This window comes from Oncorhynchus kisutch, linkage group LG7 (genome assembly GCF_002021735.2).
Source record: "Oncorhynchus kisutch isolate 150728-3 linkage group LG7, Okis_V2, whole genome shotgun sequence".
Lineage (NCBI taxonomy): Eukaryota > Metazoa > Chordata > Actinopteri > Salmoniformes > Salmonidae > Oncorhynchus > Oncorhynchus kisutch.
This window is the reverse complement of record NC_034180.2, coordinates 1,853,955-1,926,043: the sequence shown is the minus strand read 5'-3', so window position 1 is coordinate 1,926,043 and position 72,089 is coordinate 1,853,955. Positions and strand designations below refer to the sequence as shown.

Below are 72,089 nucleotides of genomic sequence, written 5' to 3'. Positions count from 1 at the left end.
GCTAATCCTGCTCCTCGTTCCCCTGGTGAAGTAATGAAGTGTAACACTGACCCCAGTCTCACCCCCAACGATCTGCTCCGGCTGGCCAGGGGAAAAACTGATCTGGAGACAGTTGTACTTTATTCTTGGTTTGGAAATACAGTAAAACCAGGTACAGTGGTTGTTTACTGAGGAAACCACACAGAGAAACATAAGGGTATCGTTCTCGTTTTCAAATCCACCATAATATCCAATGTGACATTGAACCAGTGGGGTGTATTCATGGATGCCAAGGGAAAGCAGTCTTTCCCAAAACATTTCTAAGTAAAAAACACAAAATAATGTTTCATAATTGTCCTTCAATTCGCAAGAGGTTGAATGTATCTAACTGGAGAAAGCATTCGAGCAAGTGAAACAGCGCCCATCTATCTGATGCTGTCTGGTCCAAAAGAGTATGCCATCGTGCCGCCCAGAGCATTGAATGCATGGGAAGCCAGCGAGCATTTGGCCTCCCTTGATAAAAAAAAAGCATCAAATAATAGCCAATCAGCATTGAGCTAAGCTGAGTGAGCTCAACTGTGAATGGTCTTGGCACACCAACAAAAACAAAGTGTCATGGGAAGCCCGTTTGGATTTGTCGTCTCTCCTGTCAAATCGCATAGAGAGCATATGTCATTGACAGGATGTTTTTCTACTTGCACCAACACGCACACACAGACACAAATCAGAACCACGAACAGCCGCATTTTATTTAGCTTACGTTGATTGGACTAAATAGTTTTTGGTATCTTTTAGTTGTCATTGTATTAGACTAAGCAGAGGTGATTAGATGATGTTGAAGTTGAAGCAAACAACACAATTATCACACACAGGTTGTAATGTGGCTTTTTCTTCTGGATTGGCTTCCCCAGTGATTTTACCCACGTACCACTACTGCGTTGAACAGACATGTTTAGAAACAGAAACCACCATCTTTAATAGAATCCTTCCTATTTGTGTTGAGACCTGATCACTGCCTGGTTAGTAGTGTTTTAAATGATTCCATGTACTTGAGCATTAACGATTTCTACAATGCATTTCAATTAGCCTAATCCAATTGCGGTCTTCAATCAATTACGGGACCGCCCCCTACTCGTTTGTCTTCCAATCAAGACATTGGGAAACCTACCATCAATTCTCATTTAAGAGGAGAGCGGGTCAAACAAATTCACTTGGATCGCATCCATCCAGATGTCTGGTCTAGTCGTTGTACGTGGCTACTACTACACGATAAAACACATTTTTGGGCAAGTAGGACATCTTTCCTTCCCATCTTGGAATAAACGACTTATATATCATATAAGACTGCTGTGGAGTGTGGAGATATCAATTAGAATTTCATGTCCACCATCCAGATCATTATACAGTAGCTTACAAGGCAAGTTAGCATTGTTCTGGAGGCAGTTATGCAAAGTGGTCACTAGCTGGCACAGCCACAATATAAACCTAACCTTAACCACACTGCTAACCCTAATCTTAAATTAAGACAAAAAAATACTTTTCATGTATTTTTTTTACAATAAACCCAATTTTGGACATCTAAGTTCTGCCTCCAGGCAAGACTCAGGACAATAACACTGGGTGAATCAACTTTGTTTCCACATCATTTCAATGAAACGATGTTGAACACACGTGAAATAGATGTTGAATTGACGTCTGTGCCCAGTTGGAAACGTCAACCTGAATACAAGTTTACTGTACGGAATACATATTAGAAACTTCCTCATTCCTCCTCAGACCTACTCTAGTCAAGTATCAACCCTGCACAAGTCGTTAACCCTCCCCTAGTCAGGTGTCATCCCTCCTCCTCAACCCTCCCCTAGTCAGGTGTCATCCCTCCTCCTCAACCCTCCCCTAGTCAAGTGTCATCCCTCCTCCTCAACCCTCCCCTAGTCAAGTGTCATCCCTCCTCCTCAACTCTCCCCTAGTCAGGTGTCATCCCTCTTCCTCAACCCTCCCCTAGTCAGGTGTCATCCCTCTTCCTCAACCCTCCCCTAGTCAGGTGTCATCCCTCTTCCTCAACCCTCCCCTAGTCAGGTGTCATCTCTCCTCCTCAACCCTCCCCTAGTCAGGTGTCATCCCTCCTACTCAATCCTCCCCTAGTCAGGTGTCATCCCTCCTCCTCAACCCTCCCCTAGTCAGGTGTCATCCCTCCTCCTCAACCCTCCCCTAGTCCAGGGTTTCCCAAACTCGGTCCTGGTGCCCCCCGTGGGGGCACGTTTTGGTTTTTGCCCTAGAACTACACAGCTCAAATCAAATGTATTTATATAGCCCTTCGTACATCAGCTGATATCTCAAAGTACTGTACAGAAACCCAGCCTAAAACCCCAAACAGCAAGCAATGCAGGTGTAGAAGCACGGTGGCTAGGAAAAACTCCAGAGAAAGGCCAAAACCTAGGAAGAAACCTAGAGAGGAACCAGGCTATGTGGGGTGGCCAGTCCTCTTCTGGCTGTGCCGGGTGGAGATTATAACAGAACATGGCCAAGATGTTCAAATGTTCATAAATGACCAGCATGGTCGAATAATAATAAGGCAGAACAGTTGAAACTGGAGCAGCAGCACAGTCAGGTGGAAGTTGAAACTGGAGCAGCAGCATGGCCAGGTGGCCTGGGGACAGCAAGGAGTCATCATGTCAGGTAGTCCAGGGGGATGGTCCTAGTGCTCAGGTCAGTTGAAACTGGAACAGCAGCATGGCCAGGTGGACTGGGGACAGCAAGGAGTCATCATGTCAGGTAGTCCTGGGGCATGGTCCTAGGGCTCAGGTCCTCCGAGAGAGAGAAAGAAAGAGAGAAGGAGAGAATTAGAGAACGCACACTTAGATTCACACAGGACACCGAATAGGACAGGAGAAGTACTCCAGATATAACAAACTGACCCCAGCCCCCCCGACACATAAACTACTGCAGCATAAATACTGGAGGCTGAGACAGGAGGGGTCAGGAGACACTGTGGCCCCATCCGAGGACACCCCCGGACAGGGCCAAACAGGAAGGACATAACCCCACCCACTTTGCCAAAGCACAGCCCCCACACCACTAGAGGGATATCTTCAACCACCAACTTACCATCCTGAGACAAGGCTGAGTATAGCCCACAAAGATCTCCGCCACGGCACAACCCAAGGGGGGGGCGCCAACCCAGACAGGATGACCACAACAGTGAATCAACCCACTCAGGTGAAGCACCCCCTCCAGGGACGGCATGAGAGAGCCCCAGCAAGCCAGTGACTCAGCCCCTGTAATAGGGTTAGAGGCAGAGAATCCCAGTGGAAAGAGGGGAACCGGCCAGGCAGAGACAGCAATGGCGGTTCGTTGCTCCAGAGCCTTTCCGTTCACCTTCCCACTCCTGGGCCAGACTACACTCAATAATATGACCCACTGAAGAGATGAGTCTTCAGTAAAGACTTAAAGGTTGAGACCGAGTTTGCGTCTCTGACATGGGTAGGCAGACCTTTCCATAAAAATTGAGCTCTATAGGAGAAAGCCCTGCCTCCAGCTGTTTGCTTAGAAATTCTAGGAACAATTAGGAGGCCTGCGTCTTGTGACCGTAGCGTACGTGTAGGTATGTACGGCAGGACCAAATCAGAGAGATAGGTAGGAGCAAGCCCATGTAATGCTTTGTAGGTTAGCAGTAAAACCTTGAAATCAGCCCTTGCTTTGACAGGAAGCCAGTGTAGAGAGGCTAGCACTGGAGTAATATGATCAAATTTTTTGGTTCTAGTCAGGATTCTAGCAGCCGTATTTAGCACTAACTGAAGTTTATTTAGTGCTTTATCCGGGTAGCCGGAAAATAGAGCATTGCAGTAGTCTAACCTAGAAGTGACAAAAGCATGGATGAATTTTTCTGCATCATTTTTGGACAGAACGTTTCTGATTTTTGCAATGTTACGTAGATGGAAAAAAGCTGTCCTCGAAATGGTCTTGATATGTTCTTCAAAAGAGAGATCAGGGTCCAGAGTAACGCCGAGGTCCTTCACAGTTTTATTTGAGACGACTGTACAACCATTAAGATTAATTGTCAGATTCAACAGAAGATCTCTTTGTTTCTTGGGACCTAGAACAAGCATCTCTGTTTTGTCCGAGTTTAATAGTAGAAAGTTTGCAGCCATCCACTTCCTTATGTCTGAAACACATGCTTCTAGCGAGGGCAATTTTGGGGCTTCACCATGTTTCATTGAAATGTACAGCTGTGTGTCATCCGCATAGCAGTGAAAGTTTACATTATGTTTTCGAATAACATCCCCAAGAGGTAAAATATATAGGGAAAACAATAGTGGTCCTAAAACGGAACCTTGAGGAACACCGAAATTTACAGTTGATTTGTCAGAGGACAAACCATTCACAGAGACAAACTGATATCTTTCCGACAGATAAGATCTAAACCAGGCCAGAACATGTCCGTGTAGACCAATTTGGGTTTCCAATCTCTCCAAAAGAATGTGGTGATCGATGGTATCAAAAGCAGCACTAAGGTCTAGGAGCACGATGACAGATGCAGAGCCTCGGTCCGATGACATTAAAATGTCATTTACCACCTTCACAAGTGCCGTCTCAGTGCTATGATGGGGTCGTATACATTGTTTGTCTTCAGGAAGGCAGTGAGTTGCTGCTTACCCAACTCATCATCAAGCTTTGATCATTTGAATCATCTGTGTAGTGCCAGGGCAAAAACCAAAACATGCACCCAGGGGGGACCCCAGGACCAAGTTTGGGAAAGCCTGAAGTGTCAACCCTGCATTGGTCAGTTATTACCTCTGCTGTAGTCAAGCATGTTATTACTCCAACCTTGTGAAAGTGACACACTGACGTGTTCATTTTCAGGAAAAAACAATCATCATCAAATCATATCTGGGACTTCTATTGGAGAAGCAGTTTCTGCCCATCTTCATACTCTACTGTCTTTGCCTCAAAGGTTTACATATCTTGGTTAATAAGATTCTCAATTACACTCACATCACCATGACTACAGTAACAGAACATGATTATAACAGCATTTGTTCTGAAAATACAATGTACCAATGTCAGATAACACATCAGTTTCTTTACCAAAACAGACAGATCGGCAGAGGCGGCACTGGCACAGTACAACTAACAAACAAAAGCTTACTCTACAGTCTTGAGTTCAGCCAGTCCAGATGTAGGTAGTGACTCAGGAGCAGCACAGCGATGGTTGCCAAGGTGCCCAGATAGTCATTTAACCCTCATTGGTGGAGAGGCACACAAGCTGAAGGGCAAATTCATTTTTTCAAACTGAGCTCTTTCCATTCCCAATATCTCCCCTGTCGTATAACAGATAAATACAGATTTTTAAGAGGGATTTCTGTAATCTGCAAATGCCAGCCATGCTCTTTCATTTCAGTAAGAAGACTGCATTCTGCCGTTGGGTGTGATTTAGGCTAATTGAGAGAAACAACGATAATGACTTCTATTGGAAACATAATAGAGCAAGTTACACCACTAAGGTCAATAGCAGGAATGGCTGGACTTCAAAACTCTAATCTCATTAGTTTCTCACTGCAGTCCACCATGAAATCGAGGCAGAATTATACAAGTAGGGGGAATATACGATCTGAAAAGGTCATCCTATAGGGAGACCTTCCTCCACCACACAAGAGTGCTCTCTCAGTCAGTTCTTAGGGCCATAGCATGTTTGGATGTTGATGAGCATTCCATGGCACTGACTTCCAACAGCCCTGAGAGCACCACAGGAATGGTTATCACAACAATTAGATAGACAGCTCTTTTCTAAAGCAATCTTGATTTATTGTGTTTCCCTAAGATTAATGTCCTGCCTGTACAGTAAAGTTGGCTTTGGTTTGCAGTATAAAATGGGGCAATCTCTCTCCCTCTCTCATAAACACACACACTGCTAGCATGGATTCATTTAGGTGGTCATGTTAAATGATGCATACTAGCACATTCCTCTCCTTCTCTCTGACACACACACACACACACACACACAGCTTGCTGCTGGAGCGAGACACCTGGCCCATATCCTCGTGCCAGAAAAACGCCACGTCCGGCTGTCCAGTCAGTCTGTGTCCAGTTGCCAGACCAGTGGTCCAGTGTGGCTGGCACCGGTTACCCTGCCCATCTGCCACCAGGCGCTAACTCGCCCCGTCGCCCGCTCTACCTGCTCCCACGCAACTTGTCCGGGGAGAGCGGGAAGTGGCGGGAACAATGAGTCACGGCGGTGCCCAATGCCCTGGCACGGCTCCCTGACATGTCAACATGATGTGATGAAGCCAGCTTCGCCAGCCACGGCCACAGCTTCCTGCCCACCTCACAGGCCTTTTACTGTGGGCCGTGTCCGCTTTGCCCCCGGAGCAGAGAGAGGAGCCAGGAACATGCCAGGGCAGTAAAACGGCCAGTGATCAACTACCAGGGAGCAGAGCTCAGCTGCCATCTTGTTACCTCAGTGGGCAGAACAGGGTCGTGTTCATTAGGCATCAAACGGAACAAAAATGGACTGAAACCATGTCCAATAGGAAGCACTAGTTCCTATTTTCTGTTGTAAAACGTTTTGATACGGTATACCCTGATGAATACGACACTGGTAGGCTTAGGGCAGGGTGGAGAATGGGCTGTATCCATTACCGGCCATTAGTGAACCAAATCAAAACACACCCCTTTATATCGCATATTAAAAGGTGCATTTTTAGGAATACAAATAATTGTTTATCATTTATATAGGCCAATTTTCAGATTATGTTCATCAAAAATCCAGGCAAACAAGCGTGTGCAGTTATTTTAACCAGGTTTGAGTGGTAGCCTAGTCATTTGGAGGGTCTGGTGCTTGGCTGACCCAGTCCAGCAGTGGGCAGGGTTACCCCAGGGCAGAGGCACTGAGTGGTCATTAACATATGGCCAAGGAGAGGGCAAGGCAGAGTGCAGTCTATCGGTAGTTAATAGCAACTATCCAATATAAACCTCCTCCGCTCCAGAAAGTAAAAACTAGATTGCGTCCCAAATGGCACCATATTCCCTATATAGTGCACTACTTTTGATCCAGAGCACCTGGTCAAAGGTAGTACACTATGTAGGAAATAGGGTGCCATTTGGGACATGGACTAGAACACTTTTTACTGGTTGCCAAGGCTTTAAGTGCTGTAGCATTAATTCTTCCATCATAAAAGACACTGGGCTCAAAGCACAGTGGAATAAAATACAAGATTGTACCGTTCATCTTCTGCCTCTCTACATGAGTCTGGGATTGTGGCGTGCAGGGAGCTGTCTGGTAGTTCTCCCTACACAGCAGAGAGAGAGAGTGTGTGTAGCTGTGGACAGGTGTGACAGGTTGACCTCCGTATGCAGCCAAGGAGGAGTGAAGGAGTGTAGTCCAGCACTGCCTCTCAAAACATGGTCTGTCTGGAGCACAGCCTGGAGAGACCACTGGTTGCCCAGCCTGGAGAGACCACTGGTTGTCCAGCCTGGAGAGACCACTGGTTGCCCAGCCTGGAGAGACCACTGGTTGCCCAGCCTGGAGAGACCACTGGTTGCCCAGCCTGGAGAGACCACTGGTTGCCCAGCCTGGAGAGACCACTGGTTGCCCAGCCTGGAGAGACCACTGGTTGCCCAGCCTGGAGAGACCCCTGGTTGCCCAGCCTGGAGAGACCCCTGGTTGCCCAGCCTGGAGAGACCACTGGTTGCCCAGCCTGGAGAGACCACTGGTTGCCCAGCCTGGAGAGACCACTGGTTGCCCAGCCTGGAGAGACCACTGGTTGCCCAGCCTGGAGAGACCACTGGTTGCCCAGCCTGGAGAGACCACTGGTTGCCCAGCCTGGAGAGACCACTGGTTTCACAGCCTGGAGAGACCACTGGTTTCTCAGCCTGGAGAGACCACTGGTTTCCCAGCCTGGAGAGACCACTGGTTGCCCAGCCTGGAGAGACCACTGGTTGCCCAGCCTGGAGAGACCACTGGTTTCCCAGCCTGGAGAGACCACTGGTTTCCCAGCCTGGAGAGACCACTGGTTTCCCAGCCTGGAGAGACCACTGGTTTCCCAGACTGGAGAGACCACTGGTTGCCCAGACCACTGGAAAGACACTGATAATAGAGACTGGCAAGAGGGCAGCAGGACCAGGAGAGAGGGACGGGTGGAGAGAGAGAGAGAGAACAGGGGATATTCACTTTAGTATATTATCTACTTCACTTGCTTTGGCAATGTTAACATATGTTTCCCATGCCAATAAAGCCCCTTGAATTGAATTGAGAGGAGAGAGAAGGGCCAGGAGTGAGAGATGGGAAGAGAGGGGGGGGAGTGAGGAATGAGTAGAGATAGAGGGGAGAGAGAGAGAAGGGTATAGAGAGGAGAGGGGAATGAGGGCTAGTGAGAGAGTACAGCCAGAGATAATAAGGGGGAGTAGCTTAATTTTCACCCTACATATCACTGATCTAGGACACAGCCTCTCAAGGCAGAGAGCTGAGGCAGAGAGAGAAGAGATGGGAGGGGAGAGGTAGTGAGGGGGAGGGGAGAGGCAGAGAGGGGAGGGGGAGAGAGAAGAGAGGGGAGGCAGAGAGTTGCCAAGCCAGGACCTCTCTGCCTGGGTTGATGTCTCTGTCTCTGCCAGAGAACACTGAGTACTAACAGACACACACACCAGAGGGAGGAGACCGGGTCCAAGACGTCCAGCCACCTTTTGAAAGATGCACTTTGTCCGCCGGGTCTCGTCGGACATCCTTTTGTTTAAACAAGACGTCTCAGTCAGTCAGATGTTATTCCAGACATTCCAGATTATTGGCCCGCAGTAATCGAACAGCTGAATTCACTTAGGCCCAGAGGAGGCACAGCCAGGCCAATTAGACTGTGGATTAAGAGTGATTGCCTTCTGTGTCCTGAGGTGGCGCGGACTGGCGCTGGCTGCCATCTTGAGAATCGCTTTCATTAGGTTCTATTATCATGGCGGCTGCTGGCTGTGCTAAGATAAGCTAACACGCACGCGCAAACGCTAAGCACCACCGGCTTTAAAAAAATAATGGACCCTCCCTATAATGTATTTTACCTGGAGTCTGGAGTGGGGGCGGATTTTAAGATTTTAACAACGCAATGCAGGTGGGTGATGGGTAGTTTGTAGTTTGGGCTGGAGAGGGGCAGTGTGAGAGAACCCTTTTTCCTGACCAGACAGCCAGGGCGTTTTTTTTTTATCAGGCAGTGCGCGCAGGGAGCCTAAGCAGCTGGATTTCATTAATTGAGTGCTGGCAGCAACATCTCTCTCTCCATCTCCCTCTTTTACAGCAGTGGTGACTCACACAATGGGATTCATCCTTCTCTCCCGCTCCCGCCGATATCATCTTCCAACCATAACTACAAATAATTATTCACTCAAATCCATTACCAGAGGTCAACCAAGTTCCCCCAATCGGCTTCTAAAGTCCAATTACTGGGCGCCAAGGAAGGCTCCTTCTCTCTCTCCCTCTCCATATGTAGATCATCGTCCACAGGCCCATAGGCAGCAGGCAGGCGAGCAAATTACACACAGCAAACACAGGTCTGTGTGTGAAAGAGAGGAAGAGAACATTAGTGTGTAGATGAGAATGAGTTTTCCTCGACTAGACCCCACTCTACTGCCATAATCTGCCTACTAGGTTCTGTAGAAAGACTAGACCCCACTACCACCATGATCTGCCTACTAGGTTCAGTAGAATGACTAGACCCCACTACCACCATGATCTGCCTACTAGGTTCAGTAGAATGACTAGACCCCACTACCACCATGATCTGCCTACTAGGTTCTGTAGAATGACTAGACCCCACTACCACCATGATCTGCCTACTAGGTTCTGTAGAATGACTAGACCCCACTACCACCATGATCTGCCTACTAGGTTCTGTAGAATGACTAGACCCCACTTCTACCATGATCTGCCTACTAGGTTCTTTAGAATGACTAGACCCCACTACCACCATGATCTGCCTACTAGGTTCTGTAGAATGACTAGACCCCACTTCTACCATGATCTGCCTACTAGGTTCTGTAGAATGACTAGACCCCACTTCTACCATGATCTGCCTACTAGGTTCTTTAGAATGACTAGACCCCACTACCACCATGATCTGCCTACTAGGTTCTGTAGAATGACTAGACCCCACTTCTACCATGATCTGCCTACTAGGTTCTGTAGAATGACTAGACCCCACTACCACCATGATCTGCCTACTAGGTTCAGTAGAATTTTTATTTTTTATTTCACCTTTATTTAACCAGGTAGGCAAGTTGAGAACAAGTTCTCATTTACAATTGCGACCTGGCCAAGATAAAGCAAAGCAGTTCGACACATACAACGACACAGAGTTACACATGGAGTAAAACAAACATACAGTCAATAATACAGTATAAACAAGTCTATATACGATGTGAGCAAATGAGGTGAGATAAGGGAGGTAAAGGCAAAAAAGGCCATGGTGGCAAAGTAAATACAATATAGCAAGTAAAACACTGGAATGGTAGATTTGCAGTGGAGGATATGCAAAATAGAAATACAAATAATGGGGTGCAAAGGAGCAAAATAAATAAATTAATTAAATACAGTTGGGAAAGAGGTAGTTGTTTGGGCTAAATTATAGATGGGCTATGTACAGGTGCAGTAATCTGTGAGCTGCTCTGACAGTTGGTGCTTAAAGCTAGTGAGGGAGATAAGTGTTTCCAGTTTCAGAGATTTTTGTAGTTCGTTCCAGTCATTGGCAGCAGAGAACTGGAAGGAGAGGCGGCCAAAGAATGAATTGGTTTTGGTGGTGACTAGAGAGATATACCTGCTGGAGCGTGTGCTACAGGTGGAAGATGCTATGGTGACCAGCGAGCTGAGATAAGGGGGGACTTTACCTAGCAGGGTCTTGTAGATGACATGGAGCCAGTGGGTTTGGCGACGAGTATGAAGCAAGGGCCAGCCAACGAGAGCGTACAGGTCGCAATGGTGGGTAGTATATGGGGCTTTGGTGACAAAACAGATTGCACTGTGATAGACTGCATCCAATTTGTTGAGTAGGGTATTGGAGGCTATTTTGTAAATGACATCGCCAAAGTCGAGGATTGGTAGGATGGTCAGTTTTACAAGGGTATGTTTGGCAGCATGAGTGAAGGATGCTTTGTTGCGAAATAGGAAGCCAATTCTAGATTTAACTTTGGATTGGAGATGTTTGATATGGGTCTGGAAGGAGAGTTTACAGTCTAACCAGACACCTAAGTATTTGTAGTTGTCCACATATTCTAAGTCAGAGCCATCCAGAGTAGTGATGTTGGACAGGCGGGCAGGTGCAGGTAGCGATCGGTTGAAGAGCATGCATTTAGTTTTACTTGTATTTAAGAGCAATTGGAGGCCACGGAAGGAGAGTTGTATGGCATTGAAGCTTGCCTGGAGGGTTGTTAACACAGTGTCCAAAGAAGGGCCAGAAGTATACAGAATGGTGTCGTCTGCGTAGAGGTGGATCAGAGACTCACCAGCAGCAAGAGCGACCTCATTGATGTAAACAGAAAAGAGAGTCGGTCCAAGAATTGAACCCTGTGGCACCCCATAGAGACTGCCAGAGGTCCGGACAGCAGACCCTCCGATTTGACACACTGAACTCTATCAGAGAAGTAGTTGGTGAACCAGGCGAGGCAATCATTTGAGAAACCAAGACTGTCGAGTCTGCCGATGAGGATGTGGTGATTGACAGAGTCGAAAGCCTTGGCCAGATCAATGAATACGGCTGCACAGTAATGTTTCTTATCGATGGCGGTTAAGATATCGTTTAGGACCTTGAGCGTGGCTGAGGTGCACCCATGACCAGCTCTGAAACCAGATTGCATAGCAGAGAAGGTATGGTGAGATTCAAAATGGTCGGTAATCTGTTTGTTGACTTGGCTTTCGAAGACCTTAGAAAGGCATGGTAGGATAGATATAGGTCTGTAGCAGTTTGGGTCAAGAGTGTCCCCCCCTTTGAAGAGGGGGATAACCGCTGCTGCTTTCCAATCTTTGGGAATCTCAGACGACACGAAAGAGAGGTTGAACAGGCTAGTAATAGGGGTGGCAACAATTTCGGCAGATAATTTTAGAAAGAAAGGGTCCAGATTGTCTAGCCCGGCTGATTTGTAGGGGTCCAGATTTTGCAGCTCTTTCAGAACATCCGCTGAACGGATTGGGGAGAAGGAGAAATGGGGAAGGCATGGGCGAGTTGCTGTGGGGGGTGCAGTGCTGTTGACCGGGGTAGGAGTAGCCAGGTGGGAAGCATGGCCAGCCATAGAAAAATGCTTATTGAAATTCTCAATTATGGTGGATTTATCAGTGGTGACAGTGTTTCCTATCTTCAGTGCAGTGGGCAGCTGGGAGGAGGTGTTCTTATTCTCCTTATTCTTATTCTCCCAGAACTTTTTTGAGTTAGTGTTGCAGGAAGCAAATTTCTGCTTGAAAAAGCTAGCCTTGGCTTTTCTAACTGCCTGTGTATAATGGTTTCTAACTTCCCCGAACCGTTGCATATCACGGGGGCTGTTCGACGCTAATGCAGAACGCCATAGGATGTTTTTGTGTTGGTTAAGGGAAGTCAGGTCTGGGGAGAACCAAGGGCTATATCTGTTCCTGGTTCTAAATTTCTTGAATGGGGCATGTTTATTTAAGATGGTTAGGAAGGCATTTAAAAAATATATAGAATGACTAGACCCCACTGAAACTGGTAGTGAGACACAATAAAAACTAGCCAATCAGTGCCTCATCGTCTGTATGAAGACACCCTATAGATAGATTAACCCTATGTTCCATCCTACACTCCTTATAATATCACATGTCCCCCAGCCTCTAGGGTTCTACTGCTAGAGCAGAGAGAGAGATGCTATGGTGTTATGAGGTGGGCTGCTTAGAGGGTGAGCACACAAACAACAAAAAGCACAAATCTCACCTCCCCCCATCCTCTCTGCTCTCTCTAGTCCACTCCATCCCTACTAGTGACTGTGGGTGCTTGGATCGTTTTGCAGCAGTCTTGAAACTGAGCCGTGAGCCTGAATGAAATGCTTCACACACACTCATCTGTCACGTGAGAGAGACGGCAGAGCAGCCAGCCGAGTCGGTGCGACCCGGGCGGGAGGTGTGTGTGTGTCATGGAAGGAGGAGGGCAGTGTGTGTGAGGGAGGTATGTGTGTGTGGAGGGTTTGTGTGTATGAAAGAGGGAGGTGGGGATGGTGTGTGTGTATGTGTGTGTGAGCAGGGGGGACTGTGGGGAGACGAAGAGAGCCTACACAGCAGGGAGAGAGAGGCTTTGTGGATCGGCAGACCATGACCAGAAGCCACACTACACACACAGAGAAAGAGCCCAGCGTTAGCGTGGTGGGAGGGCCCAGGTGACATTTCATTCAGTGTCACGCATCCCACTATCTCTGATCAGAGCAGACAACATGCCCAAAAACAACACCAGCAGAACCCACAACAAAACCACCACCACCTAGGGGTTATGCTCAATCCTTACCACTGAAACATTACAGATTTCCAGAGAGAAATGGAAAGGTAATTTAGGATTGAACCGACATATGTAGCGTTTACCGTCTCCGCCAACTTGGGAACATTACCTTTCAATTTCAAATTGGGCCTTAGTGATGAATTTCCCCCGATACGGATTGATTAGAGCCCTAGGTCTCTGTCTGGTGCTACACACGACAAGTTACCACGACAACGCTTTATACTAACCATTCATCATTCTAAGACATGGTCCTGTACACCAGCAACAGACTGCATAGGTCACCACAACAATTCCAACACTACCATTTCTAACAATAAGACTTGGTTGTCTTTATTTATAGAAACAATACTCATAGGAATGTGACTGTCATGTCGCTACGACAACCCTCTATACTACTAACCATTCATAATGAGTACATTGTCATGTAATTAGTCATCATTTTGCAGATGTTGTCAAGTGGAGCTGGGTTTGGACTGCAATTAAACACAATTTCAAATAAAGAGACGCTTGTGTGTTGGATGAAAATGTGGGGATGGACCGCCGCTCTGACGGACACACAAAGCATCAATCGAAGTCTTGAGAAATGGAAAATCCCCCTCCGACCCCATCAAAGACCGTGTCCATGTCCTGTGCTTACATTAAAGAAATGTCTCTAAATGGTAAACACATGTGGGCTGGTCTGTGTTTGGGCTAAAATGGCTGAACATTGAACATGATACGACAGCATTTGAGTTAATCTTTCCACTGAGAAACCGCATCAGGGTGTTTACACTGAAGCCTAGTGTACGCTGTGTGTGTGTGTGTATGTCCAGAGATTAAGCTAGGACTGACTGTTCCCTAGAGCAGTACAGTGTGTGTGTGTGTGTGAGAGAGAGAGAGACAGCGTGATGAAGGGGAAGGGTGTTACTCAAGCCTAATGAATCCATCTGCATTCAGGGGGCAGTCTTCCTCCAGGCGCAGACAGGAGGAAACGACCGCCAACCTGCGAGCAGAGAGACTCTGGAGGCTGGGGCTCACTTCTCCGGAACAGACAGATGTAAACGATCAAGGAAAGATGGAAGTGGATGGAATAATCGGGGGGGACTGGGACGGATTTGACTAAGAATCTAGGGATTCTTTCCTAACAACAAACATAGGTTTGTGGCTTTGGACTGCAGCATAGAAGCAGTTTTCTCCCCACTATGTACAGACTGTCCTTTACAAACTTTACACTGGCGCTGTACAATGAGGGCAATTCCCACTGTTTTTATTTTTATTTACAGAGGTTGATGCCTACTGCGCCCTGGGCTGGTGTAATGGACGCTTTATGATAATACTACTGTCTCTTTGATCATTCCTCTGCCCAGCGGTAGGTAGGTAGCCTAGTATCTGCTTGAAGCCAGGCTCTGACTGGCATGGAGGATGGATGTGAAGGATTACCATGGTGTCCTCAGAGCTCCAGAGAAGAAGGATCTGGTGTCCTAGCAGCCTCTCTGTGACCTGTCACCCAGCACAGGGAGGAGCGGTGGAGGCTGGCTCTCAGGCCAGTCATTATGAAAATGGTTTAGATGTAGAGTTAGGGGGACATCTGGTGGTCAAGAGGCATCATTGCAAAAATGTGGCAATTTTGTCTGGATTAAATGTAAAACTTTACCAGGACAATGGGAATGATATGACGCTTGTATTAAAAGTTGTCAAGCTTCCTTGGTTCAGTAGCTACGTCCCCACACAAAGCTTCCTAGCTCTGGTTCAGTAGCTACGTCCCCACACAAAGCTTCCTAGCCCTGGATCAGTAGCTACGTTCCCACACAAAGCTTCCTAGCCCTGGATCAGTAGCTACGTTCCCACACAAAGCTTCCTAGCCCTGGATCAGTAGCTACGTTCCCACACAAAGCTTCCTAGCCCTGGTTCAGTAGCTACGTTCCCACACAAAGCTTCCTAGCCCTGGATCAGTAGCTACGTTCCCACACAAAGCTTCCTAGCCCTGGTTCAGTAGCTACGTCCCCACACAAAGCTTCCTAGCCCTGGTTCAGCAGCTACGTCCCCACACAAAGCTTCCTAGCCCTGGTTCAGTAGCTACGTTCCCACACAAAGCTTCCTAGCCCTGGATCAGTAGCTACGTTCCCACACAAAGCTTCCTAGCCCTGGTTCAGCAGCTACGTCCCCACACAAACATTTCAGCAACAGAAAACGCCCACAACTATCTAATTCATTTCATAATTTATTCAACTCATTGATTATGATAAAATCTATAAAACTGCATCCATTGATACTCTTCAAGTATAAACCAATAAACGGCAATGTCAAGTCTCTTGTATGAGTAAGTAGGTCAGTGTTTCAATTTGAAGGCAGTGTGTTGTGTGTGTGTGGGATTGGGAGGGGGACCAAAACCTAGAATTCCTTCCCTTCTCTCATCAACAATCAATCGTCCTTACAGAGCAGTGACCTGAGAGACAAGGCGAGAAGTGAAATCAATATTACAGTATATGGATAATGCTGTTGGTATTAGATCTCCACTTCAGCTAGGTCACTGTGAGGAGGAGGATGATGAAGAAGAGGTGAAGGCCTTCAGTAACAGATCAGCCGCCAGGCCCGGTGATATAGCTCCCCTGGTGACCCTGTCCTCTAGCTGGGGTAGCTCCCCCCTGACGGCAGGGTGTTCCTGGAAGTGCCTCAGGACATTCTCCTGGATCAGGCTCCACATCCACACCTTGTGCTGGGCCCTACGTCTGTCCTGGAAGTCCCCGCTGGACAGGGTGGCTGAGCGGAAGGCCTCCATCTTACCCCACAGCTCTGCTACACCCTCGCCTGTCTGGGATGACACACGCACTACCTGGTGGGGTGGAGAACCACACACACACACACACACACACACACACACACACACACACACGGTTAAGGACCAGTGAGCACACATACACACACTATGTTCTACTATCCCTGTGGGGACCTAAAATGTATTTCAATGAAAAATCCTAATTTTCCCTAACCTTAACCCCTAAGCTTAAAATAGCCTTTGTCCAAGTGGGAATGTGGGAAATGGCCCCACAAGGGAGAATTTTTCTTGTTTATCTATCAATGTGTGAACTTTGGGGATTTTCAGTACCCACAAGGATAGTAATACAAGCCCCCCCACACATACACACAGTGCATACTGACATACATATACTCTCACATACGGTACTTGTCAGAAGTTTGGAAACACCTACTACTCATTCAATGGTTTTTCTTTATTTGTACTATTTTCTACATAGAATAATAGTGAAGACATCAAAACTATGAAATAACACATATGAGATCATGTAGTAACCAAAAAAGTGTTAAACAAATCAGAATATATTTTAGATTCTTCTAAGTAGCCACCCTTTGTGTTGATGACAGCTTTGTACTCTTGGCATTCTCTCAACGAGCTTCACCTGGAATGCTTTTCCAACAGTCTTGAAGTAGTTCCCACATATGCTGAGCACTTGTTGGCTACTTTTCCTTTACTCTGCGGTCCAACTCATCCCAAACCATCTCAATTGGGTTGAGGTCAGGTGATTGTGGAGGCCAGATCATCTGATGCAGCACTCCATCACTCATCTTCTTGGTCAAAAAGCTCTTACATAGATAGGTGTGTTTGGGTCAATGTCCTGTTGAAAAACAAATGATAGTCCCACTAAGCGCAAACAGGATGGGGTGGCGTATCGCTGCAGAATGCTGTGGTAGCCATGCTGGTTAAGTGTACCTTGAATTCTAAATAAATCACTGTGTCACCAGCAAAGCACCCCCACCCCATCACACCTCCTCCTCCATGCTTCACGGTGGGAACCACATGTGGAGATCATCCACTCAACTACTCTACGTCTCACAAAGACACAGCGGTTGGAACCAAACATCTCAAATGTGTACTCATCAGACCAAAGGACAGATTTCCACCGGTCTAATGTCCATTGCTCATGTTTCTTGGCCCAAGCAAGTCTCTTATTATTATTGGTGTCCTTTAGTAGTGGGTTCTTTGCAACAATTCGACCTTGAAGCCCTGATTCACGCAGTGTCCTCTGAACAGTTGATGTTGAGATGTCTTACTTGAAATATGTGAAGCATTTATTTGGGCTGCAATCTGAGGTGCAGTTAACTTTAATGAACTAATCCTCTGCAGCAGAGGTAACTCTGGGTCTTCCTTTCCTGTTGTCCTCATGAGAGCCAGTTTCATCATAGCCCCTGATGGTTTTTGCAACTGCACTTGAAGAAACTTTCAAAGTTCTAGACATTTTCCGGATTGACTGACCTTCATGTCCTGAAGTAATGATGGACTGTCATTTCTCTTTCCTTATCTGAGCTGTTCTTGCCATAATATGGACTTGGTCTTTACCAAACAGGGCTATCTTCTGTATACCCCCCTACCTTGTCACAATACAACTGATTGGCTCAAACGCATTAAGAAGGAAAGAAATCCCACAAATAAACTTTTAACAAGGCACACATGTAAATTGAAATGCATTCCAGGCGACTACCTCGTGAAGCTGGTTGAGAGAATGCCAAGCGTTTGCAAAGCTGTCATCGAGGCAAAGGGCGGCTACTTTGAAGAATCTCAAATCTCAAATATATTTAATAACACTTTTTTGGTTACTACATGATTCATATGTGTTATTTCATAGTGTTGATGTCTTCACTGTTATTCTACAATGTAGAAAATAGTACAAATAAAGAAAAACCCTGGAATGAATAGGTGTGTCCAAACTTTTGACTGGTACTGTATATGAACACACACGTGTGGACCGCCATGTAGTTGGCAATCAATCCCCATGCAGGCACAGTGACACACCACAGATATCACACACCCAGTGGGGTGTCTATATTCCCCATATTCACCTCAGGCCTGTTCAGACAACACAAGTGTTTTTTTTTTGTTTTTTTTACCTTGGCCTTTATTTAACTAGGCAAGTCAGTTAAGAACAAATTCTTATTTTCAATGACGGCCTAGGAACAGTGGGTTAACTGCCTGTTCAGGGGCAGAACGACAGATTTGTACCTTGATTTAAGGGCTAAACAACTCATTATTGACCAGTGCTTGAATGAGAGTGACGGCACTACAAAAAGGGAACTGTGTGAAGTCATATCTCAATGGTACAACACACTATCAAGCTGTATTCTATCTAGTCATTTATAAATTGGTCTGTTCACAATTCAAGTGTGCCAATAGAAATGTGTTTCTGACATGGGGAAATACTGTAGAAATGTCTTACAAAGCTACAGTCAATATGATTAATCTGCTAGAAGGGAGCCTTCCAAAGTACCCTCCCCTGAACCTAATATTGAGAGGCAGAGGAATCATGTGGAGACCCATTAAAATCACTGTGGTGGATATCTTCTGTCCTGAAGTCAGTGTTGCTGCCTCTGGTACTAGTGGAAAGAGGAACAGGGCCAGAGAGCGAGAGAGACAAATGGAGACAGCAAAACAGAGAGAGATGAGATAGATGGAGATGAAGAGAGAGAGGGTGGAGAGAAATAGAGACAGAAAAACAGAGAGTGCAAGAAAGAGAGAGAGAACCAGAGAGCGAGACAGGTCTGGGAGTCTTTCATCTGAGTGGGTGGGCTGCTAATCAGGAAAATACATGACACAGCAGCTCTCTATTCAGAGTGGGGAGGAAGAGGGGGATGGATGGAGGGAGGGAGAAGGGTGGGTGGGTGGCGGTAGGGGACTTTGGCAGGGTGCCAGGTGAGCAGATGCTGCATTGGGCCGCGCGCGGTCGGTCTGAGACAAAGAGACAACGCTCGGCCCAGGGCGGGGAGACATGCAGAGAGCACCCCCTCCCCACCCCGGGAACACTGCGACAGACTAGAGTGCCCTGATGATGACATCACATTATCCCCCTCCCCCAGGTCAGCTGACCTCGCTGTGCAGTGGGACGGCCTGTCGGCTCTGGTGATGTGTGCGCGTGGAGAGTTGAGGGCGGCAAAAAAGGATTTTCAGGGGAAATGTAACACAGCTCTCCAATAGAGGATATGAAGAAGAATATCAGGTTCCAACCCGCAGTTACCTGGAGTTTGAGGCAATATGATTTTTTTCATGTTTTGTCACATTTTTTATTTTATTTTTTACCTTTATTTAACCAGGCAAGTCAGTTAAGAACTAATTCTTATTTTCAATGACGGCCTAGGAACAGTGGGTTAACTGCCTGTTCAGGCATGCATTTATTTCTCATTTTCTGTTTTTACTTCTTAATTCTGTGCATATGAAAGTATGAGCACAAACTCACATAACCCCACACTAACAAGGTTCCAGGTCTTTGGACTTTTTCCTGAGCAGCTATTTGAAGCACATTTATATATAGGTTTAACCCCTTCGCACTACCACTCAGACAAAAAACATTCAACCCAATACAACCCACCTTAGGGTTCCAGGACTTTGATTTCTTCCTGAGCAGTTTCAGAGCGCTGGTATACTCTGCCTGGATTCTCCTGGCTGGTACTAACAGGTCTCCGTCTGCTTTAGTGACCACCACCAGGTCTGCCTTCTCTATGATGCCTCGCTTAATGCCCTGGCAATGGAGAACACACACAGATTCAGTACTGTGCCCTGAACTTTACAAAATGTCCCTAGACGGCTACCACCCGGTTACTCAACCCTGCACCTTAGAGGCTGCTTGCCCTATGTACATAGTCATGGAACACTGGTCACTTTAATAATGTTTACATACCGTTTTACCCATTTCATATGCCTCACAAGTCCTCAACTAGCAGCTTCATTAAATAGTACCCGAAAAACACCAGTCTCAACATCAACAGTGAAGAGGCGACTCCAGGATGCTGGCCTTCTAGGCAGAGATATTGATTGTCAGTTATCATTGGAATTGAAAATTCTCGTGATAAATAGTCATTTACAACATTAACAATGTCTACACTGTATTTCGGATCAATTTGAAATTATTTTAAGACAAAAGAAATAGCTTTTCTTTCAAAAACAAGGACATTTCTAAGTAACCCCAAACTTTTGAACGGTAGTGTATATGAGATTCTTCAACGTAGGCACCCTTTGCATTGATGACAGCTCTGCACACGCTTGAAATTCACTCAACCAGCTTCATGGGGTAGTCACCTGGAATGCATTTCAATTAACAGGTGTGCCTTGTTAAAAGTTAATGTGGAATTTCTTTCCTTCTTAATGCGTTTGAACCAATCAGTTGTGTTGTGTTGTGACAAGGCAGGGGTGGTATACAGAAGATGGTCTTAACCAAATAGGACCAAGTCCATATTATGGCAAGAACAGCTCAAATAAGCAAAGAGAAACAACAGTCCATCATTACTTTAAGACATGAAGGTCAGTCAATCTGGAAACTTTCAAGAACTTTGAACGTTTCTCCAAGTTCAGTCGCAAAAACCATCAAGAGCTATGATGAAACTGGCTCTCATGAGGACCGCCACAGGAAAGGAAGACCCAGAATTACCTCTGCTGCAGAGAATAAGTTCATAAATTGCAGCCCAAATAAATGCTTCACAGAGTTCAAGTAACAGACACATCTCAACATCATTGTTGAATTGCTGCAAAGAAACCACTACTAAATGACACCAATAAGAAGAAGAGACTTGCTTGAAAGACAGTAACACGAGCAATGGATAATAGACCGGTGGAAATCTGTCTTTGGTCTGATGAATTCAAATTTGAGATTTATGGTTCCAACCGCCATGTCTTTGTGAGACGCAGAGCAGGTGAAGGGATGATTTCCGCATGTGTAGTTCCCACCGTGAAGCATGGAGGAGGTGGTGTGATGATGCTTTGCTGGTGACACGGAGCGATTTATTTAGAATTCAAGGCACACTTAACCAGCATGGCTACCACAGCATTCTGCAGCGAGACGCCATCCCACCTGGTTTGTGCAACAGGACAATGACCCAAACACACCTCCTATCTGTGTACGGGCTATTTGACCAAGAAGTAGAGTGATGGAGTGCTGCATCAGATGACCTGGCCTCCACAATCACCTGACTTCAACCCAGTTGAGGTGGTTTGGTATGAGTTGGACCGCAGAGTGAAGGAAAAGCAGCCAACAAGTGCTCAGCATATGTGGGAACTCCTTCAAGACTGTTCGAAAACCATTCCAGGTGAAGCTCGTTGAGAGAATGCCAAGTGTGCAAAGCTGTCATCAAGGCAAAGGGTGGCTACTTTGTAGAATCTCAAATATATTTAGATTTCTTTAACACTTTGTTGGTTACTACATGATTCCATGTGTTATATCATTTGTTTTGATGTTTTCACTATTATTCTACAATGTAGAAAATAGTCAAACTAAAGGGAAAAAAACATTTAAAATGTAATGAGTAGGTGTGTCCACAGAAATGACTAAATATGTGTATGTGACCAACATGATGTGCTTTGAACTGATCTCCAGAGGAGAAATTGGATGTAAATCTTATGTCTATACGTCTAAGCTGATTGATGGACTGTGATCCTGTTTGAATACTTAAGTGCATCCTGAGACAGGATAAGTGAAGACAACAGGGTGGAAAGAAACCATTTTGTTTCTTTTCCAAATATGAAAGGAGTGAGGAATCAGGGATGTACTTTAAAGCCAGTTGAACTAAGCTCATGAGACATTTATATACATCAAGAATCAATGGATATAATTTTCATTTAAATGATCAAAAATGTCTGTAAATATCAGAAGATATTCAATGTCACAAGATATTCACAGGTTCTTTAATGGCATTGTAACAGGGGAGTGTGATGGTGATGGAGGTCTGACCTGTAGTTCATCGCCCCCTGCTGGTGGGATCAGCAACACAAACATGTCCACCATGTCAGCCACCGCAAACTCTGACTGGCCTACGCCTGAGGACACAACACACAATGAAACCAAGTACTTATGAAATGCCAGATACCTTAGGAATTTTATTAATAAACTATGAGCTATGTTATATAATTTCATCATTTTATCCTTCATGCCATTTAGACTTTATAAACCACGTAATGTGGAAGATGCAAAGCATGAACCACAATGAGATTAAATCTGGTTCAATAAAAACTGTGCAGGTGGCCTATGCCAGGTGAAGATTTGTCCCTTCTGAGGCTTTTAAAAACAGTCGACTCAACCATTGAGTTCCTCACCTACAGTTTCTACCAGAACGATGTCGTAGCCACCCCCCTCACACAGTACTATGGCCTCATTGGTGGTCCGGGTGACTCCTCCCAGTGTTCCAGAGGTGGGGGAGGGTCTGATGAAAGCACTCATGTCTCTGGAGAGCTCAGTCATACGAGTCTTGTCACCCATCAGAGACCCTGGGGAGAGGGGGAGGATTTATGCGTAACACCAACATAAAGTGTAAGTGGTAGTATATCAGTATAGCTATCAATATTTAATAATAATCCTTTGCCTAGCTTGAAGAAGATATATGTGAGGAACACAGGAGGCTGCTGAGGGGAGGACGGCTCGTAATAAATGTCCAGAACAGAGCAAATGGAATGGCATCAAACACCTGAAAACCATGTATTTGATACCATTCCACTGATTCCGCTGCAGCCATTACCACGAGCCTGTCCTCCCCAATTAAGGTGCCACCAACCTCCTATGGTGAGGAAATTATGTTTAACAACATTGAACAAGGAGGAATGGTTATGTCAATGTTCACAAAATCCCACATGTTACGGTGCAAGAGTCTGTCTGGCATTACGAGGCATTCTAACAGACCCATTTAAACCAATACATATACCCCACAACACTGATGAAATACCACATACAAACACAGCAATGACACACTCCTTCCGTGGCCTCCAACTGCTCTTAAACGCTAGTAAAACCAAATGCATGCTTTTCAACCGTTCGCTGCCTGCACCCGCACACCCGACTAGCAACACCACCCTGGATGGTTCCGACCTAGAATATGTGGACATCTATAAGTACCTAGGTATCTGGCTAGACTGTAAACTCTTCTTCCAGACTCATATCAAACATCTCCAATCTAAAATCAAATCTAGAGTCGGCTTTCTATTCCGCAACAAAGCCTCCTTCACTCACGTTGCCAAACTTACTCTAGTAAAACTGACTATCCTACCGATCCTCGACTTCGACGATGTCATCTACAAAATAGCTTCCAATACTCAACTCAGCAAACTGGATGCAGTTTATCACAGTGCCATCCATTTTGTTACTAAAGCACCTTATACCACCCACCATTGCGACCTGTATGCTCTAGTCGGCTGGTCCTCGCTACATATTCGTCGCCAGACCCACTGGCTCCAGGTCATCTACAAGTCCATGCTAGGTAAAGCTCCACCTTATCTCAGTTCACTGGTCACGATGGCAACACCCACCCGTAGCACGTGCTCCAGCAGGTGTATCTCACTGATCATCCCTAAAGCCAACACCTAATTTGGCCGCCTTTCCTTCCAGTTCTCTGCTGCCTGTGACTGGAACGAATTGCAAAAATCGCTGAAGTTGGAGACTTTTATCCTCACCAACTTTAAACATCTGCTATCTGAGCAGCTAACCGATCGCTGCAGCTGTACATAGTCCATCGGAAAATAGCCTACCCAATTTACCTACCTCATCCCCATACTGTTTTTATTTATTTACTTTTCTGCTCTTTTGCACACCAGTGTCTCTACCTGTACATGACCATCTGATCATTTATCACTCCAGTGTTAATCTGCTAAATTGTAATTATTCGCCTACCTCCTCATGCCTTTTGCACACAATGTATATAGACTTTTTTTTTTTCTACTGTGTTATTGACTTGTTAATTGTTTACTCCATGTGTAACTCTGTGTTGTCTGTTCACACTGCTATGCTTTATCTTGGCCAGGTCGCAGTTGTAAATGAGAACTTGTTCTCAACTAGCCTACCTGGTTAAATAACGGTGAAAAAAAATAAAAATTAAATGTAGAATGATGTGGAAACATACCTCCTGTAGTGCATGATGAGGGGTCAACAGCCAGAACAGAGACTTTATGTCCTTGTCCTGTGAGCATCTTCCCCACCACCTCAATGAAGGTGGACTTCCCAGCTCCGGGTGGGCCAGACAGACCTACAGACAGACGTCACCTCACAGAGGACAAACATGCACGTCCACCAAGCCCACACTCTTCCCCATATGGTAGTTTAGACTTAGCTACCTCAAGTGTAGGAGTACAAAAATCTTCAATAAGCCCAGATTGCAGCCACCAATTCAAGCGTTCTAACTCTAAGGACTCTGCAAGCCACTAGTTCAAATGTTCACATATTATTGGGTCTGCGTGCATTCTATGTACTGGGCATAGACACAACAATGTTGAACATAACAATCCACATACTAACCCACTCTGAAGGCCAGGGGTTTCCCTCCGTTCTGTTTCTCCTGCTCCTTCCTGTGGGCCAGTACTCTCTGTAGCAGGACCTGGGCCAGCTCTTTCTTTCTGGGATGCTGGGTCTCCACCAGGGTAATGGACTCAGCCAGACTGGCCCGCTGACCTGAGATCAGTCCTTCATACAGCTTATTCAACAGCCTCTGCTCTGGTGGACTCAGCTCCTTGATGTGGTTGAGGGTGGATTCCACACACATACCACGGATGTGTTGGGAGTTAAGCCCAGGGAATGAGGGGGTACGAGTGCAGGATGGTGGGTGTAGCTGGCGGAGGAGGCATCGGCCCAATGTTGGGGTGACAATTCGTAAGGGGGAGGACAAGCCGTGGAGAAGCGGAAAGAGTACTGAGGGTCCCATGATTGCCTGGCACTGGTCCCTTCTCTAGGGGAGAGAGTCTGATAATGATGTAACGTTAGACAACAGGCATTCAGTAGAGGTTTGTGACACATTTCAGTTCATTCAACAAGACAGAACCAAAACAAAGCTGATGTTGATTACTCTATGACACTCACTTTGGGCTATTTAGACTGAGGTTGTGGCATTCAGGAGCAAATTCTTCCAGTAGAAACGAATGGACATATGCATACATACAGTACATACACCGGTAACTGACTGACAAGTAGCCTACAGCTGAACAGTTACAAAACGTGTACATACAATGGAGAACTCACCTTGATAGCCAGCTATTTGAACATACATCTGCTTCGTTCAGCTTTGCTGTTGTCCTCTAATATTGCTCCATACACTTTTATAACTGAGTATTCATTTTTGGAATAAAGAAAATAAGGATAATTCTGTCATTAGATACTCCAAAGCAACCACACGTTGACCTACCAGTGTTTTGGTCGTCACTAGCTACCACAGTCACAAAGTCAGAAACTCTGCCCATTTCTATCTTCTTATAATGTGATATTAAACCTAACATTGACCCTAACCTTAACCACACTGATAACCTTATGCCTAGACATAACCTTAAAGTAAGACCAAAAAGCACATGTTTATTTTCATAAATCTTTTGACTTCGTGGCTGTGCTATCTAGTGAAACCCCGTGGGTATTTTTTATTTTTTTTTGCTTCGTTCACTTCCTACTTCCTGTGACGTTGAACACCGCCCCTTTCTAGAAAAGTAGTACTACTCAAGGCCACACGGTGGTAGCAGTTAGTCGTGGTTGAGCTCTTGTCTTCACAATTCACTCAAATTGAAATTCAAGGGAATCATTTTAGAAGGCATTTATCTAGGGATGGATAACTCTTGCACAATTTTGCATATGTATTTTGCAAGATTTTTCCATTTTCAGCCATTGTGGCCAATACAATTTCATGTTAGTGTCTTGAGTTGTAATATTTTTGTGGGTGCTTCTACAGTTCATGTCCTATTTCACACAGGTACACATGTATTAAAATCAAATAAAATCTATGTTTATTTGTCATGCGCACCGAATAAAACCTTACAGTGAAATGCTTACTTACAGGCTCTAACCAATAGCGCAAAAAAGGTGTTAAGTGAACAATAAAGAAATAAAACAACAGTAAAAAAAACAGGCTATATACAGTAGCGAGGCTATAAAAGTAGCAACGCTACATACAGACACTGGTTACTCAGGCTGATTGAGGTAGTATGTACATGTAGATATGGTAAATGTGACTATGCATATATGATGAACAGAGAGTAGCAGTAGCGTAAAAGAGGGTGTGGTGGGTTGTGGTTGTCACGTTCTGATCTTAGTTCGTTTTTTATGTCTTTGTGTTAGGTTAGTCAGGGCGTGAGTTGGGGTGGGTAGTCTATGTTCTTTTTTCTATGTTGTTATATCTCTATGTGTTTGACCAAGTACGGTTCTCAATCAGAGGCAGGTGTCGTTCGTTGTCTCTGATTGAGAATCATACTTAGGTAGCCTGTTTTCCCCATTTTGGTGGTGGGTGTTTAATTTCTGTTTAGTGTCTGTTCACCTGGCAGAACTGTTTCGTTTGCTCTTCGTTGTTATTTTGTGTGGTGTTCAGTTTTTCAATTAAAATATGATGAACACTTGCCACACTGCATTTTGGTCCTCCTCTCCTTCCACCAACGAGAATCGTTACAGTGGGTGGCGGGACACAATGCAGATAGGCCAGTTAGCCAATGTGCGGGAGCACTGGTTGGTCGGTCCAATTTTAATCTATTAAAAAATGTATTTCACCTTTATTTAACCAGGTAGGCTAGTTGAGAAAAGTTCTCATTTGCAACTGCGACCTGGCCAAGATAAAGCATAGCAGTTCGACACATACAACAACACAGAGTTACACATGGAGTAAACAAACATACAGTCAATAATACAGTAGAAAAAAAGAAAAGAAAAAGTCTATCTACAGTGAGTGTAAATGAGGTAAGATAAGGGAGTTAAGGCAATAAATAGGCCATGGTGGCGAAGTAATTACAATATGACAATTAAACACTGGAATGGTAGATGTGCAGAAGATGAATGTGCAAGTAGAGATACTGGGGTGCAAAGGAGCAAGATAAATAAATACAGTATGGGGATGAGGTAGTTGGATGGGCTATATTACAGATGAGCTATGTACAGATGCAGTGATCTGTGAGCTGCTCTGACAGCTGGTGATTAAAGCTAGTGAGGGAGATATGAGTCTCCAGCTTCAGTCATTTTTGCAGTTCGTTCCAGTCATTGGCAGCAGAGAACTGGAAGGAAAGGCGGCCAAAGGAGGAATTTGCTTTGGGGGTGACCAGTGAGATATACCTGCTGGAGCACATGCTACCAGTGGGTGCTGCTATGGTGACCAGTGAGCTGAGATAAGGCAGGGCTTTACCTAACAGAGACTTGTAGATGACCTGGAGCCAGTGGGTTTGGCGATGAGTATGAAGCGATGGCCAGCCAACGAGAGAGTACAGGTCGCAGTGGTGGGTGGTATATGGGGCGTTGGTGACAAAACAGATGGCACTGTGATAGACTGCATCCAATTTGTTCAGTAGAGTGTTGGAGGCTATTTTATAAATGACATTGCCGAAGTCGAGGGTCGGTAGGATGGTCAGTTTTACGAGGGTATGCTTTGTTGCGAAATAGGAAGCCGATTCTAGATTTCATTTTGGATTGGAGATGCTTAATGTGAGTCTGGAAGGAGAGTTTATAGTCTAACCAGACACCTAGGTATTTGTAGTTGTCCACATATTCTAAGTCAGAACCGTCCAGAGTAGTGATGCTGGACGGGCGGCCAGGTGCAGACAGCGATCGGTTGAAGTGCATGCATTTAGTTTTACTTGCATTTAAGAGCAGTTGGAGGCCACGAAAGGAGTGTTGTATGGCATTGAAGCTCATCTGTGGGTTAGTTAACACAGTGTCCAAAGAAGGGCCAGAGGTATACAGAATGGTGTCATTGAGTTTTTTTGAGGTAGTATGTACACGAATGTATAGTTAAAGTGACTATGCATATATGATAAACAGAGAGTTGCAACAGCGTAAAAAGAGGGGTTGGGGGGGCACACAATGCAAATAGTCCGGGTAGCCATTTGATTACCTGTTCAGGAGTCTTATGGCTGTGTCAATTTCATGTCCCAACTCCCCACTCTTCTATCCACACTCATTCTCCTCATATGAGAACTCACCTCAAAGAATCATACTTGCAAAATATGCGTTCTTGACTAAATATGAATGATTTAGTGATTTATTTTATTTGAGGTTAAATATCATCATGGTGTATTCTTCTGTTTGCTTAAAGGCGCTACATGGCCATTAGGACGTCTGCATTGGCCATGCAGCATTTATGGTGATACAGCCTCTGCAGAAGTCAGGGCATTCTTGGTCTTCACCAAGCAGCGCAGAGCAGTTGTGAATTAAGTTTTCCACCAACCATTAACCAATCATCTCAATGCGGAGCTATACAGAGCCCTCCGCATTTGTTATAAAATTTGAGAGGCTCATAGCGATGCCGTAGAGTTCAATTTGGTCTCTGCGTGCCTCTAGAGGCTCCGCGATTCCACCACTCTATACGGCGCATCCGATCACATTTCAGATCAAGTAAATGGGCTCTTATGCAATATTTATACTGAACTTTCTAGAGCGTCAACTTGAAACTGTTATGTAAACTTATGATACCAACATTACACGTGTTGACATCCGTGGACATTAACTTTAGTTTGGACATTGACATTTTAACATTATTTTATTCTTAAACAATGAAAACAATATAAGGCCACAGGTAATGAAACAACTTTATTTATTGAATCTTCCAGTAGAGACTTGATATTCATGGAATAAAACTGCTTTCTGGGAGTACTACTCAGCAAAAACAGCGCAAAGAAGAAAAAAAGAGAAGCAACAATCCGTGAAAGTGCAGATAACAAGAAACAACAAGAAAACATATTAAAAAAAATACAAAAATCAATACAACTTGTAATAGCGGATGGGGTTTTCTAAGCCTAAAATAATTGAAAGACAAAAACAGTCATGTATTAGGGCCATCAGTAACTTACTCACCAGTGAAACTACTTTTTTTTTTTCGGTCAACAAGTTCTGAAGGATGCCATTGTTTTACGTGTCATAATATCCATAAACCCTAGCGGTCAAACAGAGAAATGGTTCCAATCATTATTCTGCCATTCATTTTTCCCATAGGGGATTTTAGAAACATTTCAATGAGGGCTGTATTTCATGAAGGCTTACCCTGGCGTGACGTTTTGACAACCGTGTAAATCTCTCTAGGACAAGGTGACTTTTAGTAATATATTCACCCCCAAAAATGAAACGCTAATTAGCTGCTAATGTGGCTATCATAAAGAACTATAAATGCCATGATGATCTGGACGAGCCTGCCGAATCGAGGCAAAGGTAAGAATCTCTGAATGAACTATCTAATGTTAGCTAAATGTAGTAATGAATAAATTGGTTACATTTCTTTAAATGAACAATTCTGTTAACTGTCTTGCGCAAGTTCTAAATGGACAATACCTGTTAGCAAAGGTATCAGCTAGTGATGACCTGCAGGAGCTTGAAAGGATTTGTAGTTTTGCATGATGTCTACTTTGATGTTAATTAGCATTTTCAAATCTGAGAGTAAATAGCATAATATACTGATAAAAGTCACCTTGTCCAAGAGCGATTTACATAGTTATCAAAAACGTCACGCCAGGGTAAGTTTCAAAACACAGTCCTTATTTGAAGTGTTTCTAAAATCCCCTATGGGAAAAATGATTGGAACCATTTCCCTGTTTGACCACTAGGTTTTATGGGTATTATGACACCTCCACTGTGGGGCTCTATGTGACCCTACTATTGATTATTTTATTTTTTTGCTGTACCATGCACAGCTAGGGTCAAACTGAACTATCATACGCTTGTGCCCGTCTCTGTCTCTGCCTCGTGTCATTCTTCAGTCACTACCTAAACAAGCCAAACGGTGATTTGCTACACTAAACCAAACTACGCGTTTGCAAAACTGACTGCACAGCACTTTGATCTAATGTTGAGTTGAGCCTAAAACACGATTCAAGTCGTTAAGTTCAGTTGTAACACGGGTGTATCACAAGAGAAGTATTTATTTATGTAAATTTTTAAAAATCTTATGTCCTGTGAGCACAATCCCACAATGCCCACCTCACTCTCCCGCCCCGCTCCCACGGACGCCCTCTCCTGATTTCTCCTCATGACAGGGTTTGTAAATAATCTAAAGGGATTTTATGTAGGGGTCTTTTTCTTCAACTCTTTTTATTTGCCAAAACCTTAAAAAAAACTACAAAATGTAGGGTTCTGAAGAGACATTTGTATTTACTGACCTCAGTATCTTCCTACATTCTAAATATGTTCATAAGAAACATAATATTTCTACATTTTTTTCATCCATATTGGTTGTCTTCCAATCCTTCCAATTCTGCACACATTTTTCGTTGTAGCAACACATGAAACTGGCTTTATGGGTTTCCAATGTTAACCCAAAACACAGGGGAAGGGGAAAGAAAGAGGGAAAAACTGCCAGAACAAGATCAGGGACCCATATTCACGTATTAGAGTGCTGATCTATGTTCAGGTCCCCCCAGTCCATATACATTTATTCATTATGATCTAAAAGGCCAAACTGATCCTCGTTCAGACTCTTTCTGAATATGGGCCCCATATGAGGAGGATACTTTGCGTAATGCTGAATTGATGATTAGTTTATAATGATTCGAGTCTGATTGATAATTATTACAGTTGGTCACAAAGATCAAGTATCTTCCAGATGCTTCTATCTCGCCCCCCCCACACATCCCAGTCTGCAATGTGCCCAATTTCAGACATAATCCCTCAAGTACAAACCCACCAGGGTTGGGGTCAATTCCATTTCAATTCAGTCAATACAGTCAATAAACTGAATTTCCAATTTTAATTTAGATTCTCTTGAAATTCCAGTTTATTTCCTGAATTGACTGATTTCAATTAGAATTGTCCCCCACCCTGAAACCCACCTATCCCACCCTTCCACTGGAACCTAAATGCTGGGTTTGGACAGCCCTGGGGCCTGGGGAAAGTTTTGTCTAGGACACGGAGGAGATGGGGTTGTGGGGGGAGCCCATCTGGGTTAGCACCTTGTCCAGCCACTGCAGAGGACCATGCAGGTGGATCTCAATCCAGCAGGGTGTGCTGGTCACGTCCTGGCGGTGGTACTCTGCACCCCAGCCCTGGGAGAGCAAGAGGAAGAGAGATATTCTCTTTAGGGACAGGTATTATCATCATGGCTCTTTCTCAATCGTATTTCCTTTATTCTTAGAATTTTCTCATCTTCATCTCATGACCCATCATTCATTCTGAACCATTTAACATTATATTCTCTAAATTATGGGATGTATGTCTATGACGGTTACCTTGACGAAGCTCATGCGGATGGTGCACATCTTGGTCAGCTCGTAGACAGCCTCAAACCCGTGGTTGACGGACTGGGCCAGCAGCTCAGCAAACTCCTGGTTGTTAAAGATCTTGAGGCTGCAGCCGCTGGGGATCTTACAGACGGTGGTGGGGTGGAAGCCGTGATGGTAGTTACAGTTCCGACTCTGGACGAAGATGCTGCTGTCACTCAGACATTCAGCATACACTTCACCACCCACATAGTACAGGTGGACTCCTGGGGAGAGGGGAAGAGAGGGTTACATGGGACTAGAATGGAGTAGAGTACAGTAGATTAGAATGGAATATTCTTGCCTTTGGCAACTTGCTTGGATTCTTAATTGATCCATTAAAATGCTGATTGGACAGCACCACTCCTATTTAGCCACAGCCCATAACACACTGTATCTGAGCAGCTTATCGATCGCTGCAGCTGTACATAGCCCATCTGTAAATAGCCCATCCAATCTACCTACCTCATCCCCATATTGTTTTTATTTACTTTCTTGCTCTTTTGCACACCAGCATTTCTACTTGCACATCATCATCTGCACATCTATTACTCCAGTGTTAATTTGCTAAATTGTAATTACTTTGCTACTATGGCCTATTTATTGCCTTACCTCCTTACTCCATTTGCACACACTGTATATAGACTTTTTCTATTCTGTTATTGACTGTACTTTTGTTTATTCCATGTGTAACTGTGTTGTTGTCTGTGTCGCACTGCTTTGCTTTATCTTGGCCAGGTCGCAGTTGTAAATGAGAACTTGTTCTCAACAAGCCTACCTTGTTACATAAAGGTGTTCTCAACAAGCCTACCTGGTTACATAAAGGTGTTCTCAACAAGCCTACCTGGTTAAATAAAGGTGTTCTCAACAAGCCTACCTGGTTACATAAAGGTGAATAAAGATAATAAATAAACACTGACACTAACAATTGAACCAGTCCTGTGGACAGTGTGTCCATGGCCTTATATTTGGGATAATATAAGGCAATATAAGTGTGTTCCCATCCATGGCCATTTTTACCTTTGCCAATGTGTCGCCGGGTGTTCTCTATGGTTGAGTTGCGGTTGACGTTGGAGAGGAGGCCCAGGCAGAAACGGTTGCGGTTGTTGGACGGGTCGGTGAAGCCGTCGACCAGGACGCTGGTAGAGTTGGCCTGGAATGCCTCGCCCACCCGGTTGTTCAACTCGTAGTACACTATAGAGCACCAGTGTTTAGGTTCCTCGTAGGCCACCGGCTGAACATCTAGGAGAACGGGAGGAGAACGGGAGGAGATGAGACAGGGATGAGAGGGAGGTTGTTCAACTCGTAGTACACTATAGAGCACCAGTGTTTAGGTTCCTCGTAGGCCACCGGCTGAACATCTAGGAGAACGGGAGGAGAGGAGACAGGGATGAGAGGGAGGTTGTTCAGCTTGTCGTACACTATGAAGCACCAGTGTTTAGGTTCCTCGTAGGCCACCGGCTGAACATCTAGGAGAACGGGAGGAGAGGAGACAGGGATGAGAGGGAGGTTGTTCAGCTTGTCGTACACTATGAAGCACCAGTGTTTAGGTTCCTCGTAGGCCACCGGCTGAACATCTAGGAGAACGGGATGAGAGGGAGGTTGTTCAGCTTGTCGTACACTATGAAGCACCAGTGTTTGTCCTCCTCATAGGCCACCGGCTGAACATCTGTACAGGATGTCAAACACACACAGAAAGGGTGAGATGTGTGTATGATCAAACACACACACTCAGGCACACACACACACACACACACACACACACACACACACACACACACACACACACACACACACACACACAGTGAGACATTTAAGCACACATGCACGCACGTGCAGATTGACTGGAGTGGCTCATGAGCATCAAGCCTTCTGTTCTGATAAAGTTCAAGTCTGTCTGTCTAGTCTGACTTTGAGCTGCAGTCTGATATAGCAGATGTTCATCTTTCATCTCCTTCTTCTTTTACTAAGATTAGAGAAAACAATTGTGATTTGTATGTTGATGACTAAACGTGGGAAAGGTGTATGAAATGTGTATGAAATGTGTGGTATGTGACGTTAAGTCTGAGTACACACAGAGAGCTATAGGTCATGTTTGCATACAACAGAAACAGAAAATCAATGCTGACAAATCCATCCAACCCCAGTAGACTGACTGTGGTCAGTCTGGACAGGGCCAGTCTTGATCAAATAATTTCCACTGACTGCGGGCAGTCTAGTCTGGTCTGGGATCAGTATTTATTGAGTCAAGCAGTCAGTCAATAGACCAAGCCGGTGCCCGCCTGGTGCCGTCTCTCTCTGCCCGGTATCTTGGGTGAGCTTTATGCCAGCTGGCCCCCTCTCTTTAAGGGAGGGAGGGAGAGTTTATCCAAGCGGCATACTCCTCCCTAACATCCTCTGCTGAGAGTAGCGGCCATCAGGTGTATTTGGTCTATGCTTTTCCTAGATCCATCGGCCCGGCCCACAATGGAAACGGCCCGGACCTCTAGAACACTACACAGGATGCAGCTTGGGGAAGGATAGAAAATTCCCCAATCACCACTTCCAGGGAGTATTTCTCCACACCCATTGCAATATCCATCTGTGTGGGTGGGGATACTACTGTGACTGGATGCGTAACAATTATATAGGGAGATTGGTAAGGAGATTGCAATACTGGTTTTAGCGAGCGTAAAACAGTTTGTACAATTCTGCCCAATACCTTGGCTGCTGAAAGTATCCACAGACTGTGTACTGTAGACACTTCAAAATTGCTTCAACTTCAAAAATCAAACCCCTTTGACACATTATCTTTTGCCATGTAAACAGCCTGCATGACTGGTGGCATACATGACTTTTGCGTATGGACTGGCTGTTCAGATGTGTGATGTGTAGGACTGCCAGATCTCCACAGCAACTAACGATTGACTGAACCACAGTTGAGGTAGGTGGTAGCAAACAAGGGTTCTCAACAAGGTTTTAATTTTTTTTGAAACAAGTGTTTCAGATATAAAAGTTGGATGTAATTAGTGAGGCCAATTCTTAACGAGCTTTCAGTTAATTACCACCGGCAGAGATGATGTCAGCCAGAAGCTTTTAAAGGCCTCATAAAAACTGCTCTGAGACCATACTTAATTGGTAGACTCTCTGATCTTTCCTCTGGGTTGCATGTATAGACTGACGCGTTTGTGTTCATCATACTAAAATCTAAAACCTAATGCCTCAAAATGGTGTGAGATGCTCTGCTTTTCTGAACATGGATACACATTCATGTTATTTTCCCATTTACCCTGCATTAATGATCATATAAAATTCTCTTTTAATTGAATATATGAAGGAAATTGTTTTTTAGCTAATCTTTTCCAACTCATGATGTGCAATTTTGAAGGTCATCACATGAATCACCCCTTATTTTAACAGAGGGATAAAGCACCTAGATCCGTTTTTCTTACTAGTTTTACAGCATGCATGAGAACTTTAATGAACACTACCACAAACCCCAACAACCACGACTACTTTTCAAGTGTTATTATCAACTACATAGCCTATTAAAACTGAGTTTGATTCACCACGACAAATAAAAAGCAGAGTGTGTCATGGTTGCGTACTTGTACCCAGAAAACCCCTTGCACTTGTAGTACGAGCTGCTGGGGCGCTGACAGCTCTAAGAGGGTGATGTCACAGCTGATTACCTGGCCTGTTGCTGATCTCCAGGGGCAACGCGGGGACCATCAGGTTGGTGTCCATGGGCTGAGGGCAGTCCTGAGTCATCCGCTCCTCTGGGGGCAAGTAGGCTGGAGGGGGGGTCTCTGGAGGAGGGCAGGGAGAGGGGTGAGAAGGGGTTTAAACCAGAGAGAAAGAAGTCTTCCAACAGTCACTGTATACTGAACATTGACTGACCAGCTTTATCTGTTTTGGAGCCTTTGGTTTAGTCCAACATGCTGACAAAAACACCTTTACCTACACCAGAGTTTCCCAAAGTCCTCGGGACCCCAAGGGGTGTACGTTTTGGGTTTTGCCCTAACACTACACAGCTGATTCAAATAGCCAACAGGCTTTGATCATTTGAACTAAATCAAACTAAAACGTGCACTCATTGGAGTCCCGGGGACCGAGTTTGGGAAACGCTGACCTACACAGTACAGCTACCTGAATATTCCTGGCATACGTCCTTTACTTACTGTCATCAACAACAGTAAGTCTATTGCTGCTTAGCCTATTCCATTGTTTATATTGGATCTGCCATTTGCCAAGCACACACATATATACACTGAGTGTCCAAAACATTATGAACATCTGCTCTTTCCATGACACAGACTGACCAGGTGAATCCAGGTGAAAGATATGATCCCTTATTGATGTCACTTGTTAAAGCCACTTCAGTCAGTGTAGATGAAGGGGAGGAGACAGGTTAATAAGGGATGTTTAAGCCTGGAGAAAATTGAGACATGGATTGTGTTTGTGTGCCATTCAGAGGGTGAATGGGCAAGACAAAAGATTGAAGTGCCTTTGAACGGGGTATAGTAGTGGGTGCCAGGTCAAACCGGTTTGAGTGTGTCAAGAACTGCAACGCTGCTGGGTTTTCAAGCTCAACAGTTTCCCATGTGTATCAAGAATGACCCACCACCCAAAGGACATTCAGCCAACTTGACACAACTGTGGGAAGCATTGGAGACAACATGGGCCAGCATCCCTGTGGAAAGCCTTGTAGAGTCCATGCCCCGACCAATTGAGGCTGTTCTGAGGGAAAGGGTCTGCAACTCAATATTAGGAAGGTGTTCATAATGTTTTGTACACAGTGTAGATACCCAAGAGGGGGATGGCATAATTCAATACATTGTTACCACACTAACCGTTATAAAAGTTATTAGTGAATTGTACCTGGCATCTGACCTGGCGGCTCACCTGGCATCTGAAATGGGCTGCCTGGGTCAGAGCTGGTGGGGGAGTGGGGGAAGGTTGCACTGCTACCACTACCAGGGGAGCCGGGGTAGCTGTTCCCCCCAGGGGAGTGTGTCTGTGTCTGGGGGAAGTTCATCTGGGTGTTCGCCTGGGAGAAGGACTCTGGGAAGGTGGCGTTCTGGGGCATGTGGGGCTCGTTCTGGTGCAGAGGGTTGCGGAAGCGTGGTAGCATGCTGTGTTTGGCATTGAACTCGCTGTTCCGCGGGACCAACACCGGGGGAAGCACTGAGACAGAGGGGAAGGAGAGAGGACATCAGGGTCATGTTCAGTTGGCATGGAACCGAAGAAAACAGACAGAAACATGGAGGGACAACCTGGACTTGCCCAATAAGAAATACATTTTGTTTTCTGCTGTTAAATGTTTTCTGTTGTGTACTCTAATGAACACGACCCAAGGTTAGTTACAGGAGCAGTTTCTGTATCTCTATACTGCTTTGAGTGGTAAGTTATGGCCCGATTCTGCACAAAATGGCTACAGGGTCTGTTGCACCATTGCATAGATAGACACTATATTACACATTCATAATAGGTGAGGCCAGTTCACGTTTCAAATGAAAGGCACATCCAAATACACTCTGCTCTATAATCCATATTCCAATCATTAAATATTCTAGCCTTTACAACTCTCAGCAGACCTATTATTATTCCCCATTTAGTTTCATTGAAATGTTCAGAGCCTTTTTAGTTGAATACCTGCTATGATGCAAAGGCTGACCCTGCTAGCAAGGGTATTGTGGGTAGCGAGGGTAGGGGGTTAGCCCTCTCTTTGTGTCCCTAAGCCCCATGAGTCCAGTTAGCACACACACACACACACACACACACACACACACACACACACACACACACACACACACACACACACACACACACACACACACACACACACACACACACACACACACACACACACACACACACACACACACACACACACACACACACAGAGAGAGCCAGGAAGGACAGAGTTCTTTAATTATAGCATCATAAAATGCCTCTCTCTTTCCCTCCTCCCTCTCTCTCTATTCGCTGTGCACATTTGCAGATGCCCCTGCATTTTTGGAATTGCAGCTTGCAGCGTGTTGGTTTAGCCAGCAGTATTTGGCCTCCGTACCAGACATCCTGTTCAGAGAAAACATCTCTGAGGTGAGTGAGTCCATTTATGAAGAATCTATCACATGGAGAAAAATATGATTGTGGCTGGATGGTGATGTGAGGTCCATTCAGAGGTATGAGATCAGATATAAACCACTAGAGATCTGTTCCATGAATATCCACAAATAGGTAATAAATATATCATTAAATAATACTGAAACTAAGAGTTTTGTCAATGGAGGCAGATAGGCTAGTGGTTAAGAGTGTTGGGCTAGTAATCTGAAAAGTCGCTGGTTCAAAGCTCCAAGCTGGCAAGGTAAAAATCTGTCGTTCTGCCCTTGAGTAAGGCAGTTAGTTAAACCCCAACAACAACTGCTCTCCAGGTGCCAATTATGTCCATTAAGGCAGCCCCCCACACCTCTCTGATTGGGTTAAATGCAAAAGACACATATCGGTTGAAATCATTCAGTTGTGCAACTGACTAGGTATCTGCTATCCCAATAAAATGCTACAATGAGAAAGATTACTGGTCAACAGTTGTGTTTTAAATTCTAATTACAGCATATTCTGTTGACAAATTTAGTTTGAATGTCATTTTTTCCCCTATTGAATACTATTGCATAACCAAATCCCAAGGTCGAGTCCGAACCCTGGCTATTGTTCTATATAAAACTAGTGTCAGGGCGTTTCATGTTATCTGTTCTATCCTGGTGTTACTGCTTTGGGACTAGCTCTGTCTGTCTGTGTGTGTGTGTGTGTGTGTGATGGGGGAGGTGTGGACGGACAGGTGCTACAGCCCAGTTGTTAAAACAAGTGTGTGAGGCGGGCATCCGCTCCTCCCTCCCATTGTGTGTGGCTTCCTGTCCCCTTCTTCCTCAGAGAAACAACACGTGTGGTGTGTGTGTGTGTGTGTTCCCCGGCCCGACCGGCCGCACAGAGCATGCCAAAAACAAAGCCCTCATTCTCCCCCGGCTGGAATTTCCTGCTACACACACACACACACACACACACACACACACACACACACACACACACACACACACACACACACACACACACACACACACACACACACACACACACACACACACACACACACACACACACACACACACACACACACACACACACACATACACACTGACACACACTCGCCCCCCTTCCTGTAGCACCCTGTGGACAGCTGTTTCTGTCTAGTCAGCTGGGCCTCAGCTTTTGCTTAGCAGACAGACAAGCTGAGTTTTCTGAGGCATATCTATAGTGTGTGGTGGTGTTTTGTTTCTCCTGAGTCTCAGTTCAGACAGATTAGAACACCTGGCTGACATGGGGAGGATATGAAAGGGGGGGAGAACATCTGCAGAAACCATGGGAAGGGGAAAGCAGAGACGAGATAACATACAGCTGATGATAGGGGAGGAACAGGCTGCTGGGGTGGGTATGTTATGGGGTTATGTGTATGGTTCACCATTAATGTTTCATGTTCAAGAGTGATGTGAAGGATCATAGGAAATGTAGGAACTATCAAAACACATTTCGAAAGGGGTCATAAATCAAACATGAAGTAAATGGGAATTGGTCTGGAAAGATCTAGTGGAGAAACTTTTGATATATTTACACAAAACGTAATGAAAAAGCATATCATCCTTGATGATAATTTTACGTTGACTTTCCACCACAACATAAACACTCTAATGCTATAACCCCCCGCACCCCCACCCCACTCACCTGGACTATCCACTCTCTTGTAGTGGTACGGGTTGATGCAGACATCCTTCTGCTTGGAGCCAAACGGGTACTCACAGCACTCCAGAGCCTTGAGCTCATGATGAGACTGCAGGTCAGGCCACCTCCACACCCTACAGTAGATAACATGGGGTAAGCCCTTCCTGTGGGACACCTGGAGTCTTCCATCCAGGGAGCGAGGGATGGTGACACAGTTACTGGGCTGACCCGGGCAGCTCAGAGCCCTCTCCAACTCCTCCATTGCTCCCTTCTTCTTCTTCAGTTTCTTCACCAGCGCGTCCACGGCTTTCTCCGCCCATTTTTCCTCTTCGTCTCCTTGTTTCCAGCCGAGGAGGCGCTTGACGGCCGGGCTGGTGAAGGAGAACAGGGAGGTGACGTTCATGGTGACGTTCGTGTCTTGTCGCCTCTTGCGACCGTGGCGTTGTCGGGACGCTACACGTGAGTGTGCGGGGTTGGGTTTTACAATGGAGAGATAGTCCACTTGGTGAGGGAAAAAGTTGGAGGTTAGAAGCTGCTGTTGTATTTTTTTAGGTGCCACTGAGATGGCTGGGTAGTCCTCAGTCTTCAAAGCTTCAGGACAGAACTTCTGAACAGGACACCTAGGAGGAAGATGGAGGAGATTAAACCAATGCTAACGAAATTGGGCATGCATTCTGGGAAGTATGCTAGAAAGGACATTAGATCATAGAACTCTGCCATATCAATTGGGGCAGTTACATAGAATTATCTGCATTATCCAATAACATTCATTATCCAAATGATTTAGTTTAATAAGAAAATACACATAAAACATCAATTTAATTAGACCAACAAAGCAGAATTGTTGAGGTAGGATTTGGCCGCACTTGAAAGGAAACAGAACTTTATTGACTACGCTGGGTTTTTAATATTATCAAAAGAATGTTATATAAAACACTCAGCAACAAACAGCTTTAAGTGCAGGAATCAGCTAGCGACATCCAGGCCAATAAAAGAGGAAATGCATGGTGAAAATCAGGACAAATGTGCCCCATTCACTGAGGTCCCCTGACACCAATTCACCAGGAGAAACAAGACCACTCTCTCCTTCTGGAGGGGAAATAAGAGACCAGGGACTCAATAGTTCATATTCCTTTTGTGGAATTCAGCAGTGGTGGAAGCAAGTAGCGTTTTGGTTGAGGATAGTATAGCCTACCCACTTTTCAGGTACCCACATAAATCTCAGATTTATTGTGCATCCATTTCATTGTACACATTATATACTGTATCTATCCACCACAACAAAAATACACACATACACAAGTACGCACACACACGTATCATATTTTTACACCCACTGAGTCAGGTACTGCTACTATTCCTACTACTACTACTATTACCACTGCTACTGCTACTACTAATACTTCTAATGCTACTACTATTACTACTGCTACTATTCCTACTGCTGCTGCTACTATTACTACTGCTACTACTACTACTGCTGCTGCTACTATTACTACAACCACTACTAATATTACTACTATTACTACTGCTGCTACTACTACTACTATAACTACTGCTAATACTGCTACTACTATTACTACTGATATTACTACTATTACTACTGCTACTACTGCTGCTGCTACTATTACTACTACTATTATTACACTGCTGCTGCTACTATTACTACTACTGCTAATACTACGATTACGGCTGCTACTACTACTACTGCAACTATTATTACTGCTACAATTACTACTACTACTACTGCTAATACTACGATTACGGCTGCTACTACTACTACTGCAACTATTATTACTGCTACAATTACTACTACTACTGCTACTACTGCTATTAATACTGCTGCTACTACCACTATTGCTGCTACTTCTACTACTACTTCTACTACTACTACTATTACTGCTACTATTACCACTGCTACTGCTATTACTACTACTAATAGTACTACTGCTGCTGCTACTATTACTACTACTTCTGCTACTATTACTACTACTACTATTACTAATACTGCTACTACTACTAATATTATTACCACTACTACTACTACTATTAATACTGCTACTACTATTACTACTGCTACTATTACTACTACTGCTACTACAGTAGTAGTAGTAGTAGTAGTAGTAGCAGCAGTAGTGGTAATAGTAATAGTACTACTACTACTGCTGCTGCTATTGCTGCAGTAGTAGTAATAGTAGCAGTAGTATTAGTAGCAGTAGGAATAGTAGTAGTAGCAGTAGTAGTAGTAGTAGTAGTAGTAGCAGCAGTAGTGGTAATAGTAATAGTACTACTACTACTGCTGCTGCTGCTACTACTGCTGCTACTACTACTGCTACTGCTACTGCTACTGCTACTACAACTACTACTGCTACTAATAATACTAATACCACTGCTACTGCTATTACTACTACTACTATTATTACTGCAAATACCACTAATACTACTGCTGCTACTATTACTACTACTACTTCTAATATTACTACTATTGCTGCTACTACTGCTACTATTACTACTACTACTGCTATGATTACTGCTGCTACTACTACTACTGCTACTATTACTACTACTACTGCTACTACTACGATAACTGCTACTAATACTGCTGCTACTACCACTACTGCTACTACTTCTACTACAACTACTACTGCTACTATTTATAGTATTACCATTGCTACTGCTTTACTACTACTACTACTACTACTATTACTACTGCAACTAATACTACTGCTGCTGCTACTATTACTACTGCAACTAATACTACTGCTGCTGCTACTATTACTACTGCTGCTGCTACTATTACTACTAATATTACCGCTACTACTATTACTACTACTACTGCTACTACCACTAATACTACTGCTGCTACAATTACTACTACTATTACCACTACTGCTGCTACTACTATTATTACTACTACCATTACAACTGCTACTACAACTATTGCTGCTGCTACTATTACTACTACTACTCTTACTACTGCTACTATTACCACTACTACTACAACTGCTACTACTACGATTACTACTGCTGCTGCTATTATTACTACTACTACTATTACTACTGCTACTACTATTACTGCTACTACTACTACTACTACTACTACTGCTGCTGCTACTATTACTACCGCTACTATTATTACAACTGCTGCTTCTGCTACTATTACTACTATAACTACTACTACTATTACCACTACTGCTGCTACTACTACTATTACCATTACTACTATTACTACTGCTGCTGCTACTATTACTACTGCTACTACTACTACTGCTACCATTACTACTACTTCTACTACTGCTACTACTATTATCACTGCTACTACTACTACTACTACTAGTACTACTGCTAGTACTACAGACTACTACTACAGACTAACAGGCAGTGATGGTTTCTGTGAGAACAGGTGCTGTTTACAACAGGTGTGTGTGTGTGTGTGTGTGTGTGTGTGTGTGTGTGTGTGTGTGTGTGTGTGTGTGTGTGTGTGTGTGTGTGTGTGTCTGGCGGGATGTCAGAATAATAGTAGAGAGAATGATTTATTTCAGCTTTTATTTCTTTCATCACATCCCCAGTGGGTCAGAAGTTTACATATACTCAATTAGTATTAGGTAGCATTGCCTTTAAATTGTTTAACTCGGGACAAATGTTTCAGGTAGCCTTCCACAAGCTTCCCACAATAAGTTGGATGAATTTTGGCCCATTCCTCCTGACAGAGCTGGAGTAACTGAGTCAGGTTTGTAGGCCTCCTTGCTCGCACACGCTTTTTCATTTCATCCCACAAATTGTCTATAGGATTGAGGTCAGGGCTTTCTGATGACCACTCCAATACCTTGACTTTGTTGTCCTTAAGCCATTACGTCACAACTTTAGAAGTATGCTTGGGGTCATTGTCCATTTGGAAGACCCATTTGCGACCAAGCTTTAACTTTAACTGATGTCTTGAGATGTTGCTTCAATATATCCACATAATTTTCCTGACTCATGATGCCATCTATTTTGTGAAGTGCACCAGTCCCACCTGCAGCAAAACACCCCCACAACATGATGCTGCCACCTCCGTGCTTCACGGTTGGGATGGTGTTCTTCGGCTTGCAAGCCTCCCACTTTTTCCTCCAAACATAACTATGGTCATTATGGCCAAACAGTTATATTTTTGTTTCATCAGACCAGAGAACATTTCTCCAAAAAGTACGATCTTTGTCCCCATGTGCTGTTGCAAACCGTAGTCTGGATTTTTTTATGGCGGTTTTGGAGCAGTGGCTTCTTCTTTGCTGAGCGGAATTTCAGGTTATGTTGATATAGAACTCGTTTTACTGTGGATAGAGATACTTTTGTACCTGTTTCCTTCAGCATCTTAACATGGTTCTTTACTGTTGTTCTGGGATTGATTTGTACTTTTCGCACCAAAGTACGCTCATCTCTAGGAGACAGAAAGCGTCTCCTTCCTGAGCGGTATGACGGCTGCGTGGTCCCATGGTGTTTATACTTGCGTAGTATTATTTGTACAGATGAACGTGGTACCTTCAGGCATTTTAGAAATTGCTCCCAAGGATGAACCAGACTTGTGAGGTCTACAAACAAAATTCTGAGGTCTTGGCTGATTTCTTTTCATTTTCCCATGATGTCAAGCAAAGAGGCACTGAGTTTGAAGGTAGGCCTTGAAATACATCCACAGGTACACTTCCAATTGACTCAAATGATGTATATTAGCCTATCAGAAGCTTCTAAAACCATGACATCCTATTCTGTCATTTTCCAAGCTGTTTAAAGGCACAGTCAACTTAGTGTGTGTAAACTTCTGACCCACTGCAAATGTGATACAGTGAATTATATGTGAAATAATCTGTCTGTAAACAATTGTTGGAAAAATTATTGTCATGCACAAAGTAGATGTCCTAACCGACTTGCCAAAACTATAGTTTGTTAACAAGAAATATTTGTGGAGTGGTTGAAAAACAAGCTTTAATGACTCCAACCTAAGTGTATGTAAACTTCCGACTTCAACTGTAGCTATGGGATCTTTCTCTCTGTCATCACCACCGCCTGCATAGCAGCGACATCACTTCCAGTTTAGGCCTGCAGGTCTCTCCACAGGTGGAGAAGGAGAACATTCAGAGGACTGAAGAAGAGAGGACAGATGTTTCTCTCTCTCATGGTGGGCAGCACATTTCCTATTGGGTTGACGACCTCTCCATGGGTGGACAGGGGGATGGGAAGGGTTATGATGGGAAAGGGATGGTAAAAACGTTGTCTCAGTGTTGTTATGTGATCTTTACATGACCTTTACATCTATTCTTTATACCAGTGGAGGCTGCTGAGTGGAGGACAGCTCATAATAATAGCTGGAACGGCGCAAGTGGAATGGAATCAAACGCATAGTACCATTCCACTAATTCCACTCACTCCTTTACCACGAGCCCGTTGTCCCAAATTAATGTGCCACCAGCAGTATACATATACATATGCAGTATACATATACAGTACCAGTCAAAAGTTTGTACACCTACTCATTCAAGGGTTTTCCTTTTCTACATTGTAGAATAACAGTGAAGACATCAAAACTATGAAATAACACATAGAATCATGTAGTAACCAAAAAAGTGTTATATTTTAGATTCTTCAAAGTAGCCACGCTTTGCCTCGATGACAGCTTTGCACACTCTTGGCATTCTCTCAACCAGCTTCACATGGAATGCTTTTCCAACCGTCTTGAAGGAGTTCCCACATATGCTGTTGGCTACTTTTCCTTCACTCTGCGGTCCAACACATCTAAAAAATATTTTAAAAACTCATCAGACCATGGACTCATTAGACCAAAGGACAGATTTCCAACGGTCTAATGTCCATTGCTCGTGTTTCTTGGCCCAAGCAGGTCTCTTCTCTCTGAACTTATCCTCTGCAGCAGCAGTAACTCTGGGTCTTCCATTCCTGTGGTGGTCCTCATGAAAGCCAGTTTCATCACAGCGCTTGATGGTTTTTGCGACTGTACTTGAAGAAACTTTCAAACTTTCTAGAAATGTTCCAGATTGACTGACCTTCATGTCTTAAAGTATTGATGTATTGTCATTTCTCTTTGCTTATTTGAGCTGTTCTTGCCATTATATGGACTTCGTCTTTTACCAAATAGGGCTATCTTCTGTATACCACCCCTACTTTGTCACAACACACCTGTTAATTGAAATGCATTCCAGGTGACTACCTCATGAAGCTGGTTAAGAGAATACCAAGAGTGTGCACAGCTGTCATCAAGGCCAAGTGTGGCTACTCTCTGATTTGTTGAACCTTTTTGGGATAGGGGGCAGCATTTTCACTTTTGGATGAATAGCGTTCCCAGAGTGAACTGCCTCCTACTCTGTCTCAGATGCTAATATATGCATATTAGTATTAGTATTGGATAGAAAACACTCTGAAGTTCCTAAAACTGTTTGAATGATGTATGTGAGTATAAGAGAACTCATATATATGGCAGGCAAAAACCTGAGAAAAATCCAACCAGGAAGTGGGACATCTGAGGCTTGTAGTTTTTCAAAGCTTGGCCTACCAAATACACATTGAGAAATTGATAAAGTTGCACTTCCTACGGCTTCCACTAGATGTCAACCGTCTTTAGAAACTTGAATGAGGATTCTACTATAAAGGAGTGGCTCATGAGACCTATTTGAGTCAGTGGTCTGGCAGAGTGCCTTGGTCTCATGACGCGCGCTCCCGACAGAGATACCTCTCGTTCCAGTGTTTTTCTGAAGGCAAAGGAATCCGGTTGGAACATTATTGATGTTTTATGTTAAAAACATCCGAAAGATTGATTCCATACATCGTTTGACATGTTTATAAAGGACTGTAACGGAACTTTTCAAGTTTTTGTCTGTCTGGATGAAGTGCCTGCGCCTCATGAAGATGGATTACTGGGCTGAAAACGCTAACAACAAGTGCCTATTTGGACATAAATGATGGAACTTTATGGAACAAATCAGTCATTTATTGTTTAACTGGGATTCCTGGGAGTGCCTTCTGATGAAGATCATCAAAGGTAAGTGAATATTTATGGTGTTGTTAATAACTTTGTTGATTCCAAAATGGCGGATATTCTTCTGGCTGTTTTGGGTTCTGAGCGCCGTTCTCAGATTATGCTTTTTCGTAAAGTTTTTTAAAAATCTGACACCGCGGTTGCATTATGGAGAAGTCTATCTTTAATTCTGTGAATAACACTTGTATCTTTTATCAATGTTTATTATGAGTATTTATGCAAAATCACTGGATGTTTTGGAATCAAAACATTACTGCACGTAAGGCGCCAATGTAAACTGTGATTTTTGGATATAAATATGCACATTATCAAACAAAACATACATGTATTGTGTAACATGATGTCCTATGAGTATCATCTGATGAAGCTCATCAAAGGTTAGTGATTAATTTTATCTATATTTCTGTGTTTTGTGGCTGGGGAAATGGCTGTGTGTTTTTTTGACTTGGCTATGACCTAACATAATCATATGTTGTGCTTTAGCTGTAAAGCATTTTTGAAATCGGACACGATGGGTAGATTAGCAAGATGTTTATCTTTCATTTGCTGTATTGAAAATAGTAAAAATAAATAAAAACCCTTGAATGAGTACGTGTGTCCAAACTTTTGACTGGTACTGTATGTTACCCTGAGCATTTTTCCAGAAAATATGTATTTTTAAGTTGTAGATTTTATTGTGTATTTATTACTTTTGTAAATTGTGTCAAATAATTCAGCATTAGCTGCCAATGATACTGTGTTGCCTTATCAAGGTTTTCCCGACATTCTGGGATGAGATTCCCTTTTGTAACGGTCGTCGTTGCATGAAGGATCGAACCAAAGCGTGTGGTAAGTGTTCATGATTTTTATTTAAACTGAACAATGAAACAAAATAACAAAGAGCAAAACGACAACGAACAGTTCTGTCAGGTGCAGAAACACAAAACAGAAAATAACTACCCACAAAACACAGGTGGGAAAAGGCTGCCTAAGTATGGTTCCCAATCAGAGACAACGATAGACAGCTGTCCCTGATTGAAAACCATACCCGGCCAAAACAAAAGAAATACAAAACATAGAAAAATGAACATAGAATGCCCACCCAAATCACACCATGACCAAACCAAAATAGAGACATAAAAAGCTCTCTAAGGTCAGGGCGTGACACCTTTTCATGAACGGAAAAGGAGAGAAAATTAAAAAGTAATGATACACAACTCAATACAAAAGACAGCTCTTGTCTGTCAATCTCAAACACAACCCTGCTTTGATGGGTCAGTCAGACAGTCAAACAGAGAGTCAGTCAGACATTCAGTCAGACAATCAGACAGACAGTCAGTCAGTCACTCAGATAGTCAGACTGTTGGTCAGACAGTCAGTCACTCAGACAGTTGGTCAGACAGTCGGTCAGTCAGTCAGTCACTCAGACAGTTGGTCAGACAGTCGGTCAGACAGTCAGTCATTCAGAGAGTCAGTAAGACAGTTGGTCAGATAGTCAGACAGTCAGTCAGTCAGACAGTCAGACGGTCAGATAGTCAGCCTGACAGTCGGTCAGATAGTCAGCCTGACAGTCGGTCAGATAGTCAGCCTGACAGTCGGTCAGATAGTCAGCCTGACAGTCGGTCAGATAGTCAGCCTGACAGTCGGTCAGATAGTCAGCCTGACAGTCGGTCAGATAGTCAGCCTGACAGTCGGTCAGATAGTCAGCCTGACAGTCGGTCAGATAGTCAGCCTGACAGTCGGTCAGATAGTCAGTCTGACAGTCGGTCAGTCGGTCAGATAGTCAGTCGGTCAGATAGTCAGTCTGTCAGTCGGTCAGATGGTCAGATAGTCAGTCTGTCAGTCGGTCAGATAGTCAGTCTGACAGTCGGTCAGATAGTCAGTCTGACAGTCGGTCAGATAGTCAGTCTGACAGTCGGTCAGATAGTCAGTCTGACAGTCGGTCAGATAGTCAGTCTGACAGTCGGTCAGATAGTCAGTCTGACAGTCGGTCAGATAGTCAGTCTGACAGTCGGTCAGATAGTCAGTCTGACAGTCGGTCAGATAGTCAGTCTGACAGTCGGTCAGATAGTCAGTCTGACAGTCGGTCAGATAGTCAGTCTGACAGTCGGTCAGATAATCGACAGCCCATCACACCACATGCTCCAGACTAGAGGTCGACCGATTAATCGGAATGGCCGATTAATTAGGGCCGATTTCAAGTTTTCATAACAATCGGAAATTGGTATTTTTGGGCACCGATTTGTCTTATTTTTTACCTTTATTTAATCTGTATTTAACTAGGCAAGTCAGTTAACTTCTTCGATATAGGGGGCGCTCTTTTGAATTTTTGGATGAAAAACGTTCCCGTTTTAAACAAGATATTTTGTCACGAAAAGATGCTCGACTATGCATATAATTGACAGCTTTGGAAAGAAAAGACTGACGTTTCCAAAACTGCAAAGATATTGTCTGTGAGTGCCACAGAACTGATGTTACAGAAAAACCCCAGATAAAAAGACAATCAGGAAGTGCCGTATTTTTTGAAACCGCCTCATGGCAATGACACCTTATATTGCTGTGGATGAGCTAGGAGTCAGCTTACCTTTTCCACGTTTTCCCCAAGGTGTCTGCAGCATTGTGACGTATTTGTAGGCATATCATTGGAAGATTGACCATAAGAGACTACATTTACCAGGTGGTCGCTTGGTGTCCTCCGTCGCAATTATTGCGTAATCTCCAGCTGCAGTATTTTTCCGTTTGCCTCTGATGAGAAACCGACTGCCGGGAATGATTTTTCATCAAATAGAATTGTGAAAAACACCTTGAGGATTGATTTTAAACAACATTTGCCATGTTTCTGTCGATATTATGGAGCTAATTTGGAAAAAAGTTTGGCGTTGTAAGTGACTGCATTTTCATTTTATTTCTTAGCCAAACGTGATGAACAAAACGGAGCTATTTCTCTTACACAAATAATATTTTTGGAAAAAATGAACATTTGCTATCTAACTGAGAGTCTCGTCATTGAAAACATCCGAAGTTCTTCAAAGGTAAATGATTTTATTTGAATGCTTTTCTTGTTTTTGTGAAAATGTTGCCTGCTGAATGCTAGGCTTAATGCTATGCTAGGCTATCAATACTCTTACACAAATGCTTGTGTAGCTATGGTTAAAGCATATTTTGAAAATCTGAGGTGACAGTGTTAACAAAAGGCTAAGCTTGTGTTTCAATATATTTATTTCATTTCATTTGTGATTTTCATGAATAGGAAACGTTGCGTTATGGTAATGAGCTTGAGGCTATGATTTACGCTCCCGGATACGGGATTGCTCGACGCTAGAAGTTAAGAACACATTCTGATTTTCAATGACGGCCTAGGAAGGTGGGTTAACTGCCTTGTTCAGGGGCAGAATCACAGATTTTCACCTTGTCAGCTCGGGGGATCCAATCTTGCAAATTTACAGTTAACTAGTCCAACGCAATAACGACCTGCCTCTCTCTCGTTGCACATTCTTTGCGTTTTGCCAGCAGCTCTTCGTTGTGCGTCAAGCATTGCGCTGTTTATGACTTCAAGCCTATCAACTCCCGAGATGAGGCTGGTGTAACCGAAGTGAAATGGCTAGCTAGTTAGCGCGCGCTATCTTCAAACTTCACTCGCTCTGAGCCTTGGGGTGGTTGTTTCCCTTGCTCTGCATAGGTAACGATGCTTCGAGGGTGCTGTTGTCGTTGTGTTGCTGGTTCGAGCCCAGGGAGGAGCGAGGAGAGGGACGGAAGCTATACTGTTACACTGGCAATACTAAAGTGCCTATAAGAACATCCAATAGTCAAAGGTATATGAAATACAAATGGTATAGAGAGAAATAGTCCTATAAATTCTATATTAACTACAACCTAAAACCTCTTACCTTGGAATATTGAAGTCTCATGTTAAAAGGAACCACCAGCTTTCATATGTTCTCATGTTCTGAGCAAGGAACTGAAACGTTAGCTTTCTTACATGGCACATATTGCACTTTCACTTTCTTCTCCGACACTTTGTTTTTGCATTATTTAAACCAAATTGAACATGTTTCATTATTTATTTGAGGCTAAATTTAGTGTATTGATGTATTATATTAAGTTAAAATAAGTGTTCATTCAGTATTGTTGTAATTGTCATTATTACAAATAGATTTTTTTTTTTAATCGGGCCAAATTAATCGGTATCGGCTTTGAAAAATCATAATTGGTCGACCTCTACTCCAGACCAGTTGCAAAAAAACAACTCGTAATCCAATTCAGATGGAGGATTCCAGGAAAGTAGAGAGTGATAGACTGTAACAGGAACATCTGGACAGACAGGGCTCTCGACACAGTCACCTACTGTCAACAACATCATACACTTGGATTAGATCTTCTGGATTTCTCCAGTCCAGACCTTACTTGGGTATTTCCAAACCTGAGGAGCTTAAGGGAATAGGTGTGACTTTCGCTCACAGTTAAAAACTGTACGATTTATTTAGCTATTTCAGTCCAAAAAAAAACAGGATGTTTCTTCTGTCAATTACCATCATTAGAATCTACTCATCTCCAACCTGAGGAGGATCTATAATGTATGACCGATATATGATCAGAGTTTGATCAGCATTACTGTATGAAAAAGGTCAAAATGGGATTGTATTCACGCTTGAAACAGACAATGCTCATATGGGGTTGTCTGTGGACCAGTCAAAATAGAATGGGGCCGGTGTTGTGCCCTACTCTGGACTGTATAGAATGGGGCCGGTGTTGTGCCCTACTCTGGACTGTATAGAATGGGGCCGTGTTGTTGTACCCTACTCTGGACTGTATAGAACGGGGCCGTGTTGTTGTGCCCTACTCTGGACTGTATAGAATGGGGCCGGTGTTGTTGTGCCCTACTCTGGACTGTATAGAATGGGGCCGGTGTTGTTGTGCCCTACTCTGGACTGTATAGAATGGGGCCGGTGTTGTTGTGCCCTACTCTGGACTGTATAGAATGGGGCCGGTGTTGTGCCCTACTCTGGACTGTATAGAATGGGGCCGGTGTTGTGCCCTACTCTGGACTGTATAGAATGGGGCCGGTGTTGTGCCCTACTCTGGACTGTATAGAATGGAGCTGGTGTTGTTGTGCCCTACTCTAGACTGCATAGAATGGGGCCGGTGTTGTGCTCTACTCTGGACTGTATAGAATGGGGCCGTGTTGTTGTGCCCTACTCTGGACTGTATAGAATGGGGCCGGTGTTGTTGTGCCCTACTCTGGACTGTATAGAATGGGGCCGGTGTTGTTGTGCCCTACTCTGGACTGTATAGAATGGGGCCGGTGTTGTGCCCTACTCTGGACTGTATAGAATGGGGCCGGTGTTGTGCCCTACTCTGGACTGTATAGAATGGGGCCGTGTTGTTGTACCCTACTCTGGACTGTATAGAATGGGGCCGTGTTGTTGTGCCCTACTCTGGACTGTATAGAATGGGGCCGGTGTTGTTGTGCCCTACTCTGGACTGTATAGAATGGGGCCGGTGTTGTTGTGCCCTACTCTGGACTGTATAGAATGGGGCCGGTGTTGTTGTGCCCTACTCTGGACTGTATAGAATGGGGCCGGTGTTGTGCCCTACTCTGGACTGTATAGAATGGGGCCGGTGTTGTGCCCTACTCTGGACTGTATAGAATGGGGCCGGTGTTGTGCCCTACTCTGGACTGTATAGAATGGAGCTGGTGTTGTTGTGCCCTACTCTAGACTGCATAGAATGGGGCCGGTGTTGTGCTCTACTCTGGACTGTATAGAATGGGGCCGTGTTGTTGTGCCCTACTCTGGACTGTATAGAATGGGGCCGGTGTTGTTGTGCCCTACTCTGGACTGTATAGAATGGGGCCGGTGTTGTTGTGCCCTACTCTGGACTGTATAGAATGGGGCCGGTGTTGTTGTGCCCTACTCTGGACTGTATAGAATGGGGCTGGTGTTGTTGTGCCCTACTCTAGACTGTATAGAATGGGGCTGGTGTTGTTGTGCCCTACTCTAGACTGTATAGAATGGGGCCGGTGTTGTGCCCTACTCTGGACTGTATAGAATGGGGCCGGTGTTGTTGTGCCCTACTCTGGACTGTATAGAATGGGGCTGGTGTTGTTGTGCCCTACTCTAGACTGCATAGAATGGGGCCGGTGTTGTGCCCTACTCTGGACTGTATAGAATGGGGCCGTGTTGTTGTGCCCTACTCTGAACTGTATAGAATGGGGCCGGTGTTGTTGTGCCCTACTCTGGACTGTATAGAATGGGGCCGGTGTTGTGCCCTACTCTGGACTGTATAGAATGGGGCCGGTATTGTGCCCTACTCTGGACTGTATAGAATGGGGCCGGTGTTGTGCCCTACTCTGGACTGTATAGAATGGGGCCGGTGTTGTTGTGCCCTACTCTGGTCTGTATAGAATGGGGCCGGTGTTGTGCCCTACTCTGGACTGTATAGAATGGGGCCGGTGTTGTTGTGCCCTACTCTGGACTGTATAGAATGGGGCCGGTGTTGTGCCATACACTGGACTGTATAGAATGGGGCTGGTGTTGTTGTGCCCTAGTCTAGACTGTATAGAATGGGGCCGGTGTTGTGCCCTACTCTGGACTGTATAGAATGGGGCCGGTGTTGTGCCCTACTCTGGACTGTATAGAATGGGGCTGGTGTTGCTGTGCCCTACTCTGGACTGTATAGAATGGGACCGGTGTTGTTGTGCCCTACTCTGGACTGTATAGAATGGGGCCGGTGTTGTTGTGCCCTACTCTGGACTGTATAGAATGGGGCCGGTGTTGTGCCCTACACTGGACTGTATAGAATGGGGCACAAAAACTACCAAGCTAGATCACACTTTATCTGATAAATGGTTACTACAAGTCATAATTTGATCACTGGTCGTTGGTTACTACAGGCGACCCTGTAGATCTGTGATAATCTGATATCCGGTCCCCCTCCTAAAGGTAAGCCTGACCTACACTTTTCTTTCTTCCCTAAATCACATTAACCTCCCAAACATCTTCCAGCCCAGCAGTCCCCTTCTCTAACCTCTCTTACCCAACACATACTTAGGGTGTGTCCCAAATGGCACCCTATTCCCTACAGAGTGCACATAGTGCTATAGGCCCTATAGGTTGTGTAATATATAGAGAATAGGATGCCATTTGGGATGCAGGGTTACGCCTCTCCCTTACACAAGTAGGGCCCAATGAAGCATCACACAAATATCTGTAGCGGACAGGTCCCAATCTTATCCGCCCTCTGCTCATTGAAGCTGAAACACACGCCGCCGTTTACACAAGAGCTCCATAAAAGTGCCCAGGCAGAGTTATCTATCTATCTTCCTTCCTTGCCTGCCATTCATCCAGCCTGTATTGGGTTAGTGCGCTAACTGCCGCTAACGCTAACCCTTTGGTGAGTAGTTAGCATAGCCAGGCAGAATTAATGGGAGTCAGAGGGATCTAATAGGTTAGCCCATGATCACATGTCATTGACAAGGCCTGTTAGCCTGACCTGTGCCATTCCAAGCCTGCGCTAGCTGCTAGCCACCAATCCCTACCAACCCCATTGATCATTTAGCGTGAGCTGCTTCAGTCAGTGCTGTTAATCAATTTAGGGGCCGGGGCTGTAGGATGAGGAGCCAGTAATGATGCTCTCTGCTCTCTCCCTAGAGACGGGGCATTATAAAGAAGTTACATTATTTATCAGCAGGGCCTGGACGGGGCCTCCATTAGCCCCCACTCAATTGAGTCGCTGGCTATGAAGGGAGGAGTGGATGGAGAGAGGAATTAAGAGATAAAGAGAGATAAAGAGGAGAGGAGAGGAGAGAGGGATGAAGAGAGGTAAAGAGGAGAGGAGAGAGGGATAAAGAGATGGAGAGAGATAACGAATAGAGGAGAGAGGGATAAAGAGATGGAGAGAGATAACGAGGAGAGGAGAGAGGGATGAAGAGATGGAGAGAGATAACGAGGAGAGGAGAGAGGGATGAAGAGAGGTAAAGAGGAGAGGAGAGAGGGATAAAGAGATGGAGAGAGATAACGAATAGAGGAGAGAGGGATGGGAGAGGAGGGTGTGTGTGTGCGTGTGTGTGTGTGTGTGTGTACGTTTGTGTGTACGTGCATGTGCAAGTGTGTCTGAAAGAGACTGAAAAAGAGTGAACAGAGAGACCGAGGGAGGAAAGAGAGAGAGAGAGGGAAAGAGTGAGGAGAGAGAGAGAGGAACGAGGGAGGAGAGCGAAGGGGGATGCAAATTCTCGTTAATACACACACTGTCTAGCCTTTCGGCGTAAACCTTCCACTTCACACGAGTGTTCCCTCTAACTGTCAGCTCAGCAGCCCAACACAAATAGTGACAATACAGCTTCGTTGTGCTGTCTCCCTCTCACTCTGTGTGGCCTGACCCATCGACATTGAGGAGGTGTAATGTGTTCATTAATACACAGATAACAATCATCAAGTACCAAAACTGGATATCAAAATTCAATGAATGAGTATCGATGAATGATCTCCAAAAAGCAGCCGAGAGAATGTGTTTCGACAAGCAAGCCCTCACGAACTAGGCCTACCCACAACACCACAACACCCAAACAACCATTCCTCCCCAGCCTCTACAGTAGACAGAAATAACCAGACAGACAGACAGGAAGACAGAGAGGTGTTGCCCTTGGTGACTAGACACAGCACTGACCCAGGAGGTCTACACAAATTTAGGGTCAGTTATCACACACGCACACGTGAGCACACACACACATCCACCACACCTCACGTTAGCCACAAACATAACTCACCCACTGTAACCAACACATGGGCTATCAATCAGCTATCCCAACTAGAGGTCGACCGATTAATCGGACTGGCCGATTAACTAGGGCCGATTTCACGTTTTCATAACACTCGGAAATCTGTATTTTTGAACACCGATTTGGCCGATTTTTCTTCTACTTTTTTACACCTTTATTTAATCTTTATTTAACTAGGCAAGACAGTTAAGAACACATTCTTATTGTCAATGACGGCCTAGGAACGGTGGGTTAACTGCCTTGTTCAGGGGCAGAATGACAGATTTTTACCTTGTCAGCTCGTGGATTCAATCTTACAACCTTTACAGTTAACTAGTCCAACGCTCTAACCACCTGCCTCTCATTGCACTCCACGAGGAGACTGCCTGTTACGCGAATGCAGTAAGAAGCCAAGGTAAGTTGCTGGCTAGCATTAAACTTATCTTATAAAAAACAATCAATCAATCATAATCACTAGTTAACTACACATGGTTGATGATATTACTAGTTTATCGAGCATGTCCTGCGGTGCATATAATCGATGCGGTGCGTATTCGTGAAAAAGGACTGTCTTTCTCCAATGTGACCCAATAGAGGTCGACCGATTAATCGGAATGGCCGATTAATTAGGGCCGATTTCAAGTTTTCATAACCATCGGAAATCTGTATTTTTGGGCGCCGATTTGCCGATGTTTTTTTTTTTTACACCTTTATTTAATCTTTATTAAACTTGGCAAGTCAGTTAAGAACACATTCTTATTTTCAATGACGGCCTAGAAACGGTGGGTATAACTGCCTCTTTCAGGGGCAGAACGACAGATTTTCACCTTGTCAGCTCGAGGGATCCAATCTTGCAACCTTACAGTTAACTAGTCCAACGCAATAACGACCTGCCTCTCTCTCGTTGCACTCCACAAGGAGACTGCCTGTTACGCAAATGCAGTTAGCCAAGGTAAGTTGCTAGCTAGCATTAAACTTATCTTATAAAAAACAATCAATCATAATCACTAGTTAACTACACATGGTTGATGATATTACTAGATATTATCTAGCGTGTCCTGCGTTGCATATAATCTGACTGAGCATACAAGTATCTACAGTGCCTTGCGAAAGTATTCGGCCCCCTTGAACTTTGCGACCTTTTGCAAGTGGGACACAATCATGAAGTGGAACGACATTTATTGGATATTTCAAACTTTTTTAACAAATCAAAAACTGAAAAATTGGGCGTGCAATATTATTCAGCCCCCTTAAGTTAATACTTTGTAGCGCCACCTTTTGCTGCGATTACAGCTGTAAGTCGCTTGGGGTATGTCTCTATCAGTTTTGCACACCGAGAGACTGAAATGTTTTCCCATTCCTCCTTGCAAAACAGTTCGAGCTCAGTGAGGTTGGATGGAGAGCATTTGTGAACAGCAGTTTTCAGTTCTTTCCACAGATTCTCGATTGGATTCAGGTCTGGACTTTGACTTGGCCATTCTAACACCTGGATATGTTTATTTTTGAACCATTCCATTGTAGATTTTGCTTTATTTTTGGATCATTGTCTTGTTGGAAGACAAATCTCCGTCCCAGTCTCAGGTCTTTTGCAGACTCCATCAGGTTTTCTTCCAGAATGGTCCTGTATTTGGCTCCATCCATCTTCCCATCAATTTTAACCATCTTCCCTGTCCCTGCTGAAGAAAAGCAGGCCCAAACCATGATGCTGCCACCACCATGTTTGACAGTGGGGATTGTGTGTTCAGGGTGATGAGCTGTGTTGCTTTTACGCCAAACATAACGTTTTGCATTGTTGCCAAAAAGTTCAATTTTGGTTTCATCTGACCAGAGCACCTTCTTCCACGTGTTTGGTGTGTCTCCCAGGTGGCTTGTGGCAAACTTTAAACAACACTTTTTATGGATATCTTTAAGAAATGGCTTTCTTCTTGCCACTCTTCCATAAAGGCCAGATTTGTGCAATATACGACTGATTGTTGTCCTATGGACAGAGTCTCCCACCTCAGCTGTAGATCTCTGCAGTTCATCCAGAGTGATCATTGGCTGCATCTCTGATCAGTCTTCTCCTTGTATGAGCTGAAAGTTTAGAGGGACGGCCAGGTCTTGGTAGATTTGCAGTGGTCTGATACTCCTTCCATTTCAATATTATCGCTTGCACAGTGCTCCTTGGGATGTTTAAAGCTTGGGAAATCTTTTTGTATCCAAATCCGGCTTTAAACTTCTTCACAACAGTATCTCGGACCTGCCTGGTGTGTTCCTTGTTCTTCATGATGCTCTCTGCGCTTTTAACGGACCTCTGAGACTATCACAGTGCAGGTGCATTTATACGGAGACTTGATTACACACAGGTGGATTGTATTTATCATCATTAGTCATTTAGGTCAACATTAGATCATTCAGAGATCCTCACTGAACTTCTGGAGAGAGTTTGCTGCACTGAAAGTAAAGGGGCTGAATAATTTTGCACGCCCAATTTTTCTGTTTTTGATTTGTTAAAAAAGTTTGAAATATCCAAAAAATGTCGTTCCACTTCATGATTGTGTCCCACTTGTTGTTGATTCTTCACAAAAAAATACAGTTTTATATCTTTATGTTTGAAGCCTGAAATGTGGCAAAAGGTCGCAAAGTTCAAGGGGGCCGAATACTTTCGCAAGGCACTGTAAGTATCTGACTGAGCGGTGGTAGGCACCAGCAGGCTCGTAAGCATTCATTCAAACAGCACTTTTGTGCGTTTTGCCAGCAGCTCATCGCTGTGCTTCAAGCATTGAGCTGTTTATGACTTCAAGCCTATCAACTCCCGAGATTAGGCTGGTGTAGCCGATGTGAAATGGCTAGCTATTTAGCGGGGTGCGCGCTAATAGCGTTTCAAACGTCACTCGCTCTGAGACTTGGAGTGGTTGTTCCAATGGCTCTTCGAGGGCGATGGGTAACGCTGCTTCGAGGGTGGCTGTTGTCGATGTGTTCCTGGTTCGAGCCCAGGTAGGGGCGAGGAGAAGGACGGAAGCTATACTGTTACACTGGCAATACTAAAATGCCTATAAGAACATCCAATAGTCAAAGGTATATGAAATACAAATAGTATAGAGAGAACTTGTCCTATAATTCCTATAATAACTACAACCTAAAACTTCTTACCTGGGAATATTGAAGACTCCTGTTAAAAGGAACCACCAGCTTTCATATGTTCTCATGTTCTGAGCAAGGAATTTAAACGTTAGCTTTTTTACATGGCACATATTGCACTTTTACTTTCTTCTCCAACACTTTGTTTTTGCATTATTTAAACCAAATTGAACATGTTTCATTTTATTTGAGGCTAAATTGATTTTATTGATGTATTATATTCATTATGTTAATTCAGTATTGTTGTAATTGTCATTATTACACATTTAAAAATAAAAAAAATTGACCGATTAATTGGTATCGGCTTTTTTTGGTCCTTCAATAATCGATATCGGTGTTGAAAAATCATAATTGGTCTACCTCTAATCCCAACCATCCCAGGCATTTGGGATAAGTGTTGTGTTTGTGGTGGTTGGGATGGTCGGGAGGACACCTCAGGCCAACACATCATGAGGGGTCTGGGATGGGTCGGACATATAGAGAAGGGCTATTCTGAGGATGCCTCTGTCTGAACTGAGAATGATGTTATGGATGGAATGTGGTTAACTTGTTTATTCCTATAAGGGGGAAATGTCTCTCCAATTCCACCATGTGCTGTACCAGACTGAATACAGGAGATGTCCACCTATAGATGAACAGAAGAGGAACTGAGAAATGTGCCATTTCCTCTGTATAAGATCTAGGTTAAATGTCTAAGCTAAGACTGGACTCATTTTTACAGTGTTAACTACACAGAAGAATACCTAATTCTCTGAGATAATGTTGCATATGAATGATCAATATCACTATCAACACTAGGATTTAGAGATACAGTAGACATGTCCCTTTCAATCCTTCTATTATCCTGTCTTTAGCGAACCCAACAACTATCTGTTATCAGCCCATTGCAGAAATATCACATCTTTATAACTCTGTAACACAGGCATTGCATCACAATCGTTATATCTATTTAAAAGTGTGAATAAAGCCAAACTGTCAGTCCACCATGTGCCCCACAACAACAACAAAAAACAGAAACAAATTGTTCATTTAACACAAACCTGAATTTGACAAGAATGCTGCAGGATTCAACAATTGTACTAAATCATGGACAAGGACAAATTCCAGTCCTTTGAGTAATCTGATATGTCATCTTCAATGATGTCAGGAGATCTGGCCCTGCTGCTCAGGGTCTCACAGTCACACAGGCTCGCTCTGCATCCATGAGACATGGAACACACACACACACACAATGCACGCAGCACGCACGCACACTAAAACATGCATGTGCACGCGCGCGCAAACACACGATGGAAAAGATAGATAGCCTATATTGATTATTTAAAGCAAGTCATTTAGCAATGAGACACAGCTTCCCTCCAAATGGACACTGACGTTGAGATGAAGATCCCTGTTAATATCCAATTAAATATCGCAAATCTTGGTTTTGCTGCTAAATGCATGATGCATGAACATAAATCACATCATCTGCATGACATGTACAGATGGAAAGTAAACAAATCACAAATGTGATGTTGATACTATTTCTGAGTACAAGAGGCCTACATCAGTAGCATATTAGATTTAATCACAACAAATACAGATGGACAGACTGATATCAAACATCATACCAACACAATGCATCACAAAGGTTAACCATCAAAGCAGACTGACACATTGAAATACACACATTGTGCACACACACTATTAATATTAAGTACGTGTTCCAACTGTAGAATACACGACAATACAATGTTACACATATGAAATTAATCCCACATTCTACTAACGTTAATTGCCAATCAATCTCTGTTGCCAAATATGATAGACAGAAAAGTTTGAAGCCTCAAAATACACTTTCACTGTCTCTATCCCTTTTAAAAAGTTGCAAATATTATTTTCTTATAAGCAATAGATCTAGTCAACCGAACATACTCATTCCCCCGTGGTTGTTTATGTTTTGACGGGTGAAAAATAAAGTTTACAGTACCTTATAAACAGCTATCAAGCTCGCTCTCAACGCTCCCATACTATACCGCTGCCTGTTTCTGGTCTCCTCGCACTGGCGTCAGGGAGTCGCAGGGCCGTCGCACCCTCCGCGGAGCTCCAGTATCATGCCGCGGGATACAGTTTGGGGCGGTCCATGAATAACAAGACCTACTTTTACACATCTAACATTTTCAGGCACTGTGGAATGGATTATGTAATTACAAAACAATGTATTCTTTCGTGGAGTTTTTTTTAATAGCTATTTTGCTATTTTGGCAGTGGAGACTAGTGGAGCGCCAAGTTGATTGCCTGTAGAGGACTATATACTCATCGGACTCCTGTTTGTCGTTAAAAGATAGTTATGTGCTGCATCTTTTATGTGCAAATTGCATGAATGAGAAAAGAAGTACAGTTAGCATATTTATTTTACGAAGCTGTGAACATTTTTGAGGGTTTGATTCACTGTGATTAGATAGCAGAACATTCTTGCAGATGGATTGGCACAGCTGTTTTTGATGAACAGTTGCATTTATTCAAAAGATACATTTATTGCCATTGATGTATTGCGGATTCAACAAAATGGCCACACACATTCACACACTGTAAATAAAGATTGTGATAATTTCTTGTCGAAGGAATGCATAGAATAAATTATAAATTAATGCATATAACCGACATAAAAACATAGGTTATTCTGGTGTAATACTATATAATGTAGTAGTATAGGCCATCTAGCAGACACTTTTATTCAAAGTTACTTACAGTCAAGCATATATACATATACATTCTTATATTATACTGAAGAAAAATATAAACACAACATGCAACAATTTCAAAGATTTTACTGAGTTACAGTTCATATAAGGATATCAGTCAATTGAAATAAATTCATTAGGCCCTAATCTAGGGATTTTACATGACTGGGCAGGGCACAGCCATGGGTGGGCCTGGAAGGGCATAGGCCAACCCACTTGAGAGCCAGGCCCAGGCAATCAGAATTAGTTTTTCCCCCAAAAGGGGGCTTTTTATAGACAGAAATATATATGGTCCCAGACGATCCCTCAGGTGATGAAGCCGGATGTGGAGGTCCTGGGCTGGCGTGGTTACAATGTGATCTGCGGTTTTGAGGCCGGTTGGACGTACTGCCAAATTCTCTAAAATGACGTTGGAGGTGACTTATGGTAGAGAAATTAACATTACATTTTCTGCCAACAGCTCTGGTGGACATTCCTGCAGTCAGCATGCCAATTTTACGCTCCCTCAAAACTTGAGACATTTGTGGCATTGTGTTGTGTGACAAAACTGCACATTTTAGAGTGGCCTTTTATTTTCCCCAGCACAAGGTACACCTGTGTAATGATCATGCTGTTTAATCAACCTATTCATATGCCACACCTGTCAGGTGGACGAATTATCTTGGCAAATGAGAAATGCTCACGAACAGGGATGTAATCAAATTTGTGCACAAAATTTGAGAGAAATAAGCTTTTTCTGCATATGGAACATTTCTGGGATCTTTTATTTCAGCTCATGAAACATGGGATCAGCACTTTACATGGTGCGTTTATATTTTTGTTCAGTATATATTCAATAACCAGAATATGCCAATTTACTGTAGACCTAACATAAGCTTATTTTCACCGCAAGTTAAAAATACACCTTCTGTCTCAGAACTGGATCAGTAATCTCTTGCAAATATGAGAGAAAGAGCGATAACACTGGTGTGGTTATCTGATGGAACTGATCTGTGCTAAGCTTGTTCTAGGTTCCCCTTCTTTGATTGTGGCGCGATAAGCACTATTTATGTAGTCGGGAGAACTAAAGTGTCTAAGGCAAGTGTCAACACAAAGGGCATGTTCTGTCATGTCCTCATATAGGCTACCATCTCAAATGAACACCTTGCTCTAGGGGCCTAAAGACAGCGTTTTAAAGTAAAGTGGAGAATGACAGCTGTGTTACAACTTAACAACAATGGGCCTGTGTTAAATGTGGGGAAAGACGGCTTAGTTTGTATCAACCCTCATTTTGATTGTTGCACTGTCAGAGAGAACGAAGCTGCAACGATTCATCAAACCATCTCATTAATACTGCATGCTAATGCATGAAAATAGACGTTAGGGTATCAGGCAGGCAGCAGGCAGGCTGGACAACAGGAACATTAAGTTTAATTTCCTCTTTCAGATTTGTGTGAGAGAGATGATACTAAACTGCAGACATAAACCCATTTTATATGTATTGACTGAATTGATAAATAGGCTGAATACGTAGGCTAATAATAATTACTGATAGTTTACAATTGTGGGATAGTGCACCATAGCCAAGCCTGCATCTGGAAGCCTGGAAGAAAATGAAGCAAAGAATAGAATACACTAGAATATGACATGATAGACTACAATAGAATATAACATACTGGAATAGAACACAATAGGCCTATGTCATGATGACAGTGAACCTGTCATTATCATAAAATTACCATTGACATAATTGATTAGAAATAGGCTAAAATAGATCTTCCTTTTAAGATGAATGATGATACATTTCGTAGAATTTTTACCGGTCAAGAATTTTCACCGGTCAAGTTTGACATGACTATTTGGCAAATTGGAGGGAATAGCCAGAGACAAGCCGGTGGAACTAGATTCTCCTCAGGCCTACTAGCCGCGGAGGAAAACCGCTGAAATTGGAAGTTACTAGCGCAGGTTACGTCACGGGGCTGGCGACAGAATGTCTGAGTGAGGCGAGAGCAAGCTGCACGTGAACGTGAAGTGAAATCTGGGAAAACAGTGCGATGCGCGAGCGTGTTGGGAGCAGTTGAGGAGGAAAGACAAGGACTCTCGGAGGAGCCCTGAATTAGAATAAAATTGTCTGCAAATTTGATTACTTTGCTGTTTTAGAGCAGCAACAGTGTCTGTTTGCTCTTTCTTGTTCTGTCTTTTACAGACTACAACTCACTGTCCAAATACTGTAAATGAATTTGTTTGCAAAGCTGGCAGCCACCCTTAGGCAAATATTTGCATTATGGCACCATCATATCTGATAAACACAGAGATAAAACAATGCACATGTTCTGTGCCAGACAGACTATCAGTGTAAGCATAATTGTAATCAATTTATAAAACCTATTTGAATCAGAACCTTTACAAGTTATTTTGATGACTTGATTGCAAAAGAATGTGTGCATTTTCTGATATACACTTTATATACACAAAAGTATTTGGACACCCCTTCAAATGAGTGGATTTGTCTATTTCAGCCACACCCGTTGCTGACAGGTTTATAAAATCATGCACACAGCCATGCACTCTCCATAGACAAACACTGACAGTAGAATGGCCTTACTGAAGAGCTCAGTGACTTTCAACGTGGCACCATCATAGGATGCCACCTTTCCAGCAAGTCAGTTTGTCAAATTTCTGCGCTGCTAGAGCTGCCCGGGTCAACATTTAAGTGCTGTTATTGTGAATTGGAAACATCTAGGAGCAACACAGACTCAGCACAAAGTGGTAGGCCACACAAGCTCACAGAATGAGACAACCGAGTGCTGAAGCACATAGCACGTAAAAATAGTCTATCCTCGGCTGCAACACTCCCTACTGAGCTCCAAACAGCCTCTGGAAGCAACATCAGCACAATAACTTTTCATCGGGAGCTTCATGAAATGGGTTTCCCAGGCCGAGCAGCCACACACAAGCCTAATATCACCACACGCAATGAGTCGGCTGGAGTGGTAAGCTCTCCGCCATTGGACTCTGGAGCAGTAGAAACGTGTTCTCTGGAGTGATGAATCACGCTTCACCATCTGGCAGTCTGACGGACAAATCTGGGTTTGGCAGATGCCAGGAGAACACTACCTGCCCAAAGTATAGTGCCAACTGTAAAGTTTGGTGGAGGAGGAATAATGGTTTGGGGCTATTTTTCATGGTTCAGGCTGGGCCCCTTAGTTCCAGTGAAGGGAAATCTTAACGCTACAGCATTCTGTGCTTCCAACTTTGTGGCAACAGTTTGAAGAAGGCCTTTACTGTTTTAGCATGACATTGCCCCTGTGCACAAAGCAAGGTCCAAACAGAAATGGTTTGTTGAGATCGGTGTGGAATAGAATGACAGACTCCTAGATTATGGCGGACGGAGGTCGGTATGACACTGGCCTTTCATGGAATGTTTGACTCATCCTAATTTTGATTAAACTCATTTGTCTAATCATATAGTCAATGGATACCTTATATTGTTCTTCAGGAAACTGTTAACACAAGAAAAGGAAAATGCATCTGAACTGTAATATCATAGTAAAAGTCATTAGAGATTTAATGAAAGCAGGACTACGGAAAGAACTGGGAAATAGAGTCAACCCCCTTATCTTCCATACGCTGTCTCACCACCACTCTTTCTAGTGATGTGTGTGTGTGTGTGTGTGTGTGTGTGTGTGTGTGTGTGTGTGTGTCTTTTTCTTTCCTGAGATGTTCTATGACAGGTCCTATTGTTAGGTCATCACACAGCTGGATACCTCGGAGTGACGGAGAAGAGAAAATATCTATTGGAGAGGTCGTCACCTTCCCATCTCTCTTTACCACACAAACACAAACACAGGCACGCACGCACACACACACAAACACACACTGCCTGTGTACTAAATAATGGAAGGCGTTGCTTTCTAAACACAGATCCAGGATCAGCTCTTCCCGAGATCAACTCTAACCAACAAAAAAAAGGTTCAATGTATATCTGACCCAGACCTAAGATAACCTACTACACCCGACTCAGTCTTAAACCTATCGGTCCACTCCTTAGTGACCAGTGACCACTGATCTAAAATAAGACGATAGGTGGGTAACCAAAGGTGGGAACCAATGGTTAGTAGTGTGAGTCATTGACATCACTGGTATAGTGAGACTTATGATCCTGGTACACCTGTTTTCATCTTAAACCTGTCCGTCCACTCCTTAGTGACCACTGATTTAAAATGACTGAAATTAGACGCGATAGGTGGGAACCAATAAGGGGTGGAACCAATGGTTAGTGACTGTGGGCATTTAATATCATACACATAATGTTGTGGGCGCATGGCAAGCCACTTTGATTTCACTTAGTTGTTTGAGATCAGAGGTCATGAGGACAGCGTGCCATTGGCCCATTTAAAAGCATTGGAACTCAGCCTGTCTCTAGGCTAGACGGCATGAGGAAGAGCATAACTGGAAGGTTGGATTGCAGCACAGCGTTCCATAGACGTCCATGAATTGGCACGGGCATCGGAATGCTCTACGACGAACGATGACAGACATGTGTTTAGATGAGATTGAGAGAGACCGGGCGGGCGGTGCGAGTGGGGACGTAACCCCCCCCCACCGGAGGACTTTGGCAGGCCTGGTAGGTTTTTCAGTAACGACAGGCATTCTGGCAGGCAGTGTATCAACCAGCTCGCATTTCAAACGGGCGCCTCTCTTGACGCAGCTTTCCACTAGTCCTTCTAGAAATAATGTTGGGAGTGGTAATATTAAAACTGTCTCTCTACGGGCTGAGGGATTACTATCTCCATCCAGTCACTGCACAGCACAATGCCCTAAGCCTTCCTCAGTAGCATACTGTAACATTCAGGTGTCACTCACTCATGTCAGTGACCACAACAAGCATGTTGCTGTGTATATATCATTGGCTATTGTCACCATGACTCAAAATAACAAGGCAGACTCATGCACACACAGCTATGCACTGACACGTGCACACACATGGTATGCAACAACAGAATGCATCAGTAGTACCCTACTATGTCACTTCTCCAGTATGACTCACACCCCAGCCTGTAAGGACACACACACACACACACACACGCCACTCCTCACCCCTCTGATCTGATCACAGGTCCGCTGGTGATTGCCGTTTGTCTCTGAGGACAATGTGCTATTTGTGAACCCGCCGTATGTAAACTGAGATGGCAGACTGTCGGCTGTGTCTAAAAATCACGGTTGGGGCTGGTCCCCTGCCCCCCCACCCAACTACCCCCCAGAAGAGGCCCCCAAGGCAGGGCACCATGGAGGGTGGTCTGGGCTGCCCCTGTCCCCAGGGTTTGGCGGGTTGGGGGGGGGGGGGGTAACTTTTGGGGAGAAGCGTCAGCTGCCACGGTCACTTGGTGGATGAATGGAATAGTCAGCATCAGACAGCAGCTCACGGCTGTCAGTCAAGGATCCACCCTGAAGCGATGGGTTTGTGGGCTACAACAGAGAAGGGAAGGTGACACACTGGGCCTCTCCTAACTGTTGGATGTGTTGTATTTTATTAGACACGTGCCGGTGAATTCTCAGATAGACCTTCACTTTCAGGCATCCATCTCATGACCCATCCACGTTTGGTGTTACGGATGTGATTAGGCCTTTGGAGAGGACACAACGCGGTAGCACACAATGCTCATTCAGAAGCTCCATTAAGGGGAATGGGGTAATGGATATAATTTACGGAGGGTTATACACAATATTCTTGTGAGGTGATGTCAGGGGTGACAAGATGTACCGTGCAAGGTTCTCCTCAACCAGTTAACGGATCTTTAATAGAGGAAGTGGAGGAAATGGATGATGTAACTATAGCCTTGTGGTGATAGAACACCCTAAAGCTAATCATCTCATACTGTACATCCAGCACTATTCTATCTCTGATATAAACACAGAACACAACACTGATTTAGTACAGTACTGTCTGCCATACTAAATATGGATCTGCTTTCATAGTAGGGGTCACAATGGGGCAAATATTCGAGCTAAATCTGCTAGATTACATAGATGTTGTTTTAATGGAGTGCAGTGATGAGGTCATCTCTCACGAGACACGCACGCACACACACACACGTGTACATCTGGGATGTGAGAGAGAGCATTGTAAGCGATAGCATCATGACGTCACCTCTTTTCCTGGATTGGCCTCCAAACACCAGAACGTACTGTAACAGCAGCGGGCAAAAATAGATCACAGTTCCCAAACAAAGCGGTGATGACTGAATTTAAAAAATGTAAGAATCACTCAGGCAGTGGTTGGAATTAGATCATTAGGGTACGTTTGGGGTCGACCGTCAATGAGTACAGAGTAACACAAGGAGCGGGGCAGCTGTGGTAGTCATTAGATATAAGTTCCTCATTAAAATGGATCGTGATACAGATTTAGCTCAATGAATGAAAAATGTATTATTGTTACAACACAATGATGGTCTTGGAGTAAGGACACCCTGTCCAGTCGAAAAGAACATCAGGTGATAACTGCACCATCTCAAAGCAGGTCTGGTAAGACAAACAAATAAAAAGGGCCGCTGATTTCCAGAACTTTGAGGCGCAGCACGCAATTAAGAGGCATACAACCGAACGGGTCAATTAACAATATTACGTTTCACCCATCATGAAATGCCTGTTAAAATGTCACTATGTGTGGGTATAGCAGGGCTGTTGAATTGAACACTTGTTAAAGAAGCAGAAGCTTGGGGACATCCCTCCCTTGCTTTGTTGACCTTTAGGGGAGAGAGAGAGGCGAGCTGCACCCACCTACCCAGACTGAATGATGATGTCATGCCACCCACCTCCAGACCAGTGGTGGATTGATCTCTGTAGCACCACACCTTAGCCCCCCTGGGCTGCATTGTAGCTGTGTCCTCACTGCCCTGCACCCGAGGGAGGCAGGTGGAGGGACTAGAAGGGAGGTGGTCGTGGGGTTAGGGTCAGGGGTAATGTGGTTACAAGCTCAGTTAACTGCTCCAATCCAATCGTTATTGATTAGGGGTTGTTGCATCATTTTACTCCCTCCAAGGCAGACAGACCACCACTCTTTCCTCCCTCACTACCCCTTCCAATAGTCTAGGTATTCACCCCCTCTCTCATCCTGTAGTATCTCCCCCCTCTCTAGTATCTTCCCCCCTTTCTCTCTCTAGTATCTTCCCCCCTTTCTCTCTCTAATATCTTCCCCCCCTTTCTCTCTCTAGTATCTTCCCCCCTTTCTCTCTCTAATATCTCCCCCCCTTTCTCTCTCTAGTATCTTCCCCCCTTTCTCTCTCTAGTATCTTCCCCCCTTTCTCTCTCTAATATCTTCCCCCCTTTCTCTCTCTAGTATCTTCCCCCCTTTTTCTCTCTAGTATCTTCCCCCCTTTCTCTCTCTAGTATCTTCCCCCCTTTCTCTCTCTAGTATCTTCCCCCCTTTCTCTCTCTAATATCTTCCCCCCTTTCTCTCTCTAGTATCTTCCCCCCTTTCTCTCTCTAGTATCTTCCCCCTTTCTCTCTCTAGTATCTTCCCCCCTTTCTCTCTCTAATATCTTCCCCCTCCCCCTTTCTCTCCTCTAGTATCTTCCCCCCTTTCTCTCTCTAATATCTTCCCCCCTTTCTCTCTCTAATATCTTCCCCCCTTTCTCTCTCTAGTATCTTCCCCCCTTTCTCTCTCTAGTATCTTCCCCCCTTTCTCTCTCTAATATCTTCCCCCCTTTCTCTCTCTAGTATCTTCCCCCCTTTCTCTCTCTAGTATCTTCCCCCCTTTCTCTCTCTAGTATCTTCCCCCCTTTCTCTCTCTAGTATCTTCCCCCCTTTCTCTCTCTAATATCTTCCCCCTCCCCCTTTCTCTCCTCTAGTATCTTCCCCCCTTTCTCTCTCTAATATCTTCCTCCCTTTCTCTCTCTAATATCTTCCCCCCTTTCTCTCTCTAATATCTTCCCCCTCCCCCTTTCTCTCTCTAGTATCTTCCCCCCTTTCTCTCTCTAGTATCTTCCCCCCTTTCTCTCTCTAATATCTTCCCCCCTTTCTCTCTCTAATATCTTCCCCCCTTTCTCTCTCTAGTATCTTCCCCCCTTTCTCTCTCTAGTATCTTCCCCCCTTTCTCTCTCTAGTATCTTCCCCCCTTTCTCTCTCTAATATCTTCCCCCCTTTCTCTCTCTAGTATCTTCCCCCCTTTCTCTCTCTAGTATCTTCCCCCCTTTCTCTCTCTAATATCTTCCCCCCTTTCTCTCTCTAGTATCTTCCCCCCTTTCTCTCTCTAGTATCTTCCCCCCTTTCTCTCTCTAGTATCTTCCCCCCTTTCTCTCTCTAGTATCTTCCCCCCTTTCTCTCTCTAATATCTTCCCCCTCCCCCTTTCTCTCCTCTAGTATCTTCCCCCCTTTCTCTCTCTAATATCTTCCCCCCTTTCTCTCTCTAATATCTTCCCCCCTTTCTCTCTCTAATATCTTCCCCCTCCCTCTTTCTCTCTCTAGTATCTTCCCCCCTTTCTCTCTCTAGTATCTTCCCCCCTTTCTCTCTCTAATATCTTCCCCCCCCCCTTTCTCTCCTCTAGTATCTTCCCCCCTTTCTCTCTCTAATATCTTCCCCCCTTTCTCTCTCTAATATCTTCCCCCCTTTCTCTCTCTAGTATCTTCCCCCCTTTCTCTCTCTAGTATCTTCCCCCCTTTCTCTCTCTAATATCTTCCCCCCTTTCTCTCTCTAGTATCTTCCCCCCTTTCTCTCTCTAGTATCTTCCCCCCTTTCTCTCTCTAGTATCTTCCCCCCTTTCTCTCTCTAATATCTTCCCCCTCCCCCTTTCTCTCCTCTAGTATCTTCCCCCCTTTCTCTCTCTAATATCTTCCCCCCTTTCTCTCTCTAATATCTTCCCCCCTTTCTCTCTCTAATATCTTCCCCCTCCCCCTTTCTCTCCTCTAGTATCTTCCCCCTTTTCTCTGTAATATCACCCCCTTCTCTCTCCTCTAGAATATTTTCCCCATTTCTCTCTCTATATATCTTCCCTCCTCTATCCCCCCCTCTCTCCCTCTAATATCTTCCCTCCTCTATCTTCCCCCTCTCTCGCTCCCTCTAATATCTTCCCTCCTCTATCTTCCCCCTCTCTCGCTCCCTCTAATATCTTCCCTCTATCTTCCCCTCTCTCTCCTCTAGTATCTTTCCCCTCTCTCCCACCCTCTCTCTCCTCCTCTCCCTCTAATATCTTCCCTCCTCTATCTTCCCCCTCTCTCGCTCCCTCTAATATCTTCCCTCTAGCTTCCCCCCTCTCTCCTCTAGTATCTTTACCCTCTCTCCCACCCTCTCTCTCCTCTAGTATCTTTCCCCTCTCTCCCACCCTCTCTCTCCTCCTCTCCCTCTAATATCTTCCCTCCTCTATCTTCCCCCTCTCTCGCTCCCTCTAATATCTTCCCTCCTCTATCTTCCCCCTCTCTCTCTCCTCTAGTATCTTTCCCCTCTCTCCCACCCTCTCTCCTCCTCTCCCTCTAATATCTTCCCTCCTCTATCTTCCCCCTCTCGCTCCCTCTAATATCTTCCCTCCTCTATCTTCCCCCTCTCTCGCTCCCTCTAATATCTTCCCTCTATCTTCCCCCCTCTCTCCTCTAGTATCTTTCCCCTCTCTCCCACCCTCTCTCTCCTCTAGTATCTTTCCCCTCATATCTTCTCCCACCCTCTCTCTCCTCTAGTATCTCCCCCCTCATATCTTCTCCCCATCTCTCTCCTCTAGTATGTCCACCCCCACCCCCTTCTCTCTCCTAGCATCCACTCCTCTCTCCCACCTCCTTCAGTGTGCAGCCTAGGCCTAAGGGGGAGACCCGTCCCATCGATCATGGCCAATTACCACAGCAACCCTCTCAGGACAGCACAGTGACAGGCAGACCTGGGTTCAAATACTATTTGAAATCACTTCAAATTCTTTATTAGAGCGTTATTGAGTTTGCCTGGAGTAATGGAACCAGTAGAATAGTCGCACAGCTGTAAACCCAGTCCATCTAGAACCACAGGCAGGCCAAATCAACAATTAAGTATTTGAAAGATTTCAAATAATATTTGAACCCAGGTCTGCTGTCTACAGATATCTCCAATAACCTCTCGTCTACTGTATACTTCCATTTATGAGTCCTCTGAGTAGAATGGAGAGGATGGCTGAGAGATCGGTTGGTTAGTCCCCATAGGACAGTGATATGGGGGGGGGGTCACCTTCTGGAAAATGACAGTGGCTGCATCTGAAATCCCACCCTATTCTCTGTACAGCGTACTAATTCATACGAGCGGCCAACCAACCAATCTCTCCACAATCTCACCCAGACTCCATTTCAAATCAAATTATATTTGTCACATGCTTTGTAAACAACAGGTGTAGGCTAACAGTGAACTACTGACTGATGAGCCCTTCCCAACCATGCTGAGAACAAAAGAAATAGAAAATAAATGGATAGAAAAAAAGCCAAACAATTCAGACAGTGTCACCTTGTCGTGTACCAAGCTCAGAGTTTTCAAATGTTTCCTCCCATTTTCAAAGGGAGGAATCCCCTAGCCCTCACTCTGCTGTGACAGTCATCTTCATTAACGTCGAACATAACGAACATCAACGCAAAACTCTATTTCTTAGTGTTAGTGGCTATTTAGCCCCATCTAGTGGTTGATTGCATGGTTGACTTTTAAACAGTACAATATAGAATTCTAGTTTGGATATTCTGTAATTTGCACCTTTAAAAGGAAAGATTCACCCATTTTGATTGTTATATTGTTTTTGTGCATCTGAGTTTATTTTATTTTTACAGGGACAGTGCACATTAATCAACGTTTCAGTAAATGTGCCCCAGTCCCTGGGTGGGTTATTAAAAACAATTACAATATAGACAATCATTGAGCAGTGAGCACACGCAGAGCAACATAGGACAAACAAGACGTAGCATGCAGACAGAGCAACATGGAACAAGCAAGACGTAGCATACAGACAGAGCAACATAGAACAAAAAGCAGTAAGACAAAATTCATAAAAGCAACAAAGTGTTTCCACACCTCACAAGCTACAGACAACAGGCAACATGGAAAGAGGTAATACACAGCTAGGGACCATGTTCACAATTCTGATTGGTCTTTAGCCATGTCTTCAAGCATTTGGTGAAAGTGTGATATGTGATGCAGTTGTGTGTGTCTGATGGCAGTGTATTCCAGACA

At 44.3% G+C, this 72,089-nt stretch overlaps 2 protein-coding genes across 2 annotated transcripts; both read right to left on the bottom strand.

Annotated features, from left to right (window-relative positions):
- Window positions 1–15,623: 15,623 nt before the first annotated feature.
- LOC109901305 (methylmalonic aciduria type A protein, mitochondrial-like) lies at window positions 15,624–25,803 on the bottom strand. The gene is made up of 7 exons (XM_031828356.1): window positions 25,409–25,803; window positions 24,692–25,132; window positions 24,300–24,422; window positions 22,507–22,677; window positions 22,145–22,230; window positions 19,793–19,942; window positions 15,624–16,251 (listed from the first exon to the last, which is right to left on the bottom strand). The coding sequence occupies exons 2-7, from the start codon at window positions 25,092–25,094 to the stop codon at window positions 15,946–15,948; spliced, it is 1,239 nt and encodes a 412-aa protein (XP_031684216.1). The 5' UTR covers window positions 25,095–25,132; window positions 25,409–25,803; the 3' UTR covers window positions 15,624–15,945.
- Window positions 25,804–28,919: 3,116 nt separating this feature from the next.
- Window positions 28,920–60,272, bottom strand: LOC109901301 (mothers against decapentaplegic homolog 1). Its single transcript, XM_031828355.1, has 7 exons — window positions 60,190–60,272; window positions 39,349–39,965; window positions 36,475–36,756; window positions 35,262–35,378; window positions 32,611–32,832; window positions 31,561–31,817; window positions 28,920–31,377 (listed from the first exon to the last, which is right to left on the bottom strand). Exons 2-7 carry the CDS (start codon window positions 39,746–39,748, stop codon window positions 31,234–31,236), a joined length of 1,422 nt encoding a protein of 473 aa, XP_031684215.1. The 5' UTR covers window positions 39,749–39,965; window positions 60,190–60,272; the 3' UTR covers window positions 28,920–31,233.
- Between the last annotated feature and the right edge of the window lie 11,817 nt (window positions 60,273–72,089).

Bases quoted from the DNA above. Each gene is read 5' to 3' on its own strand.
- LOC109901305 (XM_031828356.1), bottom strand. From the start codon at position 25,094: ATGGGACCCTCAGTACTCTTTCCGCTTCTCCACGGCTTGTCCTCCCCC. The intron at 24,423-24,691 runs GTTAGTATGTGG...GTCTGTCTGTAG, and splicing joins ACCCCTGGCCTTCAGAGTGG to GTCTGTCTGGCCCACCCGGA. The intron at 22,678-24,299 runs GTATGTTTCCAC...CCCTCTCCCCAG, and splicing joins CTCATCATGCACTACAGGAG to GGTCTCTGATGGGTGACAAG.
- LOC109901301 (XM_031828355.1), bottom strand. From the start codon at position 39,748: ATGAACGTCACCTCCCTGTTCTCCTTCACCAGCCCGGCCGTCAAGCGC. The intron at 32,833-35,261 runs GTAATCAGCTGT...CCGTTCTCCTAG, and splicing joins GGAGATCAGCAACAGGCCAG to ATGTTCAGCCGGTGGCCTAC. The intron at 31,818-32,610 runs GTAAAAATGGCC...CCCTCTCCCCAG, and splicing joins CCGGCGACACATTGGCAAAG to GAGTCCACCTGTACTATGTG.